Consider the following 60,948-nt stretch of genomic DNA (forward strand, 5'->3'; position numbering starts at 1 on the left):
TTGGCTGAGGACTGCGTCTAATCATCATCATGGGCCCCATCATCGACCCAGGTCTTGAAACCTCTGGACTCTGAACGCAGATCCTGCCATACTTGGAAGGCAGGGCCGGAGCCATCCCCTGGGCAAGCTATAACTGCCCTCCTTTAGGCAACGACTGCCCTCCTTTAGGCCAATGCTGCCCTTCTTTAGCCCACAATTGCCCCCTGCAACCAACCCCCTTTGGCCACGACTGCCTTCCTTTTGGCCACGGCTGTCCTTTTTTAGGCCACAGCTGCCCCCTGCCCCTCTTTTGGCCATGAGTGCCCTCCTTTAGGCCACAGCTGCCCTACTTTATCCCACAGCTGCCCTCTGCCCCTACTTTTGGCCACGACTGCCCTCCTTTAGGCCACGGCGGCCCTCCTTTAGGCCACGGCTGCCCTTCTTTAGCCCACAGCTGCCCCCTGCCCCTCTTTTGTCCATGAGTGCCCTCCTTTAGGCCACAGCTGCCCTACTTTAGCCCACAGTTGCCCCCTGCCCCCACTTTTGGCTATGACGGTCCTCTTTTAGGCCTCAACAGCCCTCCTTTAGGCCACGGCTGCCCTTCTTTAGGCCACGGCTGCTCCATGGATCCCCTTTTTGGCCAGAACTGCCCTCCTATAGGCCACGGCTGCCTGCCAAACACCAAGACACTGCTCAAGACAGTCAATTCTGAAATGTAAAATATGATTTTCTGCCATTTTTCGGAAGAATTGAGTGCTAGTCAAGCATAGAAGATGACGTATTCGTGACGTGGCACGAGCATCTTAAAAGGCCATTTACACTAATGGCCAACCTAAGTGCTATTATATATCTGCCATGGCTACTGAGCTTTAAAAATGTCACTGTCTATTTGCATATAAATGATACGCGGGGCTTACCGAGACATTTCATTATTTATTTGTCCATTCACTTCATTTCAGTCACTCAGTATCAACTCCTCTTGGCTGGCGTTAAACAATGGCCAGTGGCATTAGGAGGCTCCCCTTCTCTCTCTCTTTCTCTCTCTCACTCTCTCGCTCTCTCTTTCGCAAAAGCACTCTCTCGTTCTGTCACAAACACACACACACACACACACACATACACACACACATACTCACACTGCAGAAGCCATATCCTCCCCAGTTCTCCTCACTGCTTATCACCTAAGGTGGGGGGACACCAATAATTGTTCTCCCTTCGCTTCCTGGTGGAGGGTGGCTGGATGTGCGAAGGGAGGCTGTATCTCTCAGATGTTGCTATGGAGACGCCGTTACCGGGTCTTCTGCATCCATCCAGTGGAGTTCTGATCTCCACAGGACCACAAGAACACGCCACTGATTGGTAATGTATGTATGTGTGTCGTGAAATCCATTACAAATTACAGCAGGTGGCTCAGGGTTCGGGTATTACTGAGGGGGTCCACGTCCAAACCACGCAGGCTACGGGCAACCAGTCTAATTTATGCACTGTATTTACCTGATTGCAGCTGTGTGCATCATTTCCATATGAATACAACGGGCCTATAATGTTGCTGTCACACAAAAAGCTTCAAAAATGGCAACTTTACAGGAGAAGGGAAAAACCTGCTTAACTTTCAATGGAAGTCAATGGGAAAATATTTTAGTCCAAGCCATTTTGGAGGATTTCTATTGGACCGTTCATCATGAAATTTGGACACAATGTAAAGATCAACTGCCAGATTCACATTATGTCAAAAAGTGAAAAACGGCAAAAATGGAGATACAACCTCTGCTTGTGAGCTTACATTTTTGGTTTTATTTGGATGAAATTATTAATTATAGTGTAAATATTTCTGTGCACATGAGTTTAATTGTTAACGACTGGGTATAACTGAGTAATTATACCATTATGTAGTTTTATTGACACTTTATATACACACATAAATAAAGGAGAACATCAGCCTCCTATATGGAGGCCCATTCCCACTACATACGGTTCAAAGCAATTTAATAAAAATAAATTATTATGTACATTTTATCTTAATCTAAAGACTTTTTAAATTATTATTATTTTGATGGATTTATAAAGAAAATATTTTCCTTTAGATTTTAACTTTTTGTCTCAAAAAATATACATAATATAATATACTGCATTTTAAAAATTTCATTATTTTAGGACCTCAGACTTAATAGAGACTTAATTAAATAGTGAATCACAAGGTCCAGAGCCTCCAAAGTCCAAAATTACAATAGATAAGACTGACCTTATTGAAGAGCTATTATAGTTTAAAAGCAGGTCATCTCACCGATCAGCCATAACATTAGAACCACCTGCCTAATATGTTGTAGATCCACTCATGCCACCAAAACAGACTCCACAAGACCTCTGAAGGTGTCCTGTGGCATCGTGCACCAAGATTTTATCAGCGGATCCTTTAAGTCCTGCATGGATCTCCTCAAGAAGCCTTGAGTACCCGGGACCCTGTCGCTGTTTCACCCCACAAGAACTGATGCCTGATGTTTTGGAGGTGCTTTGACCCAGTCGTCTAGCCACCACAACTGACCGTTCACGTGCTAGTGTCCTAGTGTGTATATCTCACATCATGATGATGGTTCCACTGAAACCAGATAATCAATGTTTTCCACTTTGCCTCAGTGGTTTTAATGTTATGGCTGAACTGCGTGCTTCGGCTTCCTAGACTTGTTTCCAATTGGTGACCAGCCAGGGCGCGATGAAGGAAAGGTTAATAACACTGTGTCAAAATCCATGAAACAGTCCATATCCCATAATATTAAAACCTATAAAAGTTTTTACAGGGCAGTTCATCATTCATTAACCTCTCTAGCAAACCCACTCATGGATTTGATGGCATTCAGCCATGACAGCAATGGCCACTCATCCCAAAGGCATTCGTTGGAGCTCTATTACTCCAGAGACCACAGTACCACTGCCCCTCTGGCCAGTGCTGAGGGGTGGGGGGGGGCTTTATACCCCACTAGGCTTTATACCCCCTAAGGCAAACCTTAGATTATACTATAAGGCTATACACACCGATCAGCCATAACATTAACACCACTGACAGGCGCACTGACCCCACACTGACCGTCTTCATCTGCAGTGGCTACATCTGTGATGTGTTAAAAGCAGGCAAATGAGCAAGTGTAAGGATCTGAGCCACTGAGCCATGGCTGGGTCAGAGCATCTCCAAAACATCAGACTTGGGATTTTTCTAGTTTGCAGTGGTCAGCACATACCAGAATTCCTCTAAGGACAACCGGTGAACGGGTCATACATGGGTCATGCATGGGCACCTAATACTCACTGCTGTGATCCATGGAGGCCCCAGCTTCCAGGACTGTAACGCCTTAGTCCCAGATGCCTTCAGAGGTCCTGTAGGGTCCATTCCTCGAATGGTCAGATCTCTTGTGGCAGGTGATGAAGTAGCTGATGGAGATACGTCTGGACCTGCTGCTGTATTTTATTCCTACTGAAATTATTAGAAATATAAATTTGTTTGTTTGTTGGTTGTTGTTTTTGGCTTTGACCTACAGGGGCCGTGAGAGCGTGAGCGCTCCAGCCCAATTTTTTAAGAGTGGAAACGACAAATGTACAGAGTGGTGTCAGGCCTCGTTTGGCTGCCCGGCCGTTAAATAAGAGCAATTCATCTTATTTATCCGGCATCAGCTACACAGCATTTCCAATAAACAGCTACGTCCCTCTGAGTCTGTGTGTGTGTGTGTGTGTGTGTGTGTGTGTCCCAGAAACGGTGAGTTATTCCAGACTGCGTCTAGAGACGGGACTCTATTTACACATAAATCCAGAGTAAATGTGTTTATATCACATTATATCACCAAGCCAACCATTCGGCAGCATGGCGAGCTCCTGCCCGCAAGCCAGGTTCACTCACACACTCTGACAGAGGAGAACAGGCCAGCAGTGGCACAGCCACTAACAGGCATGTCCGACACGAAGATGAGACCATCCAGCCTCATAACCTTTCATCACTGCATTTAGCCATAATACCTTAATCTATTCTAGTCTATTTAACTCACATAAACTTCATAGTGGCAGAAAACACAGTGATCAGTGGTCACACGCTGAGCTGCTGCTGCCCCCTAGTGGTCACAGAGTGACATTTGCAGTGCAGTTCATTCTGTGCGCATTGCAAACTGCATTGCAGTGTATCAGTTCATTCTTTGGCTGCACTGTACTCTATTACAAGTAACTCACATCTATATATTAATAATCATAATTAATAATTAATAAAAACAATAATAATATTACTCACTAAAAGGGAATGCTGGACGTTTTCCCAAATGTTGCCGTTGAGGCCTAAACACACTCATTCAGAGCGCTTTACGTGAAATGCTGCATTGCAGAGAAAGGTACTGACTCAGGGGTGGTAAACACACCTCCACATGTACATCGATCATCCATAACATTAGAACCACTGACAGCTGAAGCGAACAACATTGATTATCCTATTAAAGTGGCACCTGTCAAGGGGTGTGATCTACATATTAACAGTCAGTTCTCGGAAGCAGTAAAAATGGGCAAGTGAAAGAATCCAAGAGTCAAATCGTGATGGCTGGACGACGACTGGGTCAGAACACCAGGCAGGGTCTTGTGGGATGTTTCTGGTATGCAGTGGTCAGTACCTACTAAAAGTGCTCCAAGGAAGGACAACCAGTGAACCAATCGATGTGATCCATGGGGGTCCCACCTCAAAACTTACAGGATCTGCTGTCTTGAGGAGCAGATACCACACGACGCCTTTAATCTGTAGATTATTGGTAAATACAGTAGCTACAGGCCCAGATTTCTTTGCTGTGGTGGTGATAGGGACCAGGGGTACAATGTTTTCTATGCAAATTTGGCCTATAGGTGTCTTTATTACTATCCAGAATGACCACACATATATATATATATATATATGTGTGTGTGTGTGTGTGTGTGTGTGTGTGTGTGAACCTACACATATCTACTATATATATATATATATATATATATATATATATATATATGTGTGTGTGTGTGTGTGCGTGTGTGAACCTACACATATCTACTATATATATATATATATATATATATATATATATATATATATATATATATATGGTAAAATAGTGTTGACAAAACATTTATTTGGGGACTATTTTGCTCAAGAAATCCCTGGAGTTAAGTTAATAAGTTTTAGGCAAAAAATAAACACATAAATGTACAGATAAACAAATAAATAATTACTTTTGTTGCACTTTTTGTTGTTTTTCTTGTGGTGTATCTCAATATGAAGTATTTCTGCTTTATTAAATGCCATCTATTTCACCCAGTCTTCATTTTTTCTTTGTACTTTTAAAGGCCTTCCATTTTTCAGACGTCTGGTTCCAATCACCACCGTTGTGAAAAAAACCTTACTCTGCGTTTTTCTCTAGAACAACACGTTTCACGCCAAACTCCTCAGCATGACTTGATTTATATCATAACTGTTTATTTATGCAGCACTTTAGAAACATCAGTGAAATGTCCCTTTAATCAGGCATTACTACGTAACAGCGTGGCGCTTCTTAGGGCTAACAGCAGGGCTTGATGGCGCCGCGTTTAATGAGGAACAGCAAGTCAGAACATAGCCCTCTTCTCACTTCCGAGTGTTTCAGCCTCGCTAAACACTCCCTCTACACTTCCTAGAGTGTCTGAGCTTACCTGCCCTCCTTATCCCTGCCTCCCACCTCTCTCTCTTTCTCTGCCTCACCGGTGCGTCCTGCGTACCTGAAGATCCAAGCACCTTTGCGCTCGCTATGCTGAGGAGACTTTCCTAAACTGCTTGGATTCGCCTGCTCTGGGATTTCCTTCTATCTGCGGGGTTCAAGGTGCTCTCTCCACCTCTCTCGAAGCTTGGTGCGTCCTCCCAGGTGGTGTAAGGGCACTTCTGGAGCATGGCCGTGAACGAGAGAGCAGCCAGAGCCCTTAAAGATATCCTCAAACGGCCTGGGAACGACACATGCGCCGACTGTGGTTCTCCAGGTGAGTTGCATGGAGTTCAGATGACCCCTGACTACCTGCTGAAAGCGTGGAGGTAGGACTGCAGATGTGTGGTCATTCAGATGGTAGCATGGAGTGTGCTGACTTTGAGGTGAGTCACCCAGCTTAGGTTTAGCGTATGGGAATGGGCCAGTGGTCATCAGATGTCCAACCTCTCTGCAGGTGTGACCTAATGAATGACTATTAAAGGCTATGCTAATGAGATGGATCAGGTGGGCTTGTTTAAGTCCTGCAGAAGTAGAGTTGGTGACCACTAATGGAGGTCAGGGTTCGATAGGTCAGTGGTCAACAAACGTCCAGCAGCTTTCACCTCTAACCCAGGTCTAAAAGTTGAACTAATCAAGGTCTCCTCGAGGCTTCGGTAATGAGATGGATCAGAAGGTCTAGTCGTTTAGGGATGGAGCTCTGATCTGAAGAATTGAGCTCTAGTAGCAGGGTTGGTGACCGCTGGTGGAGGTTAAAGCAGTGGTGGTGCACTGGGTCATGGACTGGGTTGGTTTGGGCGGTGATAATAACGAGGTGGGCCGAGCGGGGTCTGTATTAAGGTTATGGCGGTAGCTGTTGTAGATGGATCACGGGCTTCAAGTCTTGGCAGTGTCTAAGCTTAATGGCAACTGAGTTTAGCTAGAGCTCAAACTAGGGCTTAATTTTAGTCATCAGTTGAGTTCCACCATGTTTTGACTGCCATTACAGCTGTAGTTTGGCCGGATTATGGAATTTAGCTCAGCATAGCAGCGATGGCTGCTAGGCCAGACAGAGGCGGCTCCCTGCCGCAAGCACCAGCATGTCTAAAAAAATAATACCTCTGCTCTGATAGAGCCGTACGGGCAGAGCCACGGTTCCTCAAAGGCCAAAGGCTTTCCGGCTTTAGGCTTTCTCAGAAATGGGCTCTGTTCGCTTTAGGGGTGCTGCCTGAACTGGTAGTGTGCTTCAGAGGAGGGTGGGCGGGGGTCATATTGTTGACCTGTATACTAAGCATTTTTAATATGTGTATAAGTTTTTTTAGAATTTGGGGAAGATTACACAACCTGTCGTAATGCGCAGATGATGAGAAAAACTCAGTGAATATAGCGTAACCTCTATTTTGAAGCTGTTCGGGGGTCAAAGCTGTTCTGATCTGTTAACTCTGATAATTGTATTACTTTTAGTACGATAGTATTGTGTGTCTTGCAGAATTTAGCTTAAGAAACGCTAGCAGACAGACACACGGCAGGACAGTGGTGTTAATACTGTTCAAAATGTCCATTTTCTGCTTCGCTTTAGGACTACATCAGATGTTGGTTTGTTTCATGATGATAACATGCTGTTGTTTGCTTATTAACATGGGTTGAACACTGGTTCTGGTTTATGTCTGGCCTATATCTGCATTATTACAGCCAAAAGCACAGGTTTCTCCGGTTACAGTCAGATTAGCTTTGTTGTTAGCTTTGCTAAGCCTAAATGTCTGTGGGCTTTATAGCCTAGTTTCGGGACTGGTCACAGGTATATGTACTTGTATATGTACTGTTAACAAGATCAGTTGGTAAAATTGAAGTACAACGCAGGGTTAGCATTCCAACTAGCATTCCTTTTTGAGACTGATGTTGAGGCCCAGTGTTGTTAATAGATGACAGTTTATCCAATTCATGCCGTCCTTGCTTCGTTATGCTGCGTTGCAGAGAAAAGTAATAAATCTTATGATGTATTGTCTAACATCCATGGGAACATAAATGACTAATAGAAATATGGGGCAGTGTCACATCGTTTGATATGGGCGTCCTAATTTTTGGACGTAAAGGGAGTACAAATTTGGCCACAAATGAATATTATTCATGTGGGATGTGACCAGTGGTGCTCCATAACATAAGCCTTTACTGGCCACTTTAAAGCGTGGTCAGCAGGAAAGTGTGTAGACTGACGGGTTACAGTTGCGGCCTGCTGGTGCAGAGATGCTTTTACCGCGTCCAGCAGAAGATGAGTTTTTCTGATTTTCTTCGGGCTGAGCTAACTGAGCTAAATTTGTCCTTGAGGTCTGCCCGAGACTGCAAAATTGACCTAACAGGTGCATACAAAAAATAATCTGAGAAAGGCATCATGAAGGAAGCCAACATGATTGTAAGATTTGTGCTCTAAGCTGTGTATATATATATATATATATATATATATATATATATATATATATGTGTGTGTGTGTGTGTGTGTGTGTGCAGCAGAGATTTAGTGGCTTATTTAAACACTCTGGCACAGGGGAGCATGAGCATGCATGATAAAACCCAACCCAAGGGTGCGGTTACACTTAGATAAACAAAGCAAAGAACTGCATTTATATATAGACCAAATCAGCCATAATATTAAAACCACTGACTCATAATATTAAAACCACTCATCTCTTCACTATGGCACCTGTCAAGGGGTGGGCTCTACATATATTAGTCAGCAAGTGAACAGTCAGTTCTTGAAGGTGATGTTAGGAAGGTGGTGTTGGAAGCAGGAAAGCTGGGCAAGCAGGAGAATCGTCATTCAAGACATTTTGACCAGGGCCGAACTGTGACGGCTAGACGACCGGGTCAGGACATCTCCAGGCGGGTCAGAACATCAGGCAGATGTTGTGGGGTGTTTCCGATAGGCAGTGTTTAGTAAAACCAAAGTACTCGTCGGAAATACAACCAGTAAACCGACGACCAGATCATGAGCGCCCAAGACTGGTTGATGCGATCCATGGAGGCCCCACTTTAGAACTTACAGCACTTGCTAGGATCTGCTGTTATGTCTTAGTGCCAGGACACCTTCAGAGGTCTTGTGGAGTCCCTGTCTCAACAGGTTAGAGCTGTTTTGGCACCTACAGAGATTTAGGTGTGGTTTTAATATTATGGCTGATCAGTGTATATATATATATATATATATATATATATATATATATATATATATTTCAAAGGTTAGCCCTTGAGTGTTTCAGAGCTCAGGGAACGGGACTTTACAGACTTGCAGGCTCTCTGAAAGGGATTTTACAGGCTTTCAGAAAGTAATTATTGCTTAATACCATGGACCTGGGGAGATGCCCAGTTCTCCTCCTTGTTTGCTGCCTCTGTGACGAGTCAGCTTTTGGATGAGTCAGATGTTTCTTCACCACCTCTTACACTCTGTGGTGTTTTAGGCCTGGCTATTCGGATCCGGTATCAGCGGATACTCTGCATTAATAAACTCAGATTTGACTGGGGGGGGGGGGGGGGGGGACAGCCCTTGTTGTGTTTATTACTTTAATTAGTACAACTTTTATTATTTTAATATTATTTTAGTCATTTTGCTTACTTTCGTTTCATTTTAGTTTCTTACTTAATTCTTACTTATTTTTTGTTTAAAACTGTGTGATTTTGTTTGGTTGTTTAAATTTTTGGTTTGTTTGGTTGTTTATTTTAAGGACTGGTTAATTTAAGTTAATTTTAACGGAACCTTTTTTCTACTCATCGCAGTTCTGCTATTATTTATTTTTTTATTAAGTAGTATTTTGGTTTTATTTATTAATGTATTGCTTATTATTTATTTATATTATTTATAGATTTATTTATTTTGTATTAGTTTTGATTTTTTACTTTATTTGTTTCTTTTGTCACTAATTCAATTCTAAATTGATAATGTTATATGATATGCTTATATTATTTTATATGTTGTGAATTTGCTTGCTTACCTCAGTAGATTTTAGTCAATTAAATATTATTTACATTTTCTTATTCAATCCCTGTTTGTCTTAAATGCTCAGCTTTGAAATCGAAGGTGCATTCTCCAAGTAAAAAATTAAAGTTGATTGATTGATTGATTGATTGATTGATTGATGTTTCTCTAGAATGGCGAATTTCACGCCAAACCTCTCTGAAAGACTGTTTTAGCACAAAGACGCTGTATCAAGTACTGTCACATAGGGCTGGGTGATATGGTAAAAATACTATATCACAATATTTAAAGACTTTTTTTACGATACACAATAATTATCATGATACATATAATCACAGACTAAAAACATCAGTAGTGACAGAAACTACTATTCAGATCCTCTCCTTTACTGATTACAGTGATTTCTATTCAACATCTGCTGCTCTTAATCTAATTAACCCAGTCTAATGACACTGTTAGTAATGAAACCTGCAGCTGATTCGTGTTTATTAAGCGCTAACAGTCTCCTCCATATGCTTAGAAAAGCATACTGTTATCACCATAACAAAATTTATCACGATACGATAAAATATCATGATATTGCCCAGCTCTACTGTCACATTTCAGGCTCTCTCTCTCACTCTTCCTCTCTCCTCAGATCCTGAATGGGGATCCTGTTCTCTGGGAGTGTTCATTTGCCTCACCTGTTCTGGAATCCACCGAAACCTTCAGAACCATGCTAAAGTGAAATCTCTCAGACTGTCGCGATGGGAAGACTCCGAAGTGGAGGTACCTAACACACCATTTGTCCTTTCCATCATCAGCTCTGTCTTAAGATCTCAGTTTAGTCAACAATCCATATTGGGTTGAGCTTGGAAAACATTATTAAATGAGCTGCCGCTGATTCAAACTGATTCAATATTGTGTAAGATGTTTAGTCTGTGGCTCCGCCCCCTCAGTCTATTTACTGTTTATTCCCATCTGCAGGTTAGAACTCCCCTTATCAAATGACATCCCCAGACCTTGAGGCTTTTGACCAAGGAACGTTGAACCCGTGCTGGTATTTTTAACTTGTATGATCTCCTCACGCTTAATAAGCAGGCAGTTAGACCGTAGGGCCACCCAAGAGCTGTGAAATTACACAGCAGATTTACCTTTCCGTCCTTTTTTTGGACACAGATATGTACACAGCTCCACAGCTCTAGAGTGGCCCTACTGTCTAACTGCCTCCTTGTCAAAAGACCTGAGATCATAGGGTTGATGGGTTTGAATCCCATCAACACCTCAGCGCTCCATAGTCAGGAGTCTGAGAATAGGAAGACCTCCCAGCCCATGTGATAATGGGGGGTGGGGTTCTAACCTGCAGATGGTAATAAACAATAAACAGATTGAGGGGGCGGAGCCCCAGACTTCTCAAGAAAGTTCCTCCTCAGGCATATGTCTTAAGTGACTTCTCTTCTTGTGTCTCAGATCATGGCAGAGCTCGGGAACGAGGTGGCCAAGAGTAAATACGAGGCTCAGGTGCCAGTGTACTACTACAAACCCACTCACAAGGACTGCCAGTAAGTCGCCATAGCAACACTGCCAGCCTCCAGGAGGCCTTAGCCGTGGGACGGCTCGTGCTTCAGGTCCAGACCCAGCAGAAGGCCACTCTCTGAGCCGCATAAATAATATCCACTCGACTTCAGTCAGAAAGGAGTGCTTTGAGAGGCCACCTTAAGAGTTAGGTTGGGGTTAAGCTGACCATCTGGTGCGCAGCTAAGGCTGACATCACACTCGGTGTAACTTGCACTAGTATGATCTTCATTCAGGCTGTAATTGTCCAGCGTCTCTCTCTATATATCTCATAATAGCTATGTCTGATTTGAACCCTTTAGATACAGAGCTGGCGTTGTGGTGCTGTACTTATAGATTAGATATAGAGATTAATTGCCATATAAATACATACTTAATTACATAGTGTAATAAATGGCATTGATTACATTACATTTTTATTTGTATGTATTCATCCTATTAAATATTAATTTAATTCATATATATTTATATATGTTTAAGGTATAAGTTCCTTAAAGAACCTCTTGAGGTTCATCACTTTGAAACTGTGGAGGAACCTCTTTTTGAGGTGCTCTTGAGGAACCTTCAAGGAACCTTTTTCTTTGAAGTAGGGAAAATCTATGTTTTCAAATTGAAGAACCTACAGAGGTTCCTTAAGGACCCTTTACTCTTAACAGTGTAGGGGGTCCTGCTACCCCTATGACCTGAAACTGCGAGAGTTTCAGGTCCTTTCGATACCCTAGAAAAGAAGTAGCACCACATATTTAGCATTTTGGTGTCGACTTGGTACCGAAGTATCGGTTCCCATGACAACCCTATTTATTTTGGTTTAGGTAGTCTAGGTATTTTAAGTCTTAAGGTATTTTAAGGCTGTGAAATACTCTCTGGAAGTGAGACATATTTGTTGTATCATAATAAAATGATCGTCAGCGTCACGCAAAAACCTTTTATCTCAATTTTTTAAGATACCAGGTTTTTGCGTGACATCGGCAGTAAGTCCTGGCTCTTGCTGAAAGGAAGTGTGTGTGTGTGTGTGTGTGTGTGTGTTTTCTTCTCAGGGTCCTGAAGGAGCAGTGGATCAGAGCTAAGTATGAGAGGTTGGAGTTTACTGTTGACAGGAAGCCACTAGTGTACGAGGAGGGTGAGTGGAGACTGACCTCCGTAGTTAATCTCTGACCAGCAGCTGGACGTGACGCCACACTAATAGAAGCTAATGCTGCGTTTTGGCCTTCGCTCTCACCACCAGTATTCCTTTCCTCAATCACAGGCACCAGAGACGGGACGCTGATGAAGAGAGGCCGGGACAACGGTCAGTTCCTCAGCAGACGTTTTGTCCTGTCCGAGAGGGAGGGGACGCTGAAGTACTTCACCAAGTTTGATGTGAGTTGGGTGGACATGCTGTATAATCACATAGTGCTCATCATAACATGTACAGCACAGGTTCCGCAATCTGATTGGCTCACATTATACATTATACACAGAAATATTATATGAATTACAGTCTGCATTAATGTGGCAGGTCATTAAAGACCACAGTGCTGTTCGTGGGCCGTTATGCTTGGCAACCATCGCCTACTGTTAGCCAAGCACATTACCTAGGAGAAGAATTGCGTATTGCACTAAATACAAAGACTGATTGAACACCGGCACCTTGTATTATGTTGTATTTTAACGTTCCATAAAAGCAATAAGCCGTTTTCCTGTTAGGCGAGGTGGATGAGTAACAGTAGGCTATGGTTGCCGAGCAACTTAGGACTCAATGAACAGCACCCTTTTTTTAATAACCTGCCCCTAATGACACTAACTAATTAAGGGAGACTTAATCAGTTAATCAGGCAGTAATGTGTGTGAACTGAAATCTGCATGAATGTGGCAAGTCATTAAAAATGTTCCAGTTTTTTGGCAAACTAAATAACTAAATATCGAGAACATGGAAGCTTTAAGAACCAAAAGCAGACAAAACACTTGTTTCTATCTTAAAAACGCAAATTTAACAGTGACAGTGGGCTCTGAGTGGGCTACGACCTGCCACTACGACCTTGCCATCAGCAGCCGGAACCAGAGAGAGCACAACCGGCCTTGCTTTCTCTCTCTCTCTCTCTCTCTCTTTCTCTTTCTCTCTCTCTCTCTCTCGGGTGGGAAGATGGCTCCCTATTTCCCCCTCCCTATGGCTCCCTACATGACCTCCGTGTAATGCTGGCCGATGGATCAGAGCGCATGTGTCGGAGGAGGCCAGCAGAGTGTGCCAGTTCGAACCCTCCCAGTGTCGGAAGCATTACATGTGATGGGGGTTTACTGAACTGCCGGCCGAGCAAATTTACCAGGCAACCAGGGCGCTCGTAGGAAAACGCTGCATACCCAGCCGTGGTGTATCGGCCAGCAGACGCCAGTGCCGGCCAGCATCGCACTGGAGTGATGTGATGTGGGGAGAAAGTGCCATCAACCCACCCTGACGAGAGCAAGGCCAATTGTGCTCTCTCAGGCTCCGGCTGCCGATGGCTGGCAGCATGACCGCCATTCAGACTGGCGATCGTCTGGTCATAGTGACAGCGCCTTAGTCCGCTGGACCTCTCGGCGGCCCTTGTTAAACATGTCTAAGACACCATACTTACAAAACCTGATGCAACCAGTGTCTGTTACATATTACAGCAGGCCCTCTAGCATAGTTCTCTAACTGGGTTCAGTTTAACGGTGAAAATACACTGTTCCACTTTTCACGCTGCAGAATCAGTAGGTAAACACAGCGGTTGTGGCTTGCTGGTTTCCTAGAAAGTAGTGTATGGCATGATACTGTGGCTCAAGTGGACTTCCTGTTTCTCTGGGCTGTGGATTGTGTCAAACTGCTGTAGCAGCAAAGCACAGCTATTCGCTGGCAGTTGAGTCGCTTAACTGGGCAGATGCTGACTGTGCACTCTGAGCTGTTTGGACTTGTTCCTCTCCTCCCCGGCTGTAAGCAGCGAGTGCGTAGATTGGGGTGAAGTGGCCGGAGCGCCCCCACTGTAATAACGTCTGAAATATTCAGGTGTTGCTGTCGGGGGAGAGAGAGTGTGGATGCAGTGGATGCTGAGAGGCAATTTCTGGCCTTCGGTCTGCTTACCCAACCTCTCCACCCGGTCAGCACGGCTGGAATTGTGGAGCATGTCTGTTTGGATTATCAGCAGGTTTTTTGTTGGTTTTAACCTGAGTATGATCAATTGGGGGTGTCTGTGTGTCTTGGAAAGTGTGTGTGTGTGTGTGTGTGTGTGTGTGTGTGTGTGGGCTGTTTACCCTTGTATTTAGATGTTTGTGGGGACTCCAACAGGAAAAGCTTTAGAAAAGCTCGAATATTAAAAATATTAGCTTTGCGTTATTGAGAATTAACACACAGAAAATATGAGGATGAGTGTGTTTATGTTTGTCCTAACGTAAGCTTAAAAATCAGGCTCAGACAAATGATTTGTTTTATTTTATATTTGATTTTTAACTGAAATTTAATATATAAAAAATAGGATACACACCTGGACTCTGGAAAAGTTAGACTATATTAACAATGTCCTGGAAATATTTGTTTTTTTTTAACGTAGTGCTGGAAATGGATATATTTCCTATATAGAGGAATACATCGAAATATAGAGGTACCTATATGCATTGGTACCGACTACCAAATGTACGGCATTGTGACATATCTAATATATGTGAGTATAGTATGTAGATCTGTCAGTATATATATCTATCTATCTATCTATAGATAGATATAGATAGATAAATAGATATACACACACATACGTTTATGTAATATATATGGGACATTATTATGACATACAGGCAGAAGTTTGGGAACTCCTGAATAAATGACATGTCGATTAGTAAATAAACATCCTCTACAGAGAACTTCTGCGCATTCACTAATCATTTGCTTAATTTAACATATTAAAGGCATGAAATACATAGATTCAACTTTATTGTCATTGCTCTGTACAAGTACAAGACAACGTAATGCGGTTAGCATCTATCAGAAGTTCAAAAAGTAGCATTATGCAAATATAACATATAAATATGTAAACATGTGCAAAAAAGACAGTGTAGTGCAGAAACACGCGGTACAAAAACTGTAGTATTGTGCACATATAGAACAAAGTGCAAGCGTAAATAATAATTCATAATAAATTAGGAACTACTGACTTATGAGTAGTGCATCATAAGTATAAAGAGACAGTGATATAGCCAGTGTGGGGTGAAGTTCAGTGCAGTGTGTCCAAATATATGTCACATTTTAGGTATATATATATATATATATATATATATATATATATATACACACACACACACATATGTTCCAAAAGGAAGTTTTACACTTAAAAGATTCGAACTATTAGCGTATAAACTATTAGTTATATTATTTAGAATTATATATTTATCATTGTCGCTGTCCAAAGAAAAACACGTATCTCCAAAATGGTGACTTTACAGGAGAAAGCAAAAATGATCTTAACTTTGAATGGAAGTCAATGTAAAATAAGATTTTATTCCAGGTCATTTAGAGCATTTCTATTGGCCCATTCATGCAGAATTATTGACGCAGGGTTCAGAGCAGCTACAGGGTTCAAACCATGGACAAAACTAAAAACGGAGATACATGTTTTTTTAGTGGACGGCAGTTTTTTTTTTAGAAATGATTTTTATGGATTATGAAACATGCCTATTAAGTTTATATGTGTAATAATAAAGCCAGATAGGTATGTTAGATAAAACATATATGATAAATACATATTTATTTTTTATTATTAACATACATATGTGGCTTTACTGGGGGCAACCTAAAGTAGCTGAATGCATTCATCAGCAGGGGTGTCCACAAACATTTGGACATACAGTGTATAAATACCTTCTATCTGCATTTCCTTCTCTTTTTGTCAAAATGGGAATAGCGCAGGTCTTGTGGAGTCCATGCCTCGAATGCTCAGATCTGTTGTGGCGGCACAAGGGGGACCTACTCAATATTAGGCAGGTGGTATTAATGTTATGGCTGAATGGTAATTTGGCAATCTAGCAGTTGTTTTATCTGGCTTTATTTTACATATGTTTACTTAATAGGCATGTTTCACAATCCATAAAAATCATTTCTAATGTCTAAGCATACTTAACAAATATGACCTCACATCATAAAATAAATAAATAAATAAATAAATAAATAAATAAGAACTGTTTAGTGTGTGTGTGAGTTTTGTCTTCCACCTCAGTGTAATCTAAGATCTTGTAGCTGACTGTTACCTGTCGAGCCACCTGAGAAAAACTGAGCCGGTCGTAAACACGTATCTCCAGGCTTCCAGCCAGAGATATGCATCAGCTGAATGAGTAAAGAAATCAGACCTGCTTGTCTGTCTAAACAGCTGGTGTGTGTGTGTGTGTGTGTGTCTTGCATACCTGGAACACATGCATGCTTCATTCCCGCATGTGTGTTTGTGTGTATTACTGAACCTCCTCATGTTTCCATGTTCTTACAGGCAAAGGAGCCTAAAGCCGTGATAAAGGTGGATGCCATCAATGCGTCCTTCCAGCCGGAGAAGATCGGCAATCCTAACGGCCTCCAGATCACTTACCTTAAAGACTACAGCACACGCAACATCTTCCTCTACCACGACAGCAGCAAGGTTGGGCTCAAGACAGAGAATTGCAGATAGGCTTGTCTCACCAGCAGTCATCAACCCTCCACCTTCCTGCACCACCTTCCTGACTTTAGCTCCAGCCGTAATCCACCCACAAAGTTGAGGCTGGCTTTTTGTTTTTTTATACGAAATCTCCGTCCCACCTCATCCAGCCAATTACTGCCGTCAGAAGCTCTTGATTGGCTGAATGAGGTGTTAGGGTGTGTTAGGTTTGGGTTGGAGGTAGAATGGTGTCCTGCAGGAAACATTGCACATACTTATACATACATATGCTGTATGGACAAAAGTATTGGGACACCTGCCTGCTCATTCACTGTTTCTTCCTGAGTCAAGGGACTTAAAAAAAGAGTTAATCCTGCTTTTGTTGGAGTAACTGTATCTTCAGTCCAGGAAAAAAGGCTTTCTGCTAGATTCTGGAGCAGCATGGCTGTGAGGATTTGATGGAGCACCAACCATCATTCCAGAGAGCACAGTTCTTTCACTGCTCCACGGCTCAATGCTGGGGGGCTTTACACCCCTCTAGCCCACGAATGAATGCATGAATGCATTTATTAGCAGGGGTGTCCACAAACATTTGGACATACAGTGTATACAAACCTTCTATCTTCATTTCCTTCCCTTTTTGTCATAATGGGAATACCACAGGGCACCTTACGAGGTCTTGTGGAGTCCATGCCTCGAGTGCTTAGATCTGTTGTGGCGGCACAAGGGGGACCTACTCAATATTAGGCAGGTGCTGTTAATGTTATGGCTGATTGTTTTTTTGGACCTAATTTGAATCTGGCAGTTGTTCTTTACATTGTGTCAGAATTTCACGCAGAACGGACTGTAACTGATGAAGACGCTATATGACCTTGCATCTTCAAAATGGCAAATGGGCATCACTCTATGTCCCCACCCACTCTCAAAAAAGGGTTCTTTATATGATGCCAAAAGACCCTTAATGGTGCCTTAATTTTTTAAGAGTGGGTGGGGCCATAGGGTGACGCCCACTTGCAATGATGGACAAGTAACTGATGAAGACGCTATATGACCTTGCATCTGCAAAATGGCAAGTGGGCATCACCCTGTGGCCCCACCCACTCTCAAAAATGTAGGCACCATAGAGGGTTATTTATATGATGCCAAAGAACCCTTTATGGTTCCTTCATATTTTTGAAGTGGGAGGGGCCATAGGGTGATGCCCACTTGCAATGATGGACAAGTACCACCCTGTGGCCCCACTCACTCTCAGAAATGTAGGCACCATAAAGGGATGCCATAAAAGACCCACTTTTGGTCCCTTAAGGAGCTATTTTGGTAACTGAGATGTGTAACTGGTTTCTTTACCAGCGTGAAGGTTCTTCACAATCACAGAAGTCTATCACAGACATGGTTCTTTAGGGAACCCAAATGTTTGTTATTTCTTTTAATTGAAAGAACTTATTGTTGTTGTACCGCTGATGTCTGTTTTCCTCTTTCTCTTTCTCTCAGGAAATAGTGGATTGGTTTAACTCTATCCGAGCCGTCCAGTTGCACTACCTAAAAGTAGCGTTTCCTGGGGCTTCTGAGGTTGAGGTATGTTCATGCAGGGTTCACACTTACGCACACATTCCTGCACACATGTATTTTAAGACTACCCGTCTTCTTCTTTTCACTTCCTGTTTCTTTTCTTTCTTGAATCATTTCTTTACTCAGCCCCTGACGTACTGTTGTTTTAAATACCACAGATGCAGGTCATGTTCTCTTGCTCTAATATGGTCTAGAACATCGTCCGCCTGCACAGTGCAATCCCAGCATTCGCTAAAGTGCTCGTGCCCTGTTTCCTCTTTCCAGCTAAAACCCAAACTGACGCGCAACTTCCTGAAAGAGGGATACATGGAGAAGACAGGACCGAGGGTAGGGCACCTGGCATACAGAAATATCCAGTCAGTATCATTCAAATAAGAGCATATGTGCTTAAGTGGCAGAACTCTGAACACTGGAGGACTTGAACAGGACCTCCAAAGAGGGTCCAGGGTTTGTGAAATGAAATAATTGATATTGAGGACTTGGTAGGGAACGTTGGCCTCTCTATTATGGCGGACATGGATTTTGGTACCTGTGGTGACAACCCGAGAACCTCAAACACTGTTCGGTGTACCCAAAACAGAGCTGGGAAATGGGCCAATTCCAAAGTGGACCTTTTCGGCCCAGCGGATCAGCGGTATGTCTGAAGGAAGAAGAGTAAAGCATGGGCTGAAAAGGTCACCATGCATGGCGGGGGTTCGGTGATGCTCTGGGGCTGATTTGCTTCCTCGGGCACTGGAAACCTGGAACTTTTGCAGTTCAGGAGAATCTTGGTGGGATTTGAAGGAAGCGCTTGCAGCACACAAACCCATGAATATTAGTGGCCTGGAGGCTACGGGCCATTAGGAATGGGCTGCAATTCCTCAGGAACACTGCCAGTAGCTGATGTCTGGTTATGCTACACATTTCCAGCAGGTCTTAACAACAGAAGGGTGCCATACTAGATATATAGATAGATATTCAGACAGACAGACACATAGACAGACAGACAGACAGATAGACAAACAGATAGATAGATAGATAGATAGACAGACAGACAGACAGACAGACAGATAGATAGATAGATAGATAGATGGATAGATGGGTAGACAGACAGACAGACAGATAGATGGACAGATAGACAGATAGATAGACAGACAGACAGACAGATAGATAGATAGATAGATAGATAGACAGACTAACAGAGCAGTTCAGGACAATAACTGTTAATGGAAATTGTCCTACTGGCAATTTGCTCACAAATTCACTTTTTACAGGGTTTTCAACCATTAAAAATGGGCTCTACACAAAACGACCCTAATCTAATAAATTCCCATTTAATAAGTAAAACGAATCATCTGCCTCTTGCATCTCAGTGGATGCATGGAAACCCTAAACCATCCTTTTAAAGCTGGCAGAATTCTGCACAACCACCTCACAACGACTGTATTGATCCTGGCTCAAAGCTTGGACAGATCACCTTTGTAACAGTCAGGCTGTACGACACGAGCATTAGCATATGCTATTAGCATAATAACACAGGACAGCAGAGCAGTAGCGCACTGCAGTCATGCTAAAACTCACTAGGTCATCAGGAGTCCTTTCTCAGACTAATAACTACTGCTCACTGTGCTGAACCCACTGAACTCTACAAGACTGAGTGTGCTAAGCTACACTGAGCCCTGTTTTCTGCCAGACAGGCCCCTGTCTGGGCCCTCCTGAGACTGCAGTCATGTCGATTTACAGTCAGATCAAGGACTTGCAGCATTAAGATGCGGCATCTCACTTTTTTGAGGCTACTTTGTTGGCATATAATTCACATTAGCCACTGAATAATAGGGTTGGAAATTAATAAGCGAGTGATAATTGTAGTGTTGAAGGGGTTAGGATAGGTAGCCTGTTATTAGTCTGTGACCGGGCTGTTATTTGCAGGCTGTAAAGTCTGTGTGAGTGTGTAGCGTAGCTGGACTTTGTGCAGGGTAAATTTGTTATCGTACATGTAATAAAGTACAGTTCCCCATTTATTACAGTTAAAGATTTATGATTTTTAGCTTGTAACCCAAATAGCCCAATCCTTCATAGCCTGCCTTTTTCCCCTTCAAAACCACCATAGAATGCATTTCTAGGGTATTTTGATTGATCTTTGACCTATAAATGATAACCGCTTGCCTTTGTCGTGGTGAAAAATGCTCAGATGATGTCTTACAAGCCTGCTGTTGCCGTTTACCACCCTGTTATTTTGCCGCAGAATGAAAAATGTCCCTGATTGGCTGTTTTCCAGCACTGTAACAGCTCAAAAAAGAAAAGAGCGTAGCCAGCTGGCTAGTGTTAGCTTTTAGCCTTACACTCGCTTAGCACCCGCTAGCCTCCCCAGGTTTGGCTTCCTTACGCAGCGCTTTTAAGCTCCCCTTGTGATGTGTGGTTAGCTCTAGACTAAGGTAGTCTAGTTAGTTAGTATTCCAAAGGAGTGGACGTCGGAGAGAAGAGATGGAGAAAGCTGGTCAGCTAGGGTACTTAGCATAGATACTCGCTCGCTTGCCTGGCCTTAGCTTCACTGCGTTCCGAATTTGAGCCCCCCTTTTGCGGACAGTGGCACAGGAAAAGCCATAGTCTCGAGGCCTACTAGCAGGTCTGGAGGCGATGAGCTGCTCTCCAGATTCAACAACACCAGTCTCCATCACACTTTACCATGTCGTCTGCGTTGGCGAGGGCTTTCGCTAGTGGGCGAAAGGGGTACGTTTTGGATCAAGACTGTGATGTAACAGTTTTGGGGTTTTGGAACTGGCTCGTTTTCCAGCTCTTCGGTTTTGGTTCTGCTGGAAGTTCTTTGGAAGGAGGAACAGCAGTGCTTGAGGTTCACGGTTTGGCACTTCCAGGTACCGAACTCTCAATAATTAACTAAGACTAGATAAGCTGTCCATCGTAATTTTCTCACGATCCTTTGATGTCTCTTCCTGTCTCTGTCTTGCTATCATCCCCAGCAAACTGAGGGCTTTAAGAAGCGGTGGTTTACTCTGGATCACAGGAGACTAATGTACTTCAAAGATCCTCTGGTAGTACCTGTTTTTTTTTCTATTCTCAGAAGACACACCCATGCACATTCACACACACACACACACACCTTTTTAAATATTTCCTGATAAGAAGGAAGCTTCAGAATGGAATGCTACAGCTTTTCTTTCTCCGTCTTTATGCTGCAGTGCTATCTGATCACATGCCTTTAATCTGATGCAGCTGGTCTTGGATCAGCTGTCACAGGCAGTTATTAGGCTGTTACCGCAGTGGATTTCCTACCAGTTCACTATTTCCTTACAGTAAACCGATGCCGTACCAGTAGTTCAGCTTGCCCTGAGTGATAATATGACGTGATAAAGGGCTTCACTGTGCGATCACAGAGATCCAGACAACAGTTCATACTGTATAGAAAACAGCTACATACCGTTGTGTTCAAAAGGTCGGCCACTTTATTAGAAACACCTACCTTGTGCTTTCTCTCCCTGGCCACTTTATTATAAACACCTGTCTCATGCTTCCATTCACTGTCCACTTTATTAGAAACACCTACCTTCTGCTACCTACCTGGCCACTTTATTGGAAACATCAACATTGTGCTTCCACTTACTGGCCATTTTATTAGAAACACCTGCCTTATGCTTCTACTCATTGACCACTTTATTGGAAACACCGGCCTCGTGCTTCCTCTCCCTGGCCACTTTATTAGAAACGCCTACCTTGTGCATCCACTCCCTGGCCACTTTATTAGAAACGCCTACCTTGTGCATCCACTCCCTGGACACTTTATTGGAAACACCTACCTTGTGCTTCCATTCCCTGGCCACTTTATTGGAAACATCAACATTGTGCTTCCACTCCCTGGCCACTTTATTAGAAACACCTGCCTCATGCTTTCACTCACTGGCCACTTTATTGGAAACACCTACCTTGTGCTTCCACTCCCTGGCAACTTTATTAGAAACACCTACCTTGTGCTTCCATTCCCTGGCCACTTTATTGGAAACATCAACATTGTGCTTCCACTCCCTGGCCACTTTATTAGAAACACCTGCCTCATGCTTTTACTCACTGGCCACTTTATTGGAAACACCTCCCTTGTGCTTCCACTCCCTGGCCACTTTATTAGAAACATCAACATTGTGCTTCCACTCCCTGGCCACTTTATTAGAAACACCTACCCTGTGCTACCTACCTGGCCACTTTATTGGAAACATCAACATTGTGTTTCCACTCCCTGGCCACTTTATTAGAAACACCTAACTCATGCTTTCACTCTCCGGCCACTTTTTTTGGAAACACCTCCCTTGTGCTTCCACTTCCTGGACACTTTATTGGAAACACTGGACTTGTACTTCCACTCCCTGGCCACTTTATTAGAAACAATGCATTCATATCTCCACACTTTATACATTCGATTGTGAACAGTTGCAGGAGTACTGAGCCTCTTTGTAGTTGTGGTTTCTGAGTCTGCAGTCTCAGCGGTTAATGTGTAACTGTGACCCTGCTGCTCTAAATGTCGCTGTGTCGTGTGCTTCCTCTGCTGCAACCCCTGTGGCGTTTGTACGGCAGGACGCATTCGCTAAGGGTGAAGTGTTCCTGGGACACAGAGATCTGGGATACAGCGCGAGTTCGGGCCTACCTCCCGCAATCCACTGCAACGGCACATGGCAGCATGGTATCACCATAGTAACGCCAGATCGCCAGTTCCTGTTTACCTGCGAGTCAGAGGTGGATCAACTGGATTGGCTGAAGCACTTTAATGAGATCATCAACACAATGATGTCACCTCAGGAGTACAGCAGTAAGTGACCTTGTTAGAAACACCTACCTTGTGCTCCCATTCCCTGGCCGCTTTATTGGAAACACCTACCTTGAGCCTCCACTCACTGGCCACTTTATAAGAAACGCCTATACTGTGCTTTTACTTACTGGCCACTATATTAGAAACACCTACCTTGTGCTTTCACTCCCTGGCCACTATATTAGAAACACCTACCTTGTGCTTTCACTCCCTGGCCACTTTATTAGAAACACCTACATTGTGCTCCCATTCCTTGGCCACTTTATTAGAAACACCTACCTTGTGCTCCTATTCCTTGGCCACTTTATTGGAAACACCTACCTCGTGCTTTTACTCTCTGGCCATTATATGAGCAACACCTACCTTGTGCTTTTACTCTCTGGCCACTTTATTAGAAACACCTAAAACCGAGCTGATTGTCACTGTGTGCTCTTTATTTTGCAGTGGAGGCCCTTTTCAAGCACAAACACTGATGGAGTCAGGCATGTTTTTTGACACCCCCCCCCCCCACCATCGGACCTTCATCTCCCACCTCTACAGCTGAGGGCTTAACAAGTCTGAGGGATGAAACACTACTTCTTTATTTTATTTTTTTATCTTATACAAAAATTTGTACTTTTTTAAATAAATATGGATTGACTAGTAGCCTATTAATTCAGCACAGTAACTAATAAGCCAGCCAATAAGATTTAAATAATTTATGGACACTCTCAAACATTGGTATCCTGTTCTATTGATTACTGTACATTGTTGTTATGACGTGAAATTAATATGCTTGCATTCCAGCCCTTAATACTTCAGCTATGCTTTATACTGAACTGCCAAACACTGTAGAGGAACTGGCCCATCTGTCTGTTTATTTTTATTTTTTTACTTATTGCACCCTAGTGATGATCTTTGTACCGTTTATGTTAAGCCTGATGTTGGGCGTCTTATATATTGGGCTTTATATATATATTATGCCAGCCTGAGTTTGTCTCTTGATGATTACATTCCCAATAGATGTAACTGATGCTGATTGCTAGATGGAATAGATGCTGCACGTTCTCAACCGTGTGACATATCATTCAAAATAAACGTCTCCCATAGAAGTCTTTGTGATAAAACTCTCTGAGCTGGGCGATATGGCAATATTTTATTGTATCGTGATGAATTTACTTTTATGGTGATATTCAATATGCCTGTATTCTAAGCATATCACAGACATTGTTAGTGCTTATTAAACACTGTTTAACTGGTTTTATTACAAACAATGTAATCAGTCTGGTTTAACTGGGTGAAGTGTTGCAGATGTTGAGATGTTGATACATGTATCGTGAAAAATTTCTTTAAATAAATTGCGATATAGTATTTTTACCATATATATCGCCCAGCCCTACTATCAACACGTTGGCCTCAATTCCAACGCTGATCTGTTAAGGAACCGTAGGGTTTGGCATGGCATGCTTACAAACTGGGCTCGTCCAACATTGCTGCCGCAGCATTAGCGCAGCCCGGCTACGGGGCTCATCCAGCATTGCTGGCCTGTTAGCAAGGCCTGTTAGCATGGTTTAGTGGAAACTAGCAGGGCTTCTGTGTTAAAGGCTGGTGCGTAACAGCTGTGCTGGACTGTGTTCATGATTTTATGCAAGGGCCTCGGCTACAGCTATCCGTTAGCATAGTGCTAACTGCATGCCGAAGTCTTCAGACATTCTCGTAAACCTCATCAGCTTGTTTAAGTGGATTCCAGCATTATTTGGACGCTACATCTATGTCCTTCTTGGCGTGGTTTGAGACGAGCGTGATGAGTTATGCATGCAGATTACACAATGCTAACAGATGACTTGCGACTTCAGTTGAGTTAGCTAGCTAACATTTGATCTGAATGCTAGGGTGACCATAGTTTTCAAAAGATGGGAGACACTGGGGACATGTGGGTATTCATTGTAGTTAGGATGTCATGACTGCGAGATTGAGACTGGGACATTTACTCATTTAGCAAGACCACTAAATAGCCTTATTAGCCTATATGACCAAACACTGTCCTCTCAGTTCGACCTACAACTTGGGCCTACCTAAAATCCCCCCTCCCCCAGCCACGACACCCTACCCTCAGTGGATACTTGTGTGTCCCCAGTGTCCTCTGGTATCAATTTTAAAATGATCCTATGAGAAATCTTACTAGATTCAAGTTTAGAATCTCATTATGACAAAAAAAAAAAAATGAATGCACCCCATGACCGACCCCTGTGGTACTACATGGTGCCGCATTGTGTTGAAGCTCATTTTTGATCATTTGGTACTTGGAGCTCACACATATTGTATAAAGAGTGTATAATGGGAAAATGCATGCGTGTGTGTGGTAGCCTGTATCACTGATGTCTGAAATGGCACCCTGGTGTTCAAAGCTGGGTCAGACGGCCTAAAGTGAACATCTCATAAATCTAACACGCCATGTGAAATTGCACCTACGTGTGAGTGAGAGAGTGTTAAGAGGAGAGAGAGAGAGAGAGAGAGACAACGGGAAGGACAGAGGAGGCAACAGACGAGCAGGACAGTTAGCAAGGAAGCAAGGGAACAGTGCAGGAGGATCCAAAAGTTCAAACCTTGGATGGAAACGTTAACAGCAATACTGGGGAGGAGAAGCAGGAGCAGAGAACCTCTGTTTGGATTTCTAGAGGCTCCCACACAGTTCCTAGGCCAGTTCCTAAGCTTGGGCACATCAGAAGGACCTTGCAAGCTTTCGACTGCATGGAACTGGATCATGGCTTTGTGCGAGACATTGTGTTTGTCGATATCTCCAAGGACTTCCTCCAACTTCATCCATGTTCAAAACTCTGTCAAACAGGAACCTCATCCAAAAGGTCAACATCTCAGAATCTCACACCCAGAATCCATTCCCAGGACTTTGCTCGCATCTAGCTGCCTGGCACGGATGTAGTTGCTGAGTACGTCATAGCAGTCCAGACCAGTTTAAGGGAGGTAAACCATGGACCCAGCCGTTCTCCCCCTTAATTAATAAATCTCGTGGATCTATTTTTGCCCTTTCAACTGACCTCCAGTCTGTGGATCATGAGCCTGACACCCAATGGCAGCGTCCCTGTCCCATCAAGTCCAAACACGGGGACAGGAAGTGGCTCAGGTGGAGGTGGAGGCGGAGGAGGCGTAACGTGGGTAACCCCTCTCCTGGGTGCCACCCTCGTCACCATGTGCGTCCTGGGTGTGGCGGGCAACCTGTACACCTTGGCCATAATGCGCTCGGCTGCCTTGCGCCGGGCCGGTTCCATGCATGTCTTCATTGTGAACCTAGCGGCAGCTGACCTGCTCTACCTGGCCACCATCCCCTTTGTGGTGTGCACCTACTTTGCCCATGACTGGTTCTTCGGTGAGACAGGCTGCCGGGTGCTCCTGAGCCTGGACCTGCTCACCATGCATGCAAGCGTTTTCGCACTAGTGGCAATGAGCCTGGAGCGTTACCGAGCTGTCGCCACCCCTTTCCATGCCCGTCGCCATTCCACCATCCGCCGACACTGGATGGTGGCTCTGGGCATCTGGGCTGCAGCCTTCGTCCTCACGTTACCTATGATGGTGATGATCCGGCTGCGCGAGGGACGTCCCGGGGCGGGCGGCTTGGTCAAACGCATCTGCTTCCCCACCTGGAAGTTGGAGGCCTTCAAAGCCTACTTGACCGTCCTCTTCTTCACCAGCATGCTTGTGCCTGGGTTGATCATGGTGGGGCTTTATGCTGGGTTAGCGAGACGCTACTGGACGGCGCAGGCCAACCTGACCCGCAGAGGAGGCGCGGGAGCTGGCCGAAGGACAAAGCTGAAGCATAAAGTGGTAGCCATGATCTTCAGCATCGTGGTGGCCTACTGGGCCTGCTTCCTGCCATTCTGGGGCTGGCAGATGGCCAAGCTCTTCTCACCTGAGTCACTGCGCTCGCTCTCGCCCGCCGCCCACACTTACGTCAACTTCTTTGTCACCTGCCTGACCTACGGGAACAGTTGCGTCAACCCACTTCTCTACACTCTGCTCACCCGCAATTACAAAGACTACCTGGCTCAGAGGGGTCAGTCCTCATGCTCCAGTCGTGGTGACCAGGGGTCGGCAGCAGGGGGCAATTCTTAAAAAATAACTACGGGCAGCTTTGATCTTCATGTCACTCTGGTTTCTCTGCAGACTCTGAATAATATTCTTTTGTCCAATAAATTGATGTGCCACTGGGGCCATGGGGCCAGGGGGTATTCCTGCCTCACGCCCAGGGTCCAGATTCATCACGACCGTGACCAAGAAGAAGCGACTAAGGAGATATGGGTGGGTATTGACGTGCTTCTAGTAGTGCTAAATACTGGGACACCGTATGGGAAGGGGGTTAGGATGGTACTATGGGCCTCTGACTGACAGGGTCCCTTAAAAATCTAATAATTAAGCATTTTAGAATTCGTAGGGGCCAACCGCCCATCCCCCCTGCCCGCTCCCCACCTGTCTAAACTGTTCTTGGTCATCTAAGTCTAGGTCATCTGTCTGACCTATGTGAAAACCTACTGTCAATCTCATCCATTCTTCCCACTTGAGCCTGAACCGGAGAGGCTGACCCTGAGGCTGCGTTTGCAGGGGTCCCAATCCCGTCCATAGACCGTTCTGCGGAGTAGGTGTGCTTGGTAACTACTTCATGCAAAGATCTTGTTAATATTACACTGAGTGCACTGGCTGTCAAGCTATGCAGGGGAATGGGACGGGACGGGTTGATGCCAGCTTCTTTTAGTGCACTTTGAATGGATCTGACCTTTTCCTAAATGTCAGTGGACCTTTTCTAGGATTCTTCAAAAACGGTGCTTCAGTGGACTGCAGTCTGGATGCATATCAAATGTGATTGACGTCTGAAATAATGGCATGTGAAGAACTGCAAGGCAAGGACTTTTGCGATGGAACTTACCGCAGCCTCCTGAACTTGCAATCAGGTTGCCATGGATTCACCTGCATATCCATAGAGAGATCCCAGGGCTTCACTTTCTCTTAAAGCTAGGCCTTTTACATGTTCTGTAGTTGCTTTAGAATTCTTGATGTTATGAACTTCTGAGCATTTGTGGGATGGTCTGAAGTTTCTTCAGCAATACTCTAAAGCCCATAAAATAAATGCCTCCATGCTGTTAGCACTTAGATCAACTCAGCAAGGAGGCACAGTGGAGGCACTGAGATGAACTTCAAGACATTGCTGATATGTTGGGATGAGTGTAAGTGTCTCCGCATGTATGTGTGTGTGTGTATGTGTGATTGTATGTGTATCTCAGAATGGATATCTCCCAGCTGTACAAGTCTGAACTGCTCCCTCTCCCCCCTCTGGAATGTTTCTCCAGGCCACTAAATTCCTCACTTCCTGCCACAAACCTTTTCGAGTTGGTGTGCAAATTACGCCTGGGACCATGGATCTTCTTGGGCTAGCAGAAAAGAGACTAATGCAATACTCATCACCTGAACAATGCTCGCTGAACCAGGTGACCTTTGACGGATTCGAATTCAAATCAATTACAGTGTCCAAAACTCGTTGAACCTGAATCATCTCATTAGAGGGAGTGAAATTACAGTGGAAATAGAGGCTCTTCATCAAGGCCGAGTAAGAGTAAGAGAGTTTTGGAACTGGTCCAGATACATATAGACGAATACGGTTGATTCGCATGTCTGCTGTGTTATTTTGGAGCTGAAGTTCTGCTGAGAGACAATTTTCCAGCTAAGTAGATCTGGTGCAACGGTCCTCGCATTCCTGCAGGGAAATCCCTGCAGTCCACTGTGAAGGGCAAAGTGTTCTCAGAAAAGGAGGCATGGAAAGTTCCTGCTAGGATAAATATGCTCAGCTAAATAAGGGGAAGCCTAAGGGCCTTCTTGTCCTTCTCTGAATAATTTCTGAGGACTAAAAAATATATGCTAAATATAATGTAAACATCATGTTTGTTGTATTTATTGATCTATTATTTTAATGTTTGGGTCAAAATCTAGAAACGCCCAATACAAATTCGTCTAATCAGGACATGCTGAAGGAAACTGAGGGGCAGGACTGAAGGTCTAATGAGTCAGATTATCTACCAGTGTTTTAAATGAAGGTGGAATTAAGCATGTTTGGGTTTCCAGATTTGGTAGGACCAGGCCAGAATGCTCATGTGGGGCTCAAATGGTTTCCATGTGGGCTAAGTGGGTTCCAGGTGGGTTCCAGGTGGGTTCCATGTGGGCACGGGCTTGGAATCGGTAGGCACTTGCATTTTTACAGGGATCCAGTTGGGGTTCCCAAATGGGTCCCATCATCACAGCCCAGCCTAATCTCACATGGGTTCCATCTAGGCTATGCATGCCGTGTGCAAACCAGATGGGTCCCATGTTTTTACCCCCTCCTGGTCCAATCACTGACCCTAGGGGGCATCCATATGTGGGGCCAACGTGGAACCCGAGGACAAAAACATTCTGATTCCCAGTTGGGCTACCCATACAGGCCCCATATGGGCATGTTAGCTGGGTCTCGGCCTCCTGAAAATATACATAGCTGGCCGTGGTGGCAGCTCCTCAGAGTCGCTGCAAAGAGTCACTGTAAAACCCAAAGAACTAATGTAAGCTTGTCCTGCTAGCACTCTGCAGTCTGCTAGTTAGTCTCGCACAAGGGCCCAGGTTTACACTTCCTCCAGCAAGCAAAATGGGAGAAGATGGTAGGGAAGTTAGATAGACAGAGATATTGAATCAGGAACATGAAAAAGGCACAGTTGTGGAAACGGATGAACCACTGTAATTGTTTCTAAAGTCAGTTGATGAATTGCATTGTCAGCTGGCCTGTAAAAAACCAACATACCTGGGAGAACAGGTCTGCTCTGTTGTCTAAGATCAGCGTTTTGGAACTTATTTAGAAATGATTGGGTTTTAGCTTTTGATTAAAAAGTGATGTCCAGGTCTTTTTTCACTGTCTGGATGTATCACGGGTACAAGGTTTAAATCTCAGGTCACTTTTAAGAGAGCAAAACCAGTCCTCAGGCGTCCGTGTAGTGCCAAATCATTTGGCTTAAAGTCAAAAGCAAAATGACCTGCAAATGGCATAAGAGGCTTTCAGTTGATATGACTGCTTAAATCAAGTAAATCATCTCTGGAAATGAGGAACTACCCGTACAACCATCACAAAATGAGAAATATTAGATGTTTAGACCAGGTTTGAGGGCATTTTCACACTTGTACCGAATACAGACGTTCGCACCCGGGACCAATTCGGAGCTCGTTTGGGGGAGGGGCTCATTATCACTGGTTTGCTTCCACACAGAAGAATTCCAGTCGACCTGCTCGGCTCACCTGTCGATTGCTAAATTAAATATTTAAAAATTAAAATTAAAAATATATAAAACCTCAAGCAGCGATGATCAGCACTTTCTGGAGCCATGGCATGTCATCATGCAGGATCACGCAAACCCACAAAGCTGTCAAAAGTATTCACACTCATTCCTCAGGTAGAAGTGAGTGGAGATACTAGGGTTTAAAGAGATTTAAAGTATCAACTGAAGCTTTTTACTCCAGTAAAAGTGTAAAAGTACTGGTTTCAGAATGACTTCAAAAAGAAAAGTAAAAGTAATGGACGGAAAACAAAGGCCGAAAGCTTAGGCCGCACCACAGAGGTCTATAGTGCACCCCCCACCCCCCCCCTCCTTAAAAACGCATTTCTCTAAAAGCCATAATGAGGAGAATGATCTATTAAAATGTTGATGTTGGAAAATGATGGGCTGCACTAGGCTCCTGTTTCAGCTGCAGATCTGCCCATTGAAAATGAAGCATTTCAGTAATATCAGCTCTATTAAAGGAGCGTCTCTGTGCTCTACTGAGCGTTAATTTTTGAATGATGACTAATGAAATTGGGTGAAAATGTAAGGAGTAGAAGTCATCTGAAAAGTAATAACTCCAGTAAAGTAAAGATAACCAAAATTACTACTTAAGTAAGCTAACAAAGTATTTGTACTTCATTACTTGACACCTCTGTCAATACGCATAGCAGACCACACCAGAGTCCACTTGAAATGGTTTTACTGGTTTCAGGGGAGCCAGAGATCGCTTTTCTGGACCGCTTCCTGGCTCAAAAACAGCTTTCACACTTGACCAAACGTACCGTTTTCACGCTAAAGGGTTTTTTGGTCTGAACCCAGGTCCATGGTATGTTTGCTCAAGTGTAATAGCAAGTTTTCAAGTCCAGGAGCGGTCCAGAGCACCAGTCTCTGGTCCTTCCGAAATCGTAGGTCTGGGGTTCGCTTGAAGCGGAGTCTGATGTGGTCCGCTGGAGGTATGGAAGCGCGTTAGGGGTTGCGTGATTGGTTAATTTTTTCTCGCGACTGCTTCGACTTAATGCTTGCATGTCCAAAGACTCCTGAAAACACTGTTCTTCATTGCCTGAGTGCTTGAATTGAAGGAAAACAAGGAAACAGACTAACCAGACGAACCTAGGCCTTACCATTTTGCAACATGCGTGCAGAAAAGTGGCGTTCCAGATTTTCGTGTAAAAGCAAATCAGCAATAATAATGAGTCCCTCCGCCAAAACAAGCCCAGAAAGAACCGCCCCTGGGTGCTGACTCATGTACTCAGGACAAGTGTAAAAAAAAAACCTCCCAGGCCCAGAAAAAATGCTAGCGTGAAAAGAACTTGTCAAGATGTCAAGTTTTGTCCAAGTTTTGTTTCCTCATTGAAAAGCTCAGTGTTCTTAAGACCCATTCCTTGATACGAGGAGAGTGGTTGCCTCCTAGAAGTGTGTTCTTGTCTAAGCTTGGCCGTAGAACTGTTATTTTCCTCTGTTCCAGCAGGGCTGCCCTTGCTTGCTGTTGCTTTTTACTGCTGTATACTGTGTACGTGATATAATATTTTAGCCATGTTTGGGTCAAAATCTAGAAATGCCCGACACTAATTCGTCCAATCAGGACATGCTGAAGGACACTGAGGGGCTGGACTGAAGGTCTGATGAGTCAGATTATCTACCAGTGTTTTAAATGAAGGTGGAATGAAGTATGTTTGGGTTTCCAGATTTGGTAGGACCAGGCCAGAATGCTCATATGGGGCTCAAATGGTTTCCATGTGGGCTAGGCGGGTTCCAGGTGGGTTCCAGGTGGGTTCCAGGTGGGCATGGGCTTGGAGTCGGTAGGTACTTGCGTTTTTACAGGGATCCAGTTGGGGTTCCCAAATGGGTCCCATCATCACAGCCCAGCCTAATCTCACATGGGTTCCATCTAGGCTATGATGGGTCCCATGTTTTTACCCCCTCCTGGTCCAATCACTGAGCCAAGGGGGCATCCATATGTGGGGCCAACGTGGAACCCCAGGACAAAAACATTCTGATTCTCAGTTGGGCTACCCATACAGGCCCCATATGGGCATGTTAGCTGGGTCTCGGCCTCCTGAAAATATACATAGCTGACAGTGGTGGCAGCTTCTCAGAGTCACTGCAAAGAGTCACTGTAAAACCCAAAGAACTAATGCAAGCTTGCCCTGCTAGCACTCTGCAGTCTGCTAGTCAGTCTCGCACAAGGGCCCAGGTTTACACTTCCTCCAGCAAGCAAAATGGGAGAAGATGGTAGGGAAGTTAGATAGACAGAGATATTGGGGTTATTGTGGAACCCGAGGACAAAAACATTCTGATTCCCAGTTGGTTGCCCTGCTTTTGCTTATTGCTGCTGTATACTGTGTATGTGAGGTCAGTTCAAAGATCATCAGAGCATCCAGGCCACAGTGTTTCTTCTCTCTCCTCATGCTGCTGTTATGAAGTCAGCAGTAAGACTGAGTGCTTGATGTATTGAGACATGCTACAAACCCTGAGGTTAACACCTAAGGTCCAGTACACTACAGACTGACTCTTCACTTCTGCCCGTGTCAGGAAGAGGGGGGCTTTGTGTGTGTAAGAGTGTTGAAAAAGTTATCTTCCTGTGAGTGAAGTGTCATTTTTATCACTAGAGCTTCTGAAGACACCAACAAATGCAAGACTAGGACGGTCGTTAGACCAGTAATGAAGCCTCACGCTCAGAAAATGTCATTTTTTATTAGCCAATTAGAGTGGTTTCCCTTCAAGACATCATCAGGTGCACCTCACATTCTGAACATCTACAGTCTTGAGCAGGTGGTTGAGCGTCCACAGTGAACTTCAGCTTACTTGCATTATAACAGACATGTCGTAAGTGGACAGGCCCTGACCGGAGTTACATGGACATTGGTGTGTCTGTGGGCCTCCTTATTTGATCTTGATTCCCTGGATCCTGACATCACCCTGCACGTCAATGTGCTTGAAGCTGTCGTCGCCGGAGCGGTTGGGGAAGCTCATCATTGTGCCGTTGGGGAGTTTGATGTAAAACTGGTCGTTGTTGAAGGAGATGGTCACCTGTTAGAGAGGGAAGGCGAGACAAGACAGGACGAGAAGCATGGATTTACACCATTGGACCATTGTAAGCAATGCAGAGCATGACCTGTTGACCTTTAAAGCTCATGTTAAGGGCACACAACCCCGTAACAAGGTTCACACTTATGCCTCTTTGAAGCCCAGTGCATAAACCACATCAAACACATACCAAACACACCCTTTCCTATACACTAAAGAAGCTGCACTGGCCTGTGAGAGCATATAATAGAGAGATGGGCCTAATTAGGTATGGAGGCATCCTTTAGCATTTTTGAAGGACACAGTGTTACTGTCCTGTCCGGGTAATGTGGACTGTCTAGTATCTTGCAATTTGTATTTGATGCTTTTGGGAAACTTTGATGCTTTTGGGAAGCTATTGGTGTGTTTAAAAGGTCGCTGTGGTGTTTTTCAGGACCCAAGTTTGTGCCAAAGACTTGCTATAACCCTTTTAGCATCCTAGCAATGCTAGCGCTATACTGACAAAGCTATGGTGCCTACATTGTAGACCTGTTAGTGCCTAAGTCATTTGCTTAATCAGGAAGGTGGGGCCAGGAGCTAATGTCAGACAAGCAAAGAGTTGCACAGTGGAAGCTGGAGATATTCAGCTGCCTCCATCTAGTGTTTGTCCTGAGTCATTGCATATTTCTGGTTTCTACATATGTGATTCTGCTCATCTCAGATTCATCTTACATTAATAACCACAAAACATAAAGAAAATATGACAGAATATAAATAAATTAATAATTTAACTATTTCGTTTATTATTTAGTTTTTTAAATAATACAGGATAAATTATAGCACTGTAATACTTTCTTATAACAGGCCCTAATAAACAGCAAGACAATCATTATTATAATGATATATAAACCCAATACATTATATATTATAGTTGTAAATAATGGTCAATTATTATGTTAATATTTGTTAAATATACATTAATAAATGCCACCATTTAGCTCTTTTAAGTGCACATCAGGTAAATTAGCTTATTTGGCTGACCATTATTATTATTATTATTATTATTCCTCTTGATTTTGCTTAATGAAGTGTATCATATACATCTAAAATAGTGCTGTAAATCTATAAAAAAATAACTGCATTAATCACAATAATATTCTGTGATTAATTACTATGATTAATCAAAAGTTCAAATGCTAGCTAGCACATCCATGATTTTTTGCGTGTGCCTAATAAACTGTATAGAGGAATCTGTTTATTTTTCTTATAATATCTCAGTGTAGTTTTGAGAACTTTCGCCTGGAACACAACGAATCTTGAACACAGAAGCTTAAAGAGATAAATCAGGATTAGTCATTGGGCTGGGCTAAGCTAAGAGCTAAGAGAGGAGCAGCTGTGTGTGTGTGTGTGTGTGTGTGTGTAAGAGAATGAGAGTTAGTTATGAAATTTAATCTATATTTCAGCATAAATAAAGTGTAATCTATCCTCTGAGCTCAACAGTAGCGACGCTGTGTTTCCATCACTTAATAAAAGAGCTAATAGGCCACGAGGCTCTGTAGAGAGAGAGAGGCCTACGGGAGAAAATTGGGGCCAAACTTGGTAAATATGGCTGCTGGCGGTGACGTAAACTTTGAGTAATTTAATGTACGATCAGTCCACATGAACTTTGAGACTTCTATCAGGAGCCCACCTGTCCCATGTGTGGTTTATGAGCACTCATAAAGGCTTAAGCACACAAAAGCAGGCTGAGGTGGAGATATCTCTAACATAGACTGAAGAGATCTGAGGGGCCAATCTGTGGGAAATCATCACAAGGAAAAATACCTCTGTAATATTTAATGTAATGTAATATTATTAAACACATAACTGACACGACCTCTAATGTAGCGAGGCTGAGGGCTTAGCTAACTGATTATATCATAATTATTATTATGACTGAAACTTAGTATAGGGGTAAATGGCTAAATGAATGTATAGGTGGTTTCTTTAATTAACTGAATGTAAAGGTTACCATGGTTACATGTATATTTGACTAAATTAATGTATAGATGACCATGGTTGCATGACTTTTTACTTAACTGAATGTAAAGGTTACCATGGTTACATGTATGTTTGACTAAATTAATTTATAGGTGACCATGGTTGCACGACTTTTAACTAACTGAATGTAAAGGTTACCATGGTTACATGTATGTTTAGCTAAACTAATGTGTAGGTGACCATGGTTGCATGACTTTGTACTTAACTGAATGTAAAGGTTACCATGGTTACATGTATGTTTGGCTAAACTAATGTGTAGGTTACCATGGTTGCATGACTTTAAACTAGCTGAATGTAAAGGTTACTATAGTTGCTTGAACTTTAACTGATTTTACAGGAGACCACCTGTCAAAAGGTGACTTTTTGAAGAATAGAATTAATGTATAGGTTTCCGTAGTTACAAGAACTTTGACTAACTGATTATGCAGGTGACCATAGTTCCTTTAATTAACAGAATGTGTAGGTTACCAGGGTTACGTGATTTTTTGACCAAATTAATGTATAGGTTTCTATAGGTACGTGACCTTTAACTAAATGATTATGCAGGTGACCATAGTTCCTTTAATTAATGGAATGTGTAGGTTACCATGGTCACGTGACTCTTAGACAAAATTAATGTATAGGTTTCTATAGTTACATGAACTTTAACTAGCTTATTGTGCAGGCGACCATAGTTCCTTTAATTAACTGAACGTGTAGGTTACCATGGTTACGTTACATTTTGACAAAATTAATATATAGGTTTCTATAGTTACAAGACCTTTGACTAACTAATTGTGCAGGTGACCATAGTTCCTTTAATTAATGGAATGTGTAGGTTACCAGGGTTACGTGACTCTTAGACAAAATTAATGTATAGGTTTCCATAGTTACATGACCTTTGACTAACGATTAGTGGAGGTGACCAAAGTTTCTTTAATTAACTGAATGTGTAGGTTACCATGGTTACTAAGTAAATGTAGAGGTGACATAGGTGGTAGCATGGGCTTGAACTATCACCACAGTTGCATCAAGGTTGAATAAGTGAGCATGTACCAATCGCCATGGTCACCTGTTTGAAAGTTTGCAACATACATCACACACATTCCATATATGATTTATGAGCTGTTGTAAAGGCTTAAGGACAATGCTGATAACACAGCCTGTAACACATATGAACCACCGCAGCCCAGTGTATGATTACATGCATGAACAGAAGACCATGCAAGTGAAAGATTAACCGGACAGAACTCTGAAATAGCCCTCCAAGCAGCATCAGGAGGGCCCTCCTGCCAGCTCACAGACTGCACTGCGAATTCATTTAACCGCCTCCTTTTATAGCAGGTTACACTCATTTTTTACTGGAGAAATGAATTTTTTAAACTGGCAATCAAACTTTAATGGGACATTCCACTCATTTCTGCCTGAAATAAGATATACTGAGCACCTTAAAGTCACCGCCCTGCTTGAAGGGGAAACTGTACTCCCTGTGCTCGTCGCCCCAGCCGCCCACGTTGGAGTTACACACGATGAGGTTGTTGTCGCTGCCATAGCAGAAACGGGGGTTGAAGTGGAGTGCTATGCTGTCAGAGTTGTGACCAATGTTGACAGAAAATCTACAGAGGGACAGGAGACACCATTACACTTGTCCAATAATCATGAGATGTTCACAAAATGTAAAGGCTGGCATCTTCAGAAAGATTAAAAAAATAAATGAATAAGGCCATCGGGTTTTGATGTGGCAGCTCTTGACTATTGTCATTGTGATGTAATTAGGGCAGCCTGGTAGTTATGAGCCGGTGTGATGTCGTCAGTGCAGCTTGTCCATTATAGGGCATTGTGGTGTCATCAGTCAGCCTGGAAGCTATGGGCCATTGTGATGCCATCCAGGCAAGCTTGCTAGTTATAGGCATTTTATTGTCATCAGTGCAGCCTGTCAGGTATGGGCCTTGTGATGCCATCAGTGTAGCTTGTCCGTTTTGGACCATTGTGATGTCATCAGTGCTATTGTGATGTCATTAGGGCAGCCTGGTAGTTATGGAGCATTGTGTTGCCACCAGGGCAGCCTGGTAGTTAAGGGACATTGTGATCCCATCAGGGCAGCCTGTCAGGTATGGGCTTTGTGATGCCATCAGTGCAGCTTGTCCATTTTGGACCACTGTGATGTCATCAGTGCTATTGTGATGTCATTCAGGCAGCTTGTCAATCATGGGCAATTGTAATGTCATCAGGGCAGCCTGTCAGTGATGTGGCATTGTGATGTCATCAAGGCAGCCTGTCAGTGATGTGGCATTGTGATGTCATCAAGGCAGCATGTCAGTTATGTGGCATTGTGATGCCATCAGTGTAGCCTGCAAGTTATGTGGCATTGTGATGTCATTCAGGCAGCTTGTCAATCATAGGCAATTGTAATGTCATCAGGGCAGCCTGTCAGTGATGTGGCATTGTGATGTCATCAAGGCAGCCTGTCTGTTATGTGGCATTGTGATGTCATCAAAGCAGCCTGTAAGTTATGTGGCATTGTGATGCCATCAGTGCAGCTTGTCAATCATGGGCAATTGTAATGTCATCAGGGCAGCCTGTCAGTGATGTGGCATTGTGATGTCATCAAGGCAGCCTGTCAGTGATGTGGCATTGTGATGTCATCAAGGCAGCATGTCAGTTATGTGGCATTGTGATGCCATCAGTGTAGCCTGCAAGTTATGTGGCATTGTGATGTCATTTAGGCAGCCTGTAAGTTATGTGGCATTGTGATGCCATCAGTGCAGCCTGTCAGTTATGTGGCATTGTGATGTCATCAAGGCAGCCGGTCAGTTATGTGGCATTGTGATGTCATTAAGGCAGCCTGTCAGTTATGCAGCATTGTGATGTCATCAAGGCAGCCTGTAAGTTATGTGGCATTGGGATGTCATCAAGGCAGCCTGTAAGTTATGTGGCATTGTGATGCCATCAGGGCAGCCTGTTGCTTATAGTCCAATATGATGTCATCAGTAGAACATGTCAGAACCTATACACTCCATTGCATTTTTTTTAAGGTTCTAGCAGATGTACACCCCCCCCCCCCATACACACACACAAACCCCCAAGTGAACTTCAGCCTTCCTTTTCTGAGTTTAGTACTTACAGTTCACAGTCAGACTTGACTTTGCCAGAGATGGTCAGCTCCTGGCCAGCCTTGAAGGACATGTCTTTCACGGTGAACACCTGCATGGTTGGAAACACAAGGTACAAAAAAATAAAACTGACCGTGTAATAATCATACTATTATGAATAATAATAATAATAATAATAATAATAATAATGTATTTTGAGTTGCATAGAAAAGGTCACTAGAGTTCAGTGTTTAATAGGATCTGATAATTGACTTAAAGGCCAACATGGAGAGGAGGTGAATGTAGGCCTTGTGTCGTATGGTTGGAAAGTTCTGGACTGGTTTATTGTGTCAGTGGTGTGAAAGGAGATGGGGTTATCTGTATCCTGCCAAGCCCAGCGTTAATGATCAACGTGGATTACTGCATCACACCAGGTGCTATTAACTGAGGGCATGAAGACGCACCGTTCAAACACTGATCTGGTCAGGCTCTAACTCTGCATAATTACCATGTGTCTCACACACCACGGTGTGTGATTTATGGTCACTCCAATTTGATTTCTAATGATTTCATAATCACACTCTTAATTTCAGGAGTTCATAAACTGCTTGTAAATCAGTGGAGGTGAGACTGTATCATTGTGATCTTCCCCACTTCTTTTTTGTGGGTTGGGCCACACCCTGAACTCGCTGGCCATATGCTGGGGTCATAGTCCTATCTATAGAGACATCTCTGTTGATTTGCAACTGACCAAATGGTGTTTCAGGTGGTTTTGAGGCTTTGAGCGATGCCAGAGAGGAACCACTTTTGGTTCCATGAAGAAGATTACTCCTCATTCATCAATATCGTCTTAGAATGCTTTTTCACAGAACAAAAATTCTACATCAGATTCATGAGGTGTTTGAGCCACAGAATTTCTCACAGCTCTGCTCTTCCAATGATGGATCCCATCTTCTTTAGAAATTGAACAAATGCCAGATGAGAAAATGTTGGTAAATGTCCAAATCTTCAAGAAACTTGAAAATTGAATTGTGAAAACTTCTGAAAAGTGGGTTTTGAGAAAGAATTTCTTCTATTTTCTTAGGAAAGAAAAGTAAGAAAGTAAATAAGGCCAAATGTTCGTAATAGAGATGCGAGAGTCTATCAATCTCTATCTAAATAACAGTTCTTAATGGAACCAATAATGGATAATCCTTCTATGGAAAGACCCGCAAGGTGACTTCTTAGCTTGAGTCAGCTAATTCTTTGTGGTTCTAACCATAGACACCCATCCCAGCTGCATTCTGGGCTCTGCTCAATGATAAGATCTAAATCTGACGTTGACCAAACAGTGCACATGCCTTGGTTCAGAATGAACTCTTTGAAAGGGAAAGCAATGCAAGCTTGTTAATGCCATAAAGGCCGTAAAATAAGTGACTCACAGTTCGCTGCTATTACTGTAGGCTACTACTCCACTCCTGCTCTATTATCCTGAGATAAATGAAACCTCTATGGAGATCTTTGCTTGCTAGCATTCCATAAATGATCAGAGATAGCCTGACTGTGGTCAGAAGCGTGTTGTAGTACTCACCATCTTGGCGGGGATGTGGACGAGGTTCCAGCGGTGAAAAGATGTGAACTTGCAACTATCCTTTATAATGATGACAGAAAGCTGGGGGCGTGACCGACTCGCCCTCTGTCCAATGGGAGCACCGAGAAACCGATCACACTGGAGCGTGGGTTGGGGAAACTGCTGATATTGGTTACAGTATACATGGTAACAGGCTGGTAACCTATGTAGTGGGTCATACTGGTCGGCCAAATTGTGAAAAGGCCTCTACCCAGGTCTTATGAAGCAGACTTGCATAGGATCATCCTGATTTTACAGATGTACAAACCTGTACTGGACCTTAATGTAAGAATTAGTAAATAAGCAACTAGGGATTTATCCATTCCTATGTAATCCATATAGGAATACAATATCTGATACTAAATGTCCAAATATTTGAGTACACCCCTTCTACTGAATGCATTCAGCTACTTATGTTGTACCCATTGCAGACACTGAGGTGCCAATGCACACACACACACACACATGCACAGCTTGTCTAGTCCATTTAGAGAAAGGAGCACTGCCAATAGAATAGGACTATAAACCTATTGGCACCATGCTGCCTAATGCCAGGCGTGGCCTATAGGGGGATATGAGACCCCCCTAGCATTAAGCTGTGGAGCAGTGGAAGAACTGTGTTCTCTGGAATGATGGCTGGTGCTCTATACAATACTTCTGGGATAAGTTGGGGAGGTTGGGTGGTGATCATCCAACATTCTGACCACCTTAATGCTCTTGTCGCTGCATGCAATTAAATCCTCACAGCAGTGCTTCTCCAAAATCTAGTAGAAAGCCTTCTTCTTCCCTGCACAGTAGAGACTCCTTTTTACTCCTTTTTTAATACCCTTGATTTCAAAATAAGCAATGAATAAGCAGGTGTCCAAATACTTTTGATATATAGTATGCACACATATATAGAGCATAGAACTTGGGACTGGATCCATGTGGACTGGCATTACAGAATTGACATTATGAGGTTTTATAATAATTAACTGAAATTGATGGATTTTAGCTTAATCAGTAAACCAGACCAGCTCACACTTCAGGCATGTGGGTGAAACTGGAGATAAAGGCCTGCCTCTATCTAGTGGATGACTTGCATCATTGCAAGCAGCCCTTAAAGAAGAACTTACTGGCCTGGATCTTTTGGAACCACGGGTCCCACTGTCTGCAGTGCAAATGTAGCCCAAGCTACCAGTGAACACATATAAGTCTTTTGAGATTTTATAGGTAATGTTAATTATAGCTTTCTCTCTGGGCTATTTCACCATACCCTACATGCCTGATGTCAATGTCTGACGTGTTCTCACTACAGGTGAAGCTTGATGTGGCCTATTGAAGGTTTGGCACAAAAGTTATACTGTGGAAATAGAATATTATAGATCCTCATCAACATGCCCACTGTAAATTGCTCGATTCACACGTGGGCTTACTCAGACATTGGGGGGCCTGAGGGGGTTAAGTTGGTCCATAGGATGTTTAAGGGGCCAAGTTGGTCCATGGGATGTTAAGGGGGTGAAGATGGTCCATGGGATGTTTATGGGGCTAAGTTGGTCCATGGGATGTTTAAGTGGTTAAGATGGTCAGTGGGATGTTTAAGTGGTTAAGATGGTCCATAGGATGTTTAAGGGGTTAAGCTGGTCCATATGATGTTTAAGGGGCTAAGTTGGTCCATATGATGTTTATGGGGTTAAGTTGGTCCATATGATGTTTAAGTGGTTAAGATGGTCAGTGGGATGTTTAAGTGGTTAAGATGGTCAGTGGGATGTTTAAGTGGTTAAGCTGGTCCATATGATGTTTACAATACCTGTAATGTAGTCGATCGGCAAGGGCATGTCTGTTGCAGTGGAGTACTGGGCTAATATCCCACAACAGATGTCTATGTAACCCAAACTACTGCAGCATGTCCTAGCCTACTAGCTTAGTAACCCAGCCAGTCATTCTTTTTAAGAAATTCTTTATTTCAGTGTGTTCCCTTTCAAAAACATGAATGAATAGATGGAAGAAATAATCACCAACACATCTGCATACAGAGAACACGCTCTAGACACATAGGGTCACCTTCCAGGTCACGCAGATGACGAATGTCTGTGTAAAATTACTCTGCCTCACTTTATTTGTTTGTTTTTTTAAATTATTTTGAAGCTGTGAATCTTCACATCGCCGTCCACTTGGAGATGGGTGAACCTGTCGTCTCCGAAGCGGTTTGGGAAGGTAATTATGCTGCCGTCAGGGAGTCTGATAAAAAACTGGTCATTGTTGAAGTTGAACACCACCTGTTAAGACAGGAGAAGAGGTGTGTGAGATGCTGTGCTGTCATAGACAAACCTCTGTGAATGGGCAAAGAGACACACCTCTTAATCACTGCATTCAGTCCCATTGCCACGGGTACATAAAATCAAGCCCTTTAGCCATGCGGTCGGCCTTTCCACACATTAGTGAAAGGATGGGTGCTTCTGTAGAGCTCACTGAACTCCAGCGTGGTTCTGTAAAAGTCAGCTGGTGCAACCTCTACCTTCCTAGATCTTCCACCATCAGCTGTGAGTGGTATTATTATTGAACAGTGGAAGCGTTTAGGAACCACAGCAGCTCAGCCACCGAGTATCTGACCGCGTAAAATTACAGAGCGGGGTCAGGCCCGAGTGCAGAAAAGTCTCCAACTGACTCAATAACTGCAGAGCTCCAGACCTGCTGCTGCTGTTAGAGCTGCAAAGCTGAGACCAACCTCATATTAATGCCTATGGGTTTAGAAGGGGATGTCAGAAAAGCTCCGGCAGGTGTACCTGTGTAGGCGTCCCAAAACGTTTGTCCGTATAGCGTGTCATCGTGTTTTCCCAAATAAAACCACAAGAGGGCACCCTGAAGAAGACTCTGTTGAGTCATTGGCAGGGCAGTTACGTGGGAGAGTCATAAAAGTATTCATAAAATCAGTCATAAAAATGACAAAGCGTGCTTGTGCAGTCAGTAAAGGCCAAAGGTTGCGAGAGATAGGCCTAAGTGAACTAAAACCAGGCAACGGGCGTGGACACACAGACACGCCCCATATGGTCAACAATCCACAGTATAGATTAGCGTCCCAAACGACATCGGACTAGAACTTTCTGTCAGTGTATGGTGGAGCCAATTTAGCAGAAAGCTATTCATGAATCACATTGGGACATTTGATTTATGAGAGTTATGCAAACGTTCATATCTGAAAACGCTGTATTTTAATAAAGCAAATATTGTTACAGTCAAGGGTGAGTACTAATCGGTAACCCTATAGGAAGACCTGTTTGGTGCCTGACCTTCCTTTCTCTGGAGCTACAAGGCTAATGTAGCAATGGAAGCTTATAGTCATTGTGTGGACGCCTATTCTAATGAGTGCATTCAGCTACTTTAACTTGCAGCCATTGCTACTGACACAGATGTGCAAATGCACACCCATACACCTTGTCTAGTCTCTCTGCCTAGAGAAGTACTGCCAATAGAAGAGGACTCTCTTCAGCAGATCAACATCATGAACCTATTGGCACCATGCTGCCTATTGCCAGATATGGGCTAGAGGAGTATAAAGCCCCCCAGCACTGAGCTGTGGAGCAGTGGAGGAGCTCTATTCTCTGGAATGATGGGAGGTGGGATGAGAGGGGGAGTTGGGGTTGATGAAGTGGGGTGGTGATCATCCAACATCCTGACCTGACTCTAGCTCTCATCGCTAAATGCAACCTCATGGCAATGCTCCTCCAAAATCTAGTAGAAAGCCACGTATCCCAAACCCTTTTCCCCCGTCAGACGCAACACCCCCGACACTAGTGAGGGCGAGACCAACGCACGCCCCCTCTAACATGTGCACAGCCAGCTGCACCTCTTTTTCGTACTGTTGCCGATGTGCCTGGAGGGAGGGTGATGTGGGGGAATAGCGCCATCTACCCACCCTAGAGAGAGCAAGGCCAATTGCGCTCTCTCTGGACCCAGCAGTGTGATTGGGATGCGAACCAACGACCCTCTGATCACAGTGATAGAGCCTTAGTCCGCTGGACCATGCTATGACAGTTGGCATGAAGCTTATTGTTGTTACCTTGAAGTCTGCGTCACGTTGGAAGGGAAAGTTGCTTTCTTTCTGTTCACTTCCCCAGCCTCCCCGATTAGAGTTACACACGATGACCTTGCGGTCCTTATTGTACTTGAATCGGGGGTTGAAGTGCAGTGCTATGTTGTTAGGGTCATGCCCAATGTTGATGGAGAAGCTGGAGACAAAGAGATAAGAGAAGAAATGAGAGAAATGTTGGTTGACCATTACTCGTATAACGTATTTAAATATGTGGAGGAAATGGGGGCCCATACACCACTGGTATCTGGACTGGTATGTCATAGACATCAAAGATAGATATGGTTTAACTGGTGTCATACTGGCACAATATACATCGTACCAAAGCTAGCATCTACAATACGACGGCCATTGTCGTCGTATTGAGTGTTTGTTTAATCGTACATCAGAAATGATGATCGGGTCTATAGACGATATGATCCAAAGAGCTAAGCAAAGCTAAGCTAACGCTAAAGCTAATTTTCACTTCTTCTGTGGTTACATGCAAAACACAGCATCTACCACAACTCTACCATATACAGCATTAGCTTTTAGTTAACTGACCTAAGGTGGAAAATGTGAGCAAACTGAACCACGTAGCTTTCTGCTAGCCAAGACTAGCCGCTGTATTATCGTACACAAGCCTGTCCAACATTTCGCAAAAACAAATGCTAATCAAAACTGCTAAGCTGTGTGTATAGCGGTGTATGCAGTGTGTGAAGACCTGGAAAATATTTCTAAAAGAAATAAACTCGCCCCCCCATCCTAGCTGAGAAATCTAGCCCTAGCTCAGCTTTAGCTGTTAGCATGTTTCGGATGGTCTGAGCTGGTCTTTGATGGTCAAGGTGGTTTTCGAAAAGCTGGCCATTCAATGCTGGTAAGCAGGCTGGTTGATTAGCTCTTGACCAGCATAGTATACATGATGTTGGTCTTGCTGGTCATGCTGGTCAACTAGCTTGGTCATGCTGGTGGACCAGTGTGGTCATCCCTGGTCAGGTTGACCATGCTTGTAGACCAGCAAAACCATCAAACTTAAACAAAAGCATAGCCTATGCTGGTGAAAAGCTAAGCTAGTCCACCAGCCTAACATGCTTGACCACCTGGAGCTGGCCATGCTTTTTTTTTTTTTTTTGAATATTCAAATTCTGGACTGGATAATTTGGAAATCGAATGTTGGAATAGGCCTCTTTGGTGTTTGTGGATTTATGGACCCCCTAAAACCGACTCGGCCACAGTCCTAGAACCTCCGTTGGTTGTATACCAACATTAAGATGTCATAGCTAATGTTAAACAATCATTTCTTGAACACTGTGATGGCAAATCTGACTTTCTGGGACCTTTCTGAGACGTTTGATTGAACCCGTGTCTAAAGTTCAGTGTCAGGCCTGTGGTCGTAGTGTTAGAAATACTTACAAATCACAGTCAGCTTTGATTCTGCCAATGATGCTCAGCTCCTGGCCAGCAACAAACCTCATATCCGAGACTGTGGGTGCCTGTGAAAAGGAGCAAACGTGAAAATATGGACTGTGTGTTTAGGCAGGAGGTTTGCAGGGAGAAATACATGTAGTGTAGAGTCTTGTGAGAACATCATTGTATGTAGTTGTCACATTTAACCTCCTATAGATTAGCAGTGTTAGGTTATAGATTAGTTTGAGTTAGGATGTGGGGACCAGGGTTAGATTTAGGACTAGAGTAAGTGATTGAGTAGAGTGATTGTTAGGTGTAGGGGGTCGGGGAAAGTTAAGATGTATGTAACAAACCTGGAACTGAATCTATGTTAGGCACAAGCTCAACATCTACAGCTGGGTATTTTATCAATATCTAAATACCTATTCCATTATATTTCAGTTTTCTTCAATTTATACAAAAACAAAAACATAGATACTTCTGAATAAGTAATGTAAATTGTTTAATAACAATAACAAAAACAGAACATTTTTTTATTATTGTTTTTCACTTTTGTGGCTTAATTTCTCATTTTTTAAACAATTTCTGGAAATCACTGAACAAATTTTATACTCATATTAAATTTAGTTTAGTTGAGTTAGAAAACACTTGAATGTTTTTTATGACCCTTCATAAACCAAGTTAAATTCAAGTTTGATTGCAAATAAAAATGTGAAAATTTATATGGAAACAAACATTTTCAAATTGGTACTGTTAGAATTCATCACAGGTTTAACTATAGAAAAAAATCTAAAGTTAAAAAAAAATTGAAATTAATTCATATTGTTTATTAACAATCACAGTGCATTTTTCAATAAACTTTTGGGATTATTTTTCACTTATTGCTTCGTTTATGTTTTTTTTTATTAAAAATGACAGGAGACTTTGATCTAAAATTCCTCCCATTGTTGAAAGCATGTCTGGGTTATCTCTGTCCTGCCATGCCCAGAGTTAATGATCAACTGCAAAAGGGCTTAGGACATCAAGCTAGGTGCCACTAAGACTGAGGGGAAAGACACTCTGCAAACACCGACCAAATGTCATTTGAATATTGCTGAGGTGCAATGAGAATGACTGATGTCCCGCTAAAAAATGATTAGTTGGGCAGGTCAGTCATTAGAATATATACTTCCTTATTAAATGCAAATGATCATTGTTTGACCCAAAACCCTAAAAGACACACCTATAGATGAACCTTTAGCTGGTGAGCTATTTGGTATGATGACTCCATCACACTGATCATAGCAATAGTGGCCCTCATTAATTTGGTCGTGAATTGCTCATTTCAAGATGCGCTTGATGGTATAAAGTTCTTGACATTTGTAAATAAAGCTTGAGAAGTTTCTGAAACATGAATTATATTGAATTTGTATTTGTTACATTATCATTGTTTGCAAATGTTATTGCTGTTAACTTGAAATGTAATAAAATGTACTTTCATAGTATGTTAAAAAAGTATTGACCAGAGTAATTTGTTTTTTATAAGACAAATATTTGGTGATTTATAAAAAAATAAGTATGGCAATTACATAAAAAAACATAATTGTGCAAATCTGTACTGTTATATGTTCACCTTATAAGGCATAACTATACAAAATTTCATCCTGTCGGACCAATCTGAAAATTCTATACTCATATACATGTGAGAATACTGGTAAATTTAGTTGAGTTGAATGTTACAACCTTTTATAAACCTAATAAATAAACTTGTTTCCAAGTTTGATTGCAAAAGATTCCATGTTGGTACTGTTAGAATTCATCATAGGTATCACTATACAAAGCAATCGTCACTTTAGACCAGTCAGAAAAATAACATATAAGATTTTATATGTAAACATCTAACTTAATTTAGCTGTTAAGCTTGAATGCATTAAAACCCTTCATACTGACCCATGTAGAGTTATTACCATTGAACATACATATACAGTACATTGCATTTTAACATTAAATCTGTGCATACCATTGTTTATATCATAAAAATTGGATTGGATTGAGTTAAAATTGGATCTAGAACCAGCAGATGTCAATGTTATAACATCGGATTATGAATGTCAGTCCATTTGTAGATTAAAAGAAACTATTTATAGTAAAAACATTAAGAATTAAAAATGAATAAAGAATGCGCTACTCACCATTTTGTCTTTGAAGTGATGGGATTTCAGCAAGAAAACATTTGCGATCTTCTAACTTTGCTTTATATGTGAAATCCAGGGTGTGCCCAGCTTTCCCTCAAGCCAATAGCAGTAAAGGACGAGTCAGTGCCTTTATGGACACTTGAACTCGACTGAAATAGATCATAAACTTTCAGATTTCACATATGTAACAAGAATCACTGCTCTCAGTAATAAATAATGATTATGATATGATTTGAATTCACATAACACAAATAATAAAACTCAGGTGTAACCAGAACTGCCATCTGGACAGACAGTAGACGGTGCTATAGCACAGATAACTACAACCTACATCTTTCTCAGAGCTCCCTTTATAGTCCAAACTGCACCATTTGAGCTACTTAACAGACATCTGCTATGGAAATACTGCTAATCATGGAAATAATGCTAATGTGTGCTGATAGTGGTAGCAATGCTACTGCAGTTTAGCATTACTAAAGCACTTATATGGCCTATTATTGTTTAAATATAGGCCAAAATAAAAAATAAAAAAAAATAGCCGGTCATGTATTTGGAACAAAACTCCAAACACACAATTTGAATATTGGCAAGAGTTACAATTTTAGAATATATAATAACATAATATAATATAATATAATAGAAATATACAATAATATAATTTAAGAAAATGTCAAAATAAATAAATAAACAAATAAACAAACAAATAACTAACTAACTAACTAAATAAATAAATACATACATACATACATACATACATACATAAATAAATAAAGCAAGCAAGCTCTCCAATCTGGGTGAATGTCACCATCTGCTGGCACACCAGTGAATTTCTGTTTCCTGTCTGTCATGTGATGGATCATGGTGTGTATTCTGGTATGCACTATGTAAGTATGGAGCTACTGAGGGGACATTCCTTTGCGTCCAATATTTTTGCGACCGACACTTCATTATAACAGGTTTCAATTCACTTGCATTCATATTTTTACACATGTGAATTAAATGGGAAAGGGTGATTGCTGAGATATCCCAGGTATTTGCCAGGTATTTTTGAGTGTTGCTATTGCACTTGTGTCTTATGTTATTATGAAACAAAATGCATTAATAACACCCTGGCAACCACCTGGAACACCATAGCAAACATCTGGAATACCCGTGCAAACACCTAGCAACAACCAAGGCTGCGCAACACCCTGACAATCACCTCGGATGCCAAAGGAACCACTTCTCAACACCTTGGAAATTGCAGGGCAAATTCCTAGCAAATGTGAGATGCTACTGATATCAAACTGATATGCAGCACCGTAGCAACCACCTGGCAAACTGTCCCTCTAGCGACCACCTGGGACCCACAGAAGATGCTTTAGCATCATCCTAGGAACCACCATAAATACCCTAACAACCATCTTGGAACTATCTAGAGTAGCATAGCAACCTTTATCACCCTTATCAGCGAGATACCATCGCTGCCACCTGACAACACTGTAGAAACACTGGGGAATTGCTTTCACTCCACCTTGTCATGGAACACGGATGCTAACAGCGTTCAAAGCTTGGAGAAAGCATGACTTACAGTAGGCAACCTCAGTTTGGCCTTCTGAGCGATTCCAAATGATTGCCTTGCTGGCAATCATTGGCTAAACTTTAATATTTACTCATAGGGAGAAAGGTCACTTCCAGTGTTTCATGTTTGGAATGGATCCTGACTCCAGCAACATCCTTTGACTAAGGACGAGTTCCAGCAGAAAGTAAGGTGAGCATAATTTTTCTAAAGTTAAAAGCTCGAAGTGCATGATAGGAGAACGTAGGGTAATAGCATAGCCTACAAGACTGCATCTATCATCATATAGGTGGTTCTGGGGCTTTTTGCACTTGCATCTCGATATGACTTCTTCTCTATGTTTGTTCAACGGCTTTGCTAAGCCTGCTCCACTCTCCCTGTAAACCAGCTTCAAAAGTTTTAGTGACAGCACTACCACAAAAATGCTAAAGCTGCTAATAATGAACGAGCATTGGTAGAGGCCAGTCAGCATTACGTAAGTCAGGTCAAACTTTGACTTCAGTACTCTCTACTTCCCATTATTTGCTGGCCAATGTCCAGTTGTGGTTGAGCTACACAATTGGACGTTGCGTAGTTCAACCAGAAGTTCGAGAAAAAGATCAACTGCTGTCCGTAATCTAGTCATGGACCTTTTGGCTGCTGGCTCACCGCGAGAAGTCATTGGGAAGCTGGCTAAGCACCTAGGTTGCAGCCCAACATCTCGTGAAGTTGCTGAATATCTTGACGAGCATGACGAGCTGAGGCATCTACGTCAACAATTCCTGTTCCCTAAAGTCGGCGAGCTTCCTCAATGTAAGTGAACCTGGTTGGGTAAGTCTGAGAGCTGCCTTGCTTTTCTTAAACGAGGTGATATTGGTAGGGTTTCCAATAACCTGTCTCTTTCCCATAGCTGACCTGTCTCTTGTGGATGGTTCTGAGGAGTGCATTTACTTAGCGGGAAACTCTCTGGGCCTTCAGCCTAAAAATGCCAAAAAGTATATTGACGAGGAGTTGGAGAAATGGGCCACGATGTAAGTAGTCCCTAAGGACTCTCCATTGACTTTGGTTCTCTGAGACAGTTTATTATTGAATGGGTTGGCAAGTATGGTCCCACTCAGTGGCTATATTTACACTGTAGATATTGTGTGATAGCTACACTATATGGGCAAAAGTATTGGGACGCCTGCTCACTCATTGTTCCTTCATATTAAAAAAGGGGGGTTGGTGCTTCTTTTGTTGGAGAAACTGACTGTGAAGATTTAGTGAGCTTGGAATGTTGGATGATCTTCATCCTACCCCATCCCAAACTCCTCAACCCCAAAGTACTGGATAGAGCACCAACCATCACTCCAGAGAACACAGTTCACTGGAATAAGACATTATACCCCTCTAGCCCACGCCTGCAGTACTTCTCTACAAGGACTAGATCAACAGTGCATTTGCACATCTGTGTCAGCAATGGGTGCAACTTAAAAGTAGCTGAATGCATTTATAAGAAGTTGTGTCCACAAACATTTGGACACATAGTGTATATTGGTAGATTTTTCTACAATCCTGCTCGGAGAGATAAGTCTATTTGCCTTATGTCTAAATTGTCTGTCAGTCAGTCTGTCCACTACCTCAAGCTTCTCAACTCAAGCCAAACTGTCCTGTTTGGATGTTTACAGTGGAGTCCATGGTCACCTGATGGGGTCACGACCTTGGGCCTGGGCTGAGAACAATCTGGAGGATCTCATGGCAAAGATCGTTGGTAATTAGTGAGATTTTGGCATTTTTTGCAAACTACAAAACCTTCATTCAATGCATTGTCATTGTTTCCTTTTTCAGATGTGTGTGTGTGTGTGTGTGTGTGTGTTTGTGTAAAAAGGTGCTAAACCAGAGGAAGTTGCCTTGATGAATGGCTTGACAGTCAATCTGCACCTTCTGATGGTAAATACATGTTTATATCACACATATTAATCTGTTAATAACAACATACTGCCAGACCTTTAATTAAGCACTACTGATTGTTTTCCTCCACAGCTTGCGTTTTACCAGCCCACTGCAAAACGGCACAAGGTTCTCCTGGAGGACAAAGCCTTTCCATCTGACCACGTAGGTGGAACTGTGAACACTCCCTCACATTCTCATAACTCATGGCTTACTGTGCTTCTAGGGGTCCGGCTTGAATTGAAAAAGGTCAGCAGTTAGACAGCTGCACCGTTCAGGAACCCAAATTCCTTCAGCGATGTAACTGCATCTGTGTGTTTGTGTGCTTTACAGTATGCTATGGAATCTCAGATACGGCTACGAGGGTTTGACCCGAGCACAAGCATGCTCCTCCTGAAGCCCAGACCGGTAACTCTTCCCAAGTTTCATATTATCTACGTACTCAGGACCAGTTGGTTCCTACTACTGGAACACTTACAGAGCTGCTGTAAAATAGTGCGGTATATATTTCACTGTATTTCAAGTAGTTTCACTGAGATATGCCCTGGTCCACATTAGGGGGAGGACACCTTGAGGACGGAGGACATTGTGTCTACCATAGAGCGCGAGGGACAATCCATTGCTGTGGTGATGCTCAGTGGAGTCCAGTACTATACTGGGCAGCTGTTCAATATGGAGGCCATAACCAAAGCAGGCCAGGCCCAGGTTAGATCTTCTAGTGCTGGGACTTAGTTCTATGGTCAAAGCACTAATACATTTCCACTCTTTATTGTAATGTCCCTGAGTGTGTGTGTGTGTGTGTGTGTGTGTGTGTGTGTGTGTATGTGTGTGTGTGTGTGTGTGGGGGGGGGGTTGTTTAGGGCTGTTATGTGGGTTTTGACTGTGCACATGCAGTGGGTAATGCTGACCTGAAGCTGCATGACTGGGGAGTAGACTTCGCCTGCTGGTGCACATATAAGGTCAGTCTACTGGCTATGTTTTTTAGGACGCTCCATCGGCAAACACTGTTCTCTCATAGCTACTGTTGTAACGTAAGTTCACAGATCATTTCTCTGTGCTCAATGTGATCGTTTCTCTGTGCTGCATTTTCTTTTTTTGTCTCTGTCTTTTATTAATTACTAATTATGTAAAGCTGCTTTGTGATGACAACAGTTGTAAAAAACGCTATACAAATAAATTTAACTTGACTTGACTTTCAGTATAACTGTTTCTCTGTGCTGTGTTCAGTATAACTGTTTCTCTGTACTGTGTTCAGTATAATAATTTCTCTGTACTGTATTCAGTATATGAACTCCGGAGCAGGTGGTTTGGCAGGAGCCTACATACATGAGAAACATACGAACACAGTCAAACCTGTGTGAGTGACAATCCCAGTCTCATCCACAGACCTGCTCAAAATACAACACTGAGTGAGAGAGAAGCCTAATCTCTCTCTATGTCTCTCGCTCGCTCTTTTTTCTCTTTCAGGCTGCTTGGCTGGTGGGGGCACAACCTGAAGACCAGATTTCAGATGACCAATGGTACTGCGCCAAAATTAAGACTCTCTTTATCTTGCGTGACATAAAATAGACTCTACACTGTTTAAAACCTTCCGTCAAAGAGTCTAAAAGTGGTCAAAGTATGTACTGGTATGGATTCATGGTGAGCCTCCATGCCAATAAACTGTAAATCTAAACATTGCTGACCTCTTGTGGTTAGGCATGATATTGCAATGTAAGTTTAATATGTTTTGGGTTTTTTTACTGTCCCACAAGTTCTAGGTCCCAACCAGGCAGGTTTGAGGCACAAACTCAAACTATAGTACACTGACATGGTAACCCTTGCTGCCAATCAATCAATCGATTAATTAATAAATAAATAAATAAATATCAGGGCAGCAAGGGTTTCCTCCTAGCACACCTTCCATGACAATCAGACCTATGCAGTTTGCTCTCGTCGTTCTGATAGATGGTAGATGCTGTACTTTGACATCAACAGTGGTAGGACCTACCTGCAGGTCCCGTGATGAGGTTTTGGGATGGTTGTTCTCCATGTGTAAATGATTTAGCGATATTTTGAATTGTTCTGAGATCTTCTTAAACCCAAATCTTCCCCTACCCAGACATCTACAACCTTCTTTCTGAAGGCCTGGTGGCCATACCCCTCACTTCAACAATCAAGGGTTTACCAAGGTTTAAATTACCATGTTCTAATTACCAGGTTATTGAGCAGAACCTGTTTTAGTGTCATTTAATTAACTGCCACTAGAACCCACTAGAACCCATCTTCATGGTACCCAAGCTACAGTACCCAAGTATTTTGGACCAGTACCAACTACTCTGGAGCTTGTTCTTCACACTTGCCTGGTTAATACCTAGAACCATTCTCCACTCAGCTTAATGTGTGGCACCTCTATGTCTACAGAGATGGACCTGCAGCCTGGAGTCAGTGGATACCGACTCTCTAATCAACCCTTTCTGCTAGTGTGCCCTCTACAGGCCAGTCTTGAGGTGACACGATTAGCCTACACAACATATAGTTAGTACTGACTGTTTCAACAAGCAGTCAAGCTTGACCAGTAGGAGCAGAGCTGAGGAACATTCCTACTGGACAGTCCTCAAGTTTAAGCTTTCTTTCATTTGACCAGATCTTTAATCAGACCACCATGAAGGATCTGAGGAAGAAGTCCATCCTGTTGACTGGCTATCTGGAGTTCCTCCTCAAACACTACTACACTAAGGATGCGTCAGACCCTGAGAGGCCCTGTGTCCACATCATCACGCCCGGCAACCCAATGGAGAGAGGCTGCCAGCTGTCCCTTTCCTTCTCCCTGCCCATCCGAGCTGTCTTTAAGGAGCTGGAGAAGCGAGGAGTCGCTGTGAGTACTATTTCCTGTTAGAACCTCTATCTCATACCTTTTGCGATTGCTTTTGTTAGTTTGCGGCCGGCTGATTCATGCATAGGTCACCCGCAAGACCGAAATCAGCGCTGTTTGTCCAATTCCTGACCCCAACCTCAAAACCTCAGCCCACTCCTTAACACACAGTCCCATAGAGCCTTACTAATATGCAGTATTTGACATAGTCTATTCACAGATTAGTGGTGTTCTGCTTTCCACCAAATAAACACTTCTATATTTTATATACACTCCATGGACAAAAGTATTGGGACACCTGCTCAATTCATGGTTTCTTCTGAAATCAAACATATTTAAAAATAAAAGTGTTAGAGTTGGATGAACACCACCCTACCTCATCATCCCTAACTTCCCAACTCATCCCAAAAGTATTGGATGGAGCACCAACCATAATTCCAGAGAACACACTGGGGGGGGAGCTTTATACCCCTCTAGCCCACACCTGGCATTTGGCAGCATGGTGCCAATAGGCTCATGTTTATGTGCTCCACATAGTCCTGTTCTATTGGCAGGACTTCTTCTCTACATGAACTAGACAAGCTGTGTGTCGGCAATGGGTGCAACTTACAGTGTTCATTAGAGGAGGTGTCCACAAACATTTGGACATGCATCTCCAATTGTAAATGACTTAGCGGCGAGTGGAACAATGATTTCTGATTGTTCTGAGATCCTCTTAAACCCCATTCCCAGACTCATCTGCATCTACAACCTCCTTTCTGAAGGCCTCAGAGAGCTCTCTGAATCTGGCCATGGTGGCTGTACCCCTCACTTCAACAATCAAGAGCTAACCAAGGTTTAAATGACCATGTTCTAATTATCAGATTGTTGACCAGTCAGATTGTTGTTCCAAGATTTCACCCACTGATAATTACACACCACTTTGGAGGTTGTGCTTCGCATCTAAAGTAATACCTAGACCCTGTCTTGGAACCCACCTTCATGATACCCAAACTAGTGATACCAATAAACTCTCAGACTTTACCATCAGCCAATATCATCAGTCAACAGCGACATCGTTGGACCCTAACTACAAAAAAGCCAAAGTCTGAAACCAGCTTCTATGTCCAATGTCTCTTGTTCTCAACACTTTACCTGTTGCAGTGTGATATGCGGGAGCCCAACGTGCTGCGGGTAGCTCCTATTCCGCTCTACAACTCCTTCTCCGATGTCCACCGCTTCATCACTGTCCTGGGATCAGCGCTGGCTGCTAGCAAAGGCGTCCAGCACAACTGAGTTCTGCTGCAATCCACCGACCCAGGAGCGGCCCAGTGACACTTGGACCTCCACAGAGCACTGATTAAAGGACCATGGCAAAAGTGTTGTAAACAGGAATGTTGATGATGAATGGAAATAGAAATATATATATATATATATATAATAAATCCAGCTTGGTTATGTTGGGGGACTAAGCTTGGTCATTCTGGTTGACTCGCCTGATCAGCTAAACCATCCAACTCCAATAAGCATTATAGCCTATGCTGGTCTGCTGGTTAAGGCCTTAAAATGGACTATCAGTATTTTTGCATGTTGTTGGTTACAAGTATTGTGAGCATATCGTTGCTGTCCAATAAAAAAACATGTATCTCCAAGGCAAAAATGGTCATTTTGGTGTATAAAAACAGGAAATGCACAAAATGACTAAAATGCCTCCAGGACCCTCCCACCACAGACAGCTTTACAGCAGTACCCCAACTCCAGGACCCTCCCACTACAATGAGCTTTATAGCAGTACCCAGACTTCAGGACCCTCCCACCACAATGAGCTTTACAGCAGTACTCTAACTCCAGGACCCTCCCACTATAATGAACTTTACAGCAGTAACCCAACTACAGGACCCTCCCACCAAAGACAGCTTTACAGCAGTTCCCAGACTTTAGGACCTCCCACCACAATGAGCTTTACAGCAGTACCCCAACTCCAGGACCCTCCCACCACAGACAGCTTTACAGCAGTACCCAGACTTTAGGACCTCCCACCACAGACAGCTTTACAGCAGTTCCCAGACTTTAGGACCTCCCACCACAATGAGCTTTACAGCAGTACTCTAACTCCAGGACCCTCCCACTAAAATGAGCTTTATAGCAGTACCCTAATTTCAGGACCCTCCCACCACAGACAGCTTTACAGCAGCAACTTTGAATGGAAGTGTAAAATAAACATTTATTCACAGTAATTTCACTATTGGTCCATTCATCCAGAATTATTTACACAGAGTACAGAAGCAGCTACAGAGCAACAGAAAATGGACAAAAATGGAGATACATGTTTTTCATTTGACATCTGCGATACACTCCTAATTTCATGGACGTAGCCCCCCGCTATCTGACAAGACTATAAGATCTAAAGCCTACCCTTTATGGTACAAATTCCCATGTGAAACATACAATATGAGCACTGAATTGAGACCTTTAGACGTAGATTGTATCATCCCAAAGTCCTTGATTCTTTTAATTAACCGTAAGAAGCAAATGCCAGAGCAGAAACTGCCTTACATAACATTAAGACTCACTCCATCATGCCCTGCAGTGAACAAAAGTGGTGAAAAGCTGGGACGGTTTGTCTTCGTGAAGTGACCGTGTTCCCGTAATTATGAGGTCATTAAGGCTACGTTCACATTACGGCCGTCATTAAGCAATTCCAATTTTTCGCACGGATTTTGGATCTTGACGGTTTACATCATAACATAAATGGGAGTGACCTGAATTTGTCATTTAAACAAATCTGTGCCTGAAAGGCCACACTAGCGCACACTGATACCGAACTGCTAGTGCTAGCTGATGACGACAGCGCTGTTCCTGCCTTCAAGCTCACCTCGGAAGTTCATGCTTACGTAACTACGACGTCTATTGGTCGTAATACTTTGTTTAAAGTATGAGCATTTTGCCAACGATACCAGTGAGAAGTATCAGTAGCATAGTAGCTAAATTACTACCAGCAGCTAAATAGCTAACCAAGGCCTTTCCGAGTTTTCAGTGCATGAATACATACAAGTTTGTGGTGCCGTTCATGTACACTCATCTCATAAATCTGATATTTCTGGCATGCAAACTGGCAAAAACAGGGAATCCAGGTCCACATATGAAAGTGGCTTCATCTGATTTGAACAGATCGGATTTGCCGTGCACACAGGCCTGAAAATATCTGCTAACATAAAAAGGAGCTACTGTGGTGTCAGGCGCCCAAGGCTCATCAATCCCCTGCTGGATAGCGGCGGACTGGTCTGTAGGCCAGTCAAAGAGCCCATGCCAAACCCTGTCCACCATCAAAACTGGCTACAATAAGCAGAAAAGCATCTGGTCTGGACCTTGGAGCAACAGAGGAAGGGTCGCCTGATTCTTTTGCGCCTGATTCGGATGGCCGGGTACGTGTGCAGCGCTCACCTGTGTGGATGCTGTGGATCTGGGTAGCAATTCCACCATTGCAACTGACAGTTGAGTTTGGCTGAGTGCCAGATACCAAAGGACAGGATCTTCAGAGGCCTTCTAAAGGCAGCTGGTTTTAATGGTCTCAATGTTTTGGCTCGTCAGATTCAGGTCTGCCACCATCACTTTGTCGTAAACTCACAGAGAAGGACAAAGGACAAATGCTAGGTGTCCAGTTTTACCTCTATGTTCTAATTGGCTGAAATGCATAAGGACAAGCAAAGCTGATCTCAGGTCAGGGTTTGGCCTGAAGAGCAGCGACAGCAGGGTGCCATCCTAAATCACCATCCTAAGGCACACTGCCCCCTCCTCTCATATCGGGACCGCCTCGGAGACGGCCCAGCATGGGGCGCGGAATGGCATTGTGCGTAGCGTGGATGAGTGATGTCTCTCCGTCGGTGCTGCACACCTCACTGCCCCGAGTGCCTCTCCCCCAATTAACACCGCCGGCGTTACCCACGATGCCCTGCTCTTAATGCGGTCCTCTCTGTTTATGCACTATTACCTTGACTGATGCCTTCTCTACAATTAGATATAATTGGCATATCAATATGCAGAAGCTAAATGGATTAACCTTCTTTAAAAGTAATGAGGACCTCTCGCCTCAGCTGGGGAGACAAATTTACATTCATCTCTTTTATAGACGGGAAGATTGGGTTGGGTTGGGTTGGGGGGATGTTGGGGGGGGGGGGGATAAATAATTTACTTTAAATAAATGAGAGATGAAATTTATGCTCCCTGACCATTTTTGCTGCCAGATTTTGAGAACACCAAATAAACTGATGTCTAATAGAGAGGGACTTTGGTATGTCAATAAGATATGAAGAGAGACCGCTACGACTGTCCATCAGGTATCAAGAGAGACTGGAACACTGGAACTGAAGTCCAATTGATGATTTCCACCGACCCAAAGGACCCTCTGTATTACGCTACGTTGCTGTTAGCGAATTTAGCGCGTGGCTAAAAACAGAAGTAGCCACCTTGAAGTCTGAATCTCCCGTTTTTTTTTTTTTGCTAACTGCACCTGATCGTGGTTGGATGAGAAGTATAATCATACACCATTCTGACTCCCAATTGGTTTGTAAGCGATCCATCGCACCTGCACATCACGTCCTGTCACTCTCCAGCGAGCTCACAGCAGACGTCTGTAGTCTAGTATGAAGACTGTGTCCGTGGCAGAGACTCAAGAGAACTGTAGTGAAACGTCCCGACTGAGCCCCACATTTACACTCCAATAAAGCTTATTGATCACACACCTCTGAAGTTTGACTTTCTGCAGCTTTACAAAACTTCTAGACAACGACTCCTCATATTTTCCTCCATGAAGCTCATGTTAATGCTCAGTAGAGCACAGAGACGCTCCTTTAATAGAGCTGATATTACTGAAATGCTTCATTTTCAATGGGCAGATCTGCAGCTGAAACAGGAGCCTAGTGCAGCCCAACATTTTAACATCAACATTTTAATAGATCATTCTCCTCATTATGACTTTTAGAGAAATGGGTTTTTGGGGAGGTGTAGAGGGGTAGTGCACTATAGACCCCTGTGGCGCGGCCTAAGCTTTCGGCCTTTATTTTCCTTCCATTACTTTTACTTTTCTACTTGAAGTGGTTCTGAAACCAGTACTTTTACACTTTTACTGGAGTAAAAAGCTTCAGTTGATACTTGAGCTTCTATAGAAGTCTTTTAAACCTTCGTATCTCCACTCACTTCTACCTGAGGAATGAGTGTGAATAAGTCTGACACCTTTGTTTAGCAACTTAACAGAGCTTGAGGTAGGCCTGTGATGATTTAGGAACCCAGATTCGGACTTGAACCAAACGCCACCACTGGATAAGCTTCTAATAGCTGTTAGTAAAATTAGCCTTGTAGCACCAGTGCAGTAGAAGAGAAGTGGATATCAAACACAGTACATCCTAAGCCAAGCAAACAAGGTTCTATAATAGTACTGAAGAAGGGTTCTTTGACTGGAACTGAAGTCCAAAAGTGGCAACTTGTCAAGCTTGGGTATTGAACCCATAACTCTGTTATCCATAGTCCAGAGCTCTAAGTGCTGAGCCACCACTGCCCCTGTAGAGTCAAAGGTCAGCACAAAAGGGTTCTATGTAATACTGGAATGAGTTCTTTGACGCATTATAAAAGTGGAACCCTTTGTGGTGCTAATAAGAACCAAATTTCAAAAAGGTTGCTGACCCTTTGGCTAGGTTGTTGCAAACCATTTGGCTAGGTTGTTGCTGACCCTTTGGCTATGTAGTTGCCGACCCTTTGGCTATGTAGTTGCCGACCCTTTGGCTATGTAGTTGCCGACCCTTTGGCTATGTAGTTGCCGACCCTTTGGCTATGTAGTTGCCAACCCATTGGCTAGGTTGTTCCTAACCCATTGACTAGGTTGTTGCTAACCCTTTGGCTAGGTTGTTGCTGACTTATTGGCTTGGCTGTTGCTGACTTATTGGCTAGGCTGTTGCTGACCCATTGGCTAGGTTTTTGGTTCTAACCTATTGGCTAGGTTGTTGCTGACCCTTTGGCTAGTTTGTTGCTGACTTATTGGCTAGGCTGTTGCTGACCCATTGGCTAGGTTGTTCCTAACCTATTGGCTAGGTTGTTGCTAACCCTTTGGCTAGGTTGTTGCTGACTTATTGGCTTGGTTGTTGCTGACCCATTGGCTAGGTTGTTGCTGACTTATTGGCTTGGTTGTTGCTGACCCATTGGCTAGGCTGTTGCAGACCCATTGGCTAGGTTGTTGCTGATCCAGGTTGTTCCTGACCCATAGGCTAGGCTGTTGCTAACCCATTGGTTACGTTGTTGCTGACCCATAGGCTAGGTTGTTCCTAACCCATTGGCTAGGTTGTTACTGACCCATAGGCTAGGTTGTTGCTAACCTATTGGTTAGGTTGTTGCTGACCCATAGGCTAGGTTGTTGCTGACCCATTGGCTAGGTTGTTGCTGACCCATAGGCTAGGTTGTTCCTAACCCATTGGCTAGGTTGTTGCTGACCCATTGGCTAGGTTGTTGCTGACCCATAGGCTAGGTTGTTGCTGACCCATTGGCTAGGTTGTTGCTGACCCATTGGCTAGGTTGTTGCTAACCCATTGGTTACGTTGTTGCTGACCCATAGGCTAGGTTGTTGCTGACCCATAGGCTAGGTTGTTGCTGACCCATTGGCTAGGTTGTTGCTGACCCTTTGGCTAGGCTGTTGCTGATCCAGGTTGTTGCTGATCCAGGTTGTTGCTGGCCCCTTAGCTAGGTTGTTCCTAACCTATTGGCTAGGTTGTTGCTAACCCTTTGGCTAGGTTGTTCCTTACCCATTGGCTAGGTTGTTG

At 43.2% G+C, this 60,948-nt stretch overlaps 5 protein-coding genes across 7 annotated transcripts; 3 read left to right on the plus strand and 2 right to left on the minus strand.

Annotated features, from left to right (window-relative positions):
* The first annotated feature begins 5,573 nt into the window (after nucleotides 1-5,573).
* LOC140559832 (arf-GAP with dual PH domain-containing protein 1) lies at nucleotides 5,574-24,419 on the plus strand. Of its 2 annotated transcripts, XM_072683506.1 has the most exons (12): nucleotides 5,766-5,877; nucleotides 5,952-5,979; nucleotides 10,283-10,413; nucleotides 11,095-11,186; nucleotides 12,237-12,319; nucleotides 12,446-12,558; nucleotides 16,662-16,808; nucleotides 18,297-18,380; nucleotides 18,639-18,701; nucleotides 21,332-21,403; nucleotides 22,935-23,166; nucleotides 23,611-24,419. In XM_072683506.1, exons 4-12 carry the CDS (start codon nucleotides 11,098-11,100, stop codon nucleotides 23,637-23,639), a joined length of 912 nt encoding a protein of 303 aa, XP_072539607.1. In that variant the 5' UTR covers nucleotides 5,766-5,877; nucleotides 5,952-5,979; nucleotides 10,283-10,413; nucleotides 11,095-11,097; the 3' UTR covers nucleotides 23,640-24,419. The 2 variants fall into 2 exon arrangements, with proteins under 2 accessions (XP_072539606.1, XP_072539607.1); XM_072683505.1 differs by having other exon boundaries at nucleotides 5,574-5,979.
* Nucleotides 24,420-26,217: 1,798 nt separating this feature from the next.
* uts2r4 (urotensin-2 receptor 4) lies at nucleotides 26,218-27,273 on the plus strand. The gene has a single exon (XM_072682838.1). It carries the CDS (start codon nucleotides 26,218-26,220, stop codon nucleotides 27,271-27,273), a length of 1,056 nt encoding a protein of 351 aa, XP_072538939.1.
* A 5,889-nt stretch (nucleotides 27,274-33,162) lies between these two features.
* Nucleotides 33,163-40,275, minus strand: LOC140559833 (beta-galactoside-binding lectin-like). Its single transcript, XM_072683507.1, has 4 exons — nucleotides 40,176-40,275; nucleotides 38,638-38,717; nucleotides 36,961-37,129; nucleotides 33,163-33,518 (listed from the first exon to the last, which is right to left on the minus strand). The coding sequence occupies exons 1-4, from the start codon at nucleotides 40,176-40,178 to the stop codon at nucleotides 33,372-33,374; spliced, it is 399 nt and encodes a 132-aa protein (XP_072539608.1). The 5' UTR covers nucleotides 40,179-40,275; the 3' UTR covers nucleotides 33,163-33,371.
* Nucleotides 40,276-42,136: 1,861 nt separating this feature from the next.
* LOC140559835 (beta-galactoside-binding lectin-like) lies at nucleotides 42,137-47,950 on the minus strand. Its single transcript, XM_072683510.1, has 4 exons — nucleotides 47,841-47,950; nucleotides 45,676-45,755; nucleotides 44,254-44,422; nucleotides 42,137-42,472 (listed from the first exon to the last, which is right to left on the minus strand). The coding sequence occupies exons 1-4, from the start codon at nucleotides 47,841-47,843 to the stop codon at nucleotides 42,326-42,328; spliced, it is 399 nt and encodes a 132-aa protein (XP_072539611.1). The 5' UTR covers nucleotides 47,844-47,950; the 3' UTR covers nucleotides 42,137-42,325.
* Nucleotides 47,951-49,540: 1,590 nt separating this feature from the next.
* On the plus strand, nucleotides 49,541-55,889 carry kynu (kynureninase). 2 transcript variants are annotated; one of them, XM_072683509.1, is made up of 14 exons: nucleotides 49,541-49,593; nucleotides 50,023-50,193; nucleotides 50,291-50,411; nucleotides 51,048-51,130; nucleotides 51,248-51,309; nucleotides 51,403-51,474; nucleotides 51,643-51,717; nucleotides 51,868-52,014; nucleotides 52,170-52,268; nucleotides 52,593-52,666; nucleotides 52,777-52,829; nucleotides 53,713-53,798; nucleotides 53,936-54,166; nucleotides 55,307-55,889. In XM_072683509.1, the coding sequence occupies exons 2-14, from the start codon at nucleotides 50,025-50,027 to the stop codon at nucleotides 55,436-55,438; spliced, it is 1,404 nt and encodes a 467-aa protein (XP_072539610.1). In that variant the 5' UTR covers nucleotides 49,541-49,593; nucleotides 50,023-50,024; the 3' UTR covers nucleotides 55,439-55,889. The 2 variants fall into 2 exon arrangements, with proteins under 2 accessions (XP_072539610.1, XP_072539609.1); XM_072683508.1 differs by lacking the exon at nucleotides 49,541-49,593 and having other exon boundaries at nucleotides 49,871-50,193.
* Nucleotides 55,890-60,948: the final 5,059 nt, after the last annotated feature.

The sequence above is a fragment of the Salminus brasiliensis genome, chromosome 7 (genome assembly GCF_030463535.1).
Source record: "Salminus brasiliensis chromosome 7, fSalBra1.hap2, whole genome shotgun sequence".
Classification (NCBI taxonomy): domain Eukaryota; kingdom Metazoa; phylum Chordata; class Actinopteri; order Characiformes; family Bryconidae; genus Salminus; species Salminus brasiliensis.

Excerpts from the sequence above, each read along its gene's own strand:
- LOC140559833 (XM_072683507.1), bottom strand. Across the intron at positions 37,130-38,637 it reads GTCAAGTCTGACTGTGAACT|ATTTTCTGTCAACATTGGTC; the intron begins GTAAGTACTAAA and ends GTCCCTCTGTAG. Across the intron at positions 33,519-36,960 it reads AGCAGGGCGGTGACTTTAAG|GTGACCATCTCCTTCAACAA; the intron begins GTGCTCAGTATA and ends CCTCTCTAACAG.
- kynu (XM_072683509.1), top strand. The coding sequence starts at position 50,025 with ATGGACCTTTTGGCTGCTGGCTCACCGCGAGAAGTCATTGGGAAGCTG. Across the intron at positions 51,718-51,867 it reads TCCTCCTGAAGCCCAGACCG|GGGGAGGACACCTTGAGGAC; the intron begins GTAACTCTTCCC and ends GGTCCACATTAG. Across the intron at positions 52,015-52,169 it reads CCAAAGCAGGCCAGGCCCAG|GGCTGTTATGTGGGTTTTGA; the intron begins GTTAGATCTTCT and ends GGGGTTGTTTAG.
- LOC140559832 (XM_072683505.1), top strand. The coding sequence starts at position 5,892 with ATGGCCGTGAACGAGAGAGCAGCCAGAGCCCTTAAAGATATCCTCAAA. Across the intron at positions 10,414-11,094 it reads GGGAAGACTCCGAAGTGGAG|ATCATGGCAGAGCTCGGGAA; the intron begins GTACCTAACACA and ends CTTGTGTCTCAG. Across the intron at positions 12,320-12,445 it reads GCCACTAGTGTACGAGGAGG|GCACCAGAGACGGGACGCTG; the intron begins GTGAGTGGAGAC and ends CCTCAATCACAG.
- uts2r4 (XM_072682838.1), top strand. The coding sequence starts at position 26,218 with ATGAGCCTGACACCCAATGGCAGCGTCCCTGTCCCATCAAGTCCAAAC.
- LOC140559835 (XM_072683510.1), bottom strand. Across the intron at positions 44,423-45,675 it reads ATCAAAGCTGACTGTGATTT|CTTCTCCATCAACATTGGGC; the intron begins GTAAGTATTTCT and ends CTTTGTCTCCAG. Across the intron at positions 42,473-44,253 it reads AACGTGACGCAGACTTCAAG|GTGGTGTTCAACTTCAACAA; the intron begins GTAACAACAATA and ends CTGTCTTAACAG.